The sequence below is a fragment of the Sturnira hondurensis genome, unplaced genomic scaffold (assembly GCF_014824575.4).
Source record: "Sturnira hondurensis isolate 20B ecotype Veracruz unplaced genomic scaffold, ASM1482457v3 Scaffold0015508, whole genome shotgun sequence".
Taxonomy (NCBI): Eukaryota; Metazoa; Chordata; class Mammalia; order Chiroptera; family Phyllostomidae; genus Sturnira; species Sturnira hondurensis.
Window position 1 is genome coordinate 21,791 of NW_028088139.1, and position 68,517 is coordinate 90,307.

The 68,517-nt window shown below is 49.9% G+C and overlaps 5 protein-coding genes across 9 annotated transcripts; 4 read left to right on the forward strand and 1 right to left on the reverse strand.

Annotated features, from left to right (window-relative positions):
- Positions 1-2,131: 2,131 nt before the first annotated feature.
- Positions 2,132-6,862, reverse strand: LOC118999866 (myeloid cell surface antigen CD33-like). Its single transcript, XM_037064614.1, has 7 exons — positions 6,751-6,862; positions 6,282-6,683; positions 5,822-6,091; positions 3,717-4,001; positions 3,331-3,421; positions 2,918-2,978; positions 2,132-2,293 (listed from the first exon to the last, which is right to left on the reverse strand). Exons 1-7 carry the CDS (start codon positions 6,785-6,787, stop codon positions 2,132-2,134), a joined length of 1,308 nt encoding a protein of 435 aa, XP_036920509.1. The 5' UTR covers positions 6,788-6,862.
- A 14,006-nt stretch (positions 6,863-20,868) lies between these two features.
- Positions 20,869-24,885, forward strand: LOC118999809 (myeloid cell surface antigen CD33-like). Of its 2 annotated transcripts, none has more exons than XM_037064537.1 (7): positions 20,869-21,088; positions 21,153-21,536; positions 21,738-22,016; positions 22,222-22,269; positions 23,718-23,811; positions 24,132-24,212; positions 24,435-24,885. In XM_037064537.1, the coding sequence occupies exons 1-6, from the start codon at positions 21,055-21,057 to the stop codon at positions 24,202-24,204; spliced, it is 912 nt and encodes a 303-aa protein (XP_036920432.1). In that variant the 5' UTR covers positions 20,869-21,054; the 3' UTR covers positions 24,205-24,212; positions 24,435-24,885. The 2 variants fall into 2 exon arrangements, with proteins under 2 accessions (XP_036920432.1, XP_036920434.1); XM_037064539.1 differs by having other exon boundaries at positions 24,138-24,212.
- Positions 24,886-27,383: 2,498 nt separating this feature from the next.
- On the forward strand, positions 27,384-34,106 carry LOC118999808 (myeloid cell surface antigen CD33-like). Of its 2 annotated transcripts, XM_037064535.1 has the most exons (7): positions 27,384-27,432; positions 27,497-27,880; positions 28,082-28,360; positions 28,584-28,631; positions 29,848-29,944; positions 30,222-30,306; positions 33,643-34,106. In XM_037064535.1, exons 1-7 carry the CDS (start codon positions 27,399-27,401, stop codon positions 33,760-33,762), a joined length of 1,047 nt encoding a protein of 348 aa, XP_036920430.1. In that variant the 5' UTR covers positions 27,384-27,398; the 3' UTR covers positions 33,763-34,106. The 2 variants fall into 2 exon arrangements, with proteins under 2 accessions (XP_036920430.1, XP_036920431.1); XM_037064536.1 differs by lacking the exon at positions 28,584-28,631.
- A 5,669-nt stretch (positions 34,107-39,775) lies between these two features.
- LOC118999807 (sialic acid-binding Ig-like lectin 5) lies at positions 39,776-45,341 on the forward strand. Of its 3 annotated transcripts, none has more exons than XM_037064532.1 (9): positions 39,776-39,892; positions 39,960-40,343; positions 40,554-40,829; positions 41,027-41,078; positions 42,312-42,556; positions 42,644-42,934; positions 43,227-43,317; positions 43,670-43,730; positions 44,584-45,341. In XM_037064532.1, the coding sequence occupies exons 1-9, from the start codon at positions 39,850-39,852 to the stop codon at positions 44,743-44,745; spliced, it is 1,605 nt and encodes a 534-aa protein (XP_036920427.1). In that variant the 5' UTR covers positions 39,776-39,849; the 3' UTR covers positions 44,746-45,341. The 3 variants fall into 3 exon arrangements, with proteins under 3 accessions (XP_036920427.1, XP_036920428.1, XP_036920429.1); XM_037064533.1 differs by having other exon boundaries at positions 42,644-42,928; XM_037064534.1 differs by lacking the exons at positions 43,227-43,317; positions 44,584-45,341 and having other exon boundaries at positions 42,644-42,928; positions 43,670-43,716.
- Positions 45,342-62,035: 16,694 nt separating this feature from the next.
- Positions 62,036-66,557, forward strand: SIGLECL1 (SIGLEC family like 1). The gene is made up of 5 exons (XM_037064615.1): positions 62,036-62,060; positions 63,313-63,594; positions 63,716-63,821; positions 64,922-65,078; positions 66,489-66,557. Exons 1-5 carry the CDS (start codon positions 62,036-62,038, stop codon positions 66,555-66,557), a joined length of 639 nt encoding a protein of 212 aa, XP_036920510.1.
- Positions 66,558-68,517: the final 1,960 nt, after the last annotated feature.

Here is a 68,517-nt window from a genome sequence, read left to right on the forward strand (position 1 = left end):
GTCTTGTATCAAAACGGTTTCCAACACCTGAACGGAGGAAACCCCGTACCTGTGAATCAGTCGCTCCCCATTGAGTCTTTCCTGAAGCTCCTGGCTGCTCCTAGTTTGTTTACTGTCTCTATAGGTTATCTATTTGGGATGTTTTGTGTTAAGAGAATCACAAAATATGTGATGTTTTGTGCCTGGTTTCTTTCATGTAGCATGTTTTTGAGGTTCATCCATGCTGAAGCATGTATTAGTGTGTCACCCCGTTTTTTAGAAAAAGTTATAGTCTTTATTTATTTATTTAGTTTAGAGAGGGGAAGGGAGAAGGAAAGAGAAGAAGAGAAGGAGAGAACATCAGTGTGTGGTTGCCTCCTGCACGCTTCTTACTGGAGACCTGGCCTGCAACCCAGGCCTGTGCCCTGACTGGGAATGGAACTGGCGACCCTTTGGCTCACAGGCCAGTGAACCAGCTCAGTCCACTGAGCTACAACAGCCAGGGATCAGAAATCAGTTCTGTCTGCTTCTGAACCTGATGTCCATGGCATCACACAGCACATACTCTTTGTGTCTTGGTTCTCTTCCTCAACATAATGTTGGTAGGATTCACACACATGGTGTGGAATTCTTATTTGCTTCTTCCACTGTGTAAATAATCTGCACTATGAGGACCTCTTGATGGGAATTCGGGGAGGTTGCCTTGCTCAGCCCTCACAGGGAGTGCTGCTGGGGACCTCCAGGTGCACGTTTCAGGGGCATTTGCACACGTCTCTGCTAGGTCTGCCCCCTGGAGTGGAACTGTTGGCTCGAATGCTCAGTGTTTCCCAAGAGGTTGTCCCAGTTCCCCTCCCACCAGCGTGTCTCCGAGTCCCAGTGGCTCCACATCCCAACCAATATTTGATGGTCTTTTAAAATTGTTTTATTGCTATAAGGCATACACAACATAAAACTTACTCCTTAGCTATTTTTAAGTGTACAGTTTACTGGCCTTAAGTACACTCACTTTGTGCAACCATGACCACCATCTACCTCTACAACTTCTTCATCCTGAACTGAAATTCTGTACCCATTAAACACAAACAGCCCACCCAGTCCCCCAGTCTCAAGCCCTTGGAAGCCACGATATGTTACTTTTCCTTATTGTGGTTAAAACAACAAAATCCTTCACTATTTTTAGGTGCACAGCACAGCGGTGTTGAGTCTACCCACGTGGTTGTCCATGATTCTCTAGAACATCTTCATCTTCCAAAACTGAAACTTTGTAGCAACTTCCCATGTCCCCTCCCCAGGGACCCTGTGCCCTCTGTTTCCAAGAGTTTAATGACTGTAGATACAGTGTGTAGCTGGGATCACAGCATCTGTCCTTCTGTGACTGGCTCTTTGTTCACTCAGTGCAGTGATCTCAACACCTGGTATTTTTAATAATTATTTTCCCCAGTGTGGTGGCTGTGTGGTGGTCGAGTGCCACAGTTTCTATTTGCTGTTCCCTGACTTCTACTGAAGCCTGCCACCTCCCTAGGTGCTTATGGCCCTTGGAATATCCCGTTTTTCCTCTTGGGTGGTCTGCCTTTTTCTCATTGATTTTTGAAATATCTTTGCCCAGTCTTTATTTACTCTGGATGAACCCTTGGTTACATACATGTGCTGGGAAATATCTTCTCCTGCCAAGGAGTTACATTTAGGAATAGAAACGCTTTAAAATGATACAAGTGCCTCTCCACCCAGTGAAGATAACACAAGTTCTTAAACATCGTCAACCAAACAGAAGACAGAGGTAGAGGCAAAAGTGACATCTCTCTTTCTCCTGAGATGAACTTAATACATGACAATGTCCTTAACGCCAATGGTGCATGTTTTCTCACTTGACAATGTAGGTCATCAAATTATGCCCCATGTTACAGAGCAGGAAACTGAGGCACATGGAGGTACAGTGACTTGCCTGCTGGAACAGCCTCAGTAAGTAGTTGGGCCTGGATTCGAACCCAGAAATCTCTGCGACCTCAGCCACTCCAAGGAACTTCATGTTTCCATTCATGACCTTTGGCTCACAGGCTGTTAACTGTTTAAGAATCGGACCCTGACACACCTTTGTTTGTGGAGATGCTTTTTCTGGGCTCCCCAGTCAGCTCCTGAGGGTGGGGGTGTGCTGTCATTTTTGGAGCTTGACCTCAGAGTACAAGGTCTCCTGGGCCTGAGGGTTGTGGGGTTTCATGTTGTGGAAACTGAGAGCAGCGTAATGGAGATCATGCTCAGAGCGAGAGGCAGCCGGCGCTGGGGGCAGGTGGTGGGAGGAAGGTGCATTCAGGTGACCCTGAGTTGGAGGAGACAAGGGTGTCTGAGTTCACTTTTGGTCACTGGAGAGGGGCACTTGGTGTTTGGGGGTCTCATTCATTTGTCCATTTCACACCCATTTCCTGAGGATTCTCTCACTCACTCATTCACTCATTTATCCATTAACAAATTCTATCATAAAAGCTTGCTCTTATTACTAATCTCACATAATCCTTATGACCTCTCTCCAAGGATATGACTGTTTTCCCATTTTACAGATAGAAAACCTGATCTCGTCTTCCTTCCTACATCTTCCACTGCAAGTTATAAATGTTGTTCATATCGTATTTCTGTTGGACTCGCTGTTGTGAATGGTGGGAGTACCACAGCCATGTAGGGAATGTTGGGGGAGGGGAGGCCGAGTCAGGGACCCTGGGGGCGGTGGGGGCTCGGCCAGACAGGAAGCAAAGGACAAGGGCCTTGCAACAAGAGAAATGGGACAGGACTTGGCCAATGACAGGCTCTGGGGGATGTGGGAGAGGACAGTCCTCAGATCTGAGAGGCTCAGCCAGGAAACCTGGGGGAAGGCCCGGTTTGGGGGCAGAGGAGGAGCTCCTGTGTTCACCACAGGGACACTAAGTGGAACATGGCCCCAGACACTCACCTGGGAGACACCTTCCTGGCTCTCTGCCTTCTCTGCCCATTTCTTCTTGCAGATCCTCAGTCTGAGGAGAGAGAAGGGGCCTTTCAGCCCAGCGGGCTCCCACCTGGGGGCCTGGCAGGGCTTACTGAGGCAGGTGTGGAGGCTGCTGCCTGGCTGCAGGGACCAGGACAGGAGCACAGGCCCCTCCTCCCAGACAGCTGCAGCCAGGTGTTGGGAACACAGTGCACCTGGCCAAGGTGCCAGGAGGCTGACTTCTTGTCACTGCATCAACTTGTGGCACCTCTTCCTGGATTGATCACCCTGTCACAACTCTGGGCTCTCAGGTTTGGAGATTCTTTGCCTCCCCGCCCCCCACACACCAGCACCTCCACCTCCTGAGGCCTTTGCCCAGCCTGGGGTCACCACCCACTCACATGATGAGTCCGAGGCAGATGGCCAGCAGGGCTGTGGCACCAGCTCCCCCGACAGCCCCCTGAATCACTCCTGTCCTATGTCCTGGTCTCCCTGCAGAGACAAGACACCTGGGGTGAGCCCCTCCTTCCCTAAGCAGGTATCTGAGCACCCCGCCTTCTGGAATCCATGCTGACCAGTGTGCCCAGTCCCATCCAGGACTCCTTGTCCCCGACCCCTTCATATGACTGCAACCTCCAGGCCCCCCAGCCCCCGCCCCAGCCAATGTCTTTGGGGCCTGGACTCCAGTGCCCCTTTGCCTGGTGTCTGGCCACTTTCCCTCCCACTCACTGTCTTCTAGGGTCCAGGCCTGTGTGCCCCCCTCCCTGGACTTCAGGTACACTCTGACCTGGCAGCAGCAGGACCGTCACTGTCTCTTTCCCGTGGGCGTTCTGGGCCTCACATCCCAGCCTGAGGTTGGATGTCAGCTCCCCATGAACACTCAGGGAGCTGTTGGCCCAGGGCCCTGCTGAGTGGAAGGTCACCCTGTGGGAGGCATTGCTGTGGTTCCCCTCCAGCAGGCCCTCCCCCAGCCACCAGCGCAGTGAGGGGGGTGGCTGGGCTTTCGAGGAGCAGCTGCAGTGCAGACCCCAGTCCTCCCAGGAGCAGGAGGGTCCCTGTAGCTGTGGGGGATCTGTGGGGAGAAACAGGGGAAGGATCAGAGGAGCCTCTATCTTTCCCAAGACCCCAGGGCCCTGCCCCCAGGTGGGTTCCTACTCACTCTTCACACTGAGGGCCACAGAGGCTTCCAGAGAGACTGACTCGAGCTGCTGAGCTCGGCAGATATATTTCCCATGGTCCTCCAGTTCCACCTGGGGCAACTTCAGGACTCCTGGGTCCATGGAATCCAGGGTCAGGCTGCCCCTGGTCCACCTCACACTGCTTGGTGGGTTGCTGTCAGCTTTACACACCAGGTGCAGGGACTGGCCCTCCTGGACTTGGAGAGATGAGCCATTTGCCAGAACTGTGTATCCTGGCAAGACAGAGAGGGAGTCAAGCCTCAGCTGTGGTTAGGTCTCCCTCTGTCTCCCTCTCTCCCCGTCTGTCTGTCCCTGCCTGTCTGTGACTCTGCATCTCCATGACTCTCCCTCTCCATCTCCCTCTTCATCTATACATCTCTCTTTTTATTTCTATATTTCCCTCTGTCTCTGTCTCTCCCAGCATCTCGGTGCTCTTTCTCTCCCTCTCTCCCTCTGTCTCCCTCTGTCCCCACCTTAGATTATGTACATCAGTTTCTTCTCTTCCATAGTCTCATGAGCTCTACCATCTGATCTCAGCCCCAAGGGGACAGGGTTATGGGCCGACATGACAGCCTCTGCAAGAGGATGCTGGGTGTTTGGCTGCACCTCGCAGGTCCCCACCCCTCCTACCTTGGCCACCAGTGCCAATGCACACCCCAGATTTCTCTGTATGAACCTCGTCATTTATGTCTGTCAACAGCGGTGCACTCTGACCTGCCCAATTCAGCTGTGTCTCACAACCCACAGTCTCATGGATGAGACAACCCAAAAGTGGGTTCTCACAGAGCAGTAAGACACACTTTATGATGGGGGTCAACTGCGATGAGGGAGCCCTGAGAATGGGACTTGAATGAGACTGGCAGGTCAGGGAGGGCTTCCTGGAGGAGGAGAGGCTTAAGCAGAGCACAAGCTGGCCAGGCAATGGTGCTGGCATGGAAGACACTGTGGAAGGATGGCACAGAGCACAGCTACTGCCAGGGTGTGGTGTGGCCCTGCCTGCTCCCAGAAAGCAAGTAGTCCTGTGAGGCCCGACTGAGCGGCCATGTTGGGGGTGTTGACGTTAGGCTACTAGAAGAAATTACCGCAGATTTAAAAAATTGTATTACAAATAAAATTGTCTTTTATAAAAATGGTCACAGGATGTAAAGTACAGCAGAGGCAATATAGTGAATAATATTGTAATAACTATGGATGGTGCCGGGGGGAACTAAACTTATCTCTTTGTAACTTCTATGAACATCTGACCAGTGTCGTACGTCTGAGAACCTCATGCAGTGTCTTATGAGGGGGTCTAGGTTGGGGAGGCCAGGTTGTGAGCCAACAAGGAGTGAGTGGGGGGCCTCTTACCCCTGCTGTCCTCTCACCTGGCCTGAGTCTGTCTCCCATCTGAGTTCTGAAATCCCAGCTCTGCTCTGCAGGGCACAGGGAGACCCACTTCCACCCCGCAGACAGGAGAAGTTGCTCCTTACTTGTGCCTTCTTTCCAGGTGATGGTCAAGTTCCGGAGAGCATCTGGACAGACAGACATAATTGTTCTCTTTTCAGTGGCAGAAAGGCAGGCATTGGTCCTTTCCAACCATGAACGTTATACACAGGAAGGTGGTGAAGTTAGGTTTCCTCCTTCCTTCTTCCCTGGCCCCACTTCCAGAATTCAACTGGACACCCCCAACTCCCTCCACCCCCAGGGACTGGTGTCCTTTCTGGTGGGTACTCACAGGTCACATTGAGCTGGACGGTCCTCTCCCGGATCTCACCACCAGGCAAGGCCACATGACAGGTGAGGTTGGTGCCATGGTGCTGCGGCCCTGGTGTGAGGGTGAGCACTGAGGAGTTGGGAGTCCTGGGACCCAGGGGTGTAAGGTCAACCCCAATCCAGGAGAAGACAGGTGGTGTCTCTCTGTCACAGTCCCATGACACTGTACAGGTAATGTTGTTGGGGTGGCCAGACTCCAGGGTCCCCTGGATGTGGATGTCAGGTACCAGATCTGGAGAAGAGAGAGACAGAGACCAAGGCACTGGAGGAGGGGTGGCCAGGTGTGCCCCTAACTGGAGCCTCTGTGCCAGGCCAGCCCCTGGGTCCAGTCCCCACTAGTGCCCCTGAGTCCTTCCCAGGATGAGGAGAAGCAGGTTCCTTCCCACCCCAGGCGCCCTCAGGACCCAGTCATGTGTCCTCACCTTGTCCCTGTTTCTTACCTGTCACCTGAACAGAGAGGTGGTTGTGTATGAAATTGTATTTCACGTAGGATCCTCTCTCCACCCGAAAAAAGTATGTCCCTGTGTCCCCTTTCTGTGCATTTCTGATGTGCAGGGAACAGTTGTGGGTCTGGGGATCCCCAACAAGAATGAATTGGCTCCTGGTCTCCTTCTTCACTTTAAGATAGGGGTCGTTTGTGGCCACAGGATCATCGCGCTTTGTGTTGGCCCCTTTGTGGAACCAGTAGCCATAAGCTGGGGTAGAGTCAGTCCAGTCTTTCTTGGGGTAGGACACATTGCAGGGCACGGAGACACACTGGCCCTCCTGCACTGTCACAGACGCCTGCACCTGCAGCCAGAATTCTGGATCCTTAGCCAGGGACCCTGTGGGGAAAGACCAATCAGCCACAGCCTCCACCTCAGCCCACAGCTTCTCCCCCAGGACACTCACCTGCCCACAGCAGGGCCAGCAGCAGCAGCAGCAGCATCTCTGGGGTAAGTGTCTTGGTGTCACAGGACTGAGAGGGAGCCCCAAGAGGAAGCCAGGGGGAAGGGAGAAAGGTGATGATTAGGGAGGAGGAAGTGGGCAGCCCATGTGGGGGGAGCTGGCCTGGCCCTTGGAGAATAAGCAGTTCCCCTTTCCACAGGGTGTCCCTGTGAGGTCCCCACACACAGAGGAAGACCCACCCCACCACTCTGAACTCCCTGTCCTCGCCTGTCCCTCTGGCACTGCTGTCCACTCAGAAAAGCAGGCACAACTTCTGTTCAATATGCAGGATCAGTCCCCTGGCAGGGGGAGTCAGGAGGGGCTGACAAGGGAACGAGAATGGGTGAAATGGGAGGTATTTCTCCAGGTGAGACAGGTGGTGACGGATGATGAATGAACACACAGTCCACCAGACCATCTACTCCCTCAGGGGCGTGGAGTCACAGTGGAGACAGTGGCAGCCTTTGTCCCTGTCCCTGAGAGTGACCCTAACACCTGAGGAGGCAAAGGGGCTCCAGGCCATACCAGCTCCCGGTGGTCCAGGGTGTGTTTGTAGGAGCACAGGCTGGGGTGTGTAGGAAACTTAGTTCCTCTGGGCACTTGACAGTGAGCTCCCAGGTGAGAGTGGCCAGAGTGCATGGGACCAGGCCACCCAGGGGGTCTCCAGTTTGTGACCCCACAGGTGGTCGTCAGCTTGCTGTCCTGCTTGGAGCCCCCTTGCCCAGGCATCCCTGGTGTTGATTGAGGGCAAGATGCCAACAGAGTGTGCCTTTGGAGTCAGGTGGGCCTGGCTCTTCTGCTCTCCAAGCCTCACTTTCCTCATCCGTCACAGGGGGCGTCACAGTCCTCAACCCTGTTTCTCTGTGGGAGAGCCCTAGGTAAGAGCAGGTGCAGGCCCTGACCAATCCTCAGTGCTCATTCTGAATCTGGTAGACACCTCCTGATGGCCAGCTCATCCCTGGGCTTCCTCCTGAAGGCCCCCAGGGTGGGGTCAGGGATGCGGGCTCTGCAGCCAGACAGCCCCGGGCTCCAGTCTGGCTCCCTCATGCTCGCTGTGCTGCCCTGGGAAAGTCCTCACTGCCTGTGCACACTGCTGAATGGGACCAGTTTTGGAGATGGGGTCTTTTGGGGGGATTAAGGTAGAATGAGGCCCCTAGGGTAGATTCTCATCTAATAGGACTGGTGCTCTGATTAGGAGAGTTTCGAGCACAGACACGCACGGAGCAGAGACCACAGGGGAGAAATTGTCTGCAAACCAAGCAGAGAAGCCTCAGAGAGGACCAGTCCTACCAACACCATGATGTTTAACTTCCTGTCTTCAGAACTGTGAGATTATGACTTTCTGTGGTTTACGCCCCTAGTGGTGTCACTGTGTTATGACAGCCCAATCCAAGGAACACAGGGGGTTGCTGAGAAGATCCAGGTGTTCCTACAAGTAAAGTGTGGGGAGTGGCCTGGCCTGGCCCACAGTGGACACCGCCCACATGGAGGGGGTCTGTAAGACCGGGCTGTTCTGCGAGGACGAGGACGAGGAGGAGAGGGAAGGGAAGGACTGGCTAACAGGAGGAAACCCCAGGAGGAATCCCCACCAGCTCCTCCACCACCAGCTCTGCACTCTGCAGGGCTGCAGCTTCAGCCCACCCACCCTGCTCCTCCTCTCCTCAGGGCAGGATTAGCCTCCTGGGCTCAGTTCAAGATGCTCCCTCTGCTGGAGAGGCCCCTCATTGCACCTGCACCCTGGGTACCTGCCTCCCATCTGTGGAGCAGGGTGTTCTTGAGGGCCTGGGTTGAGGTGAGGCAGACCCATCTGGGCCTGAAGTTGGGGGCAGGGACAAGTCACAGCCAGGCTGGTCAGGGCTGACACAAGGGAAGGGTGGGCTGGGGGAACCTGAGAAAGGAAAGAAGGTGGTTGTGGGGGATGGGACAGGGGAGCGGGACAGGTGGTGGGGAAGGAAGGGGAGCAGATTGTATGGGAGGCAAGTCACCCCCTTTGACAGAGCAGGACCAGAGCCAGAGACCCTGGTTGGGCAGAGAGGGGGTCCCACTGTAGCCCCCTTATCTCAGTCCTACAGCCTCTCTGCTCCAGCATCCAAGGAAATCCACCTCTCCCCTCCCTCCCCCATTCTCTCCTCCACAACTCCTGCCCCTCCCCCTCCCCTCCACTTCCCCCTCCTTCGCCTCCCCCTTTCCTGCTCCCCGTTTCCTGCTCCCCCTTCACTCTTTAGCTTCTCCTCTGCTTCTCCACCCAATATTCCTTTCAGGTGAGTCCACTTCCCTTCTCAGCTGCCGTAGCTTCAGGTCTCAGTCTCTCCAAAGGTGGAGAGATTTCCCACCTTCTCTGCCCATCACTTAGTGCTTGGTGAGTGTGGACACAAATGTAGTTCCCTCACAGGCCAGCATGGGTGGGGGGTTGATGGGGTCAAAGGGACTGCTGGACCACAGGCCCAAGGACTGGAGCCATATGGTGGCACAGTGGGCAGGGGGTGGCTTCTGAGAATGACAGGGAAGGTCAATGGATGGCCCAGAGGCACCTGGAGTCACGAACAACCCTGACCTTTCCTTCTGCTGGGATTTGTGTCAGGGATGCCTGTGTGGACATCGAAATGTGTGTGTGGCTGTGTCTTTGTGTGCATATCCGTGTTGTGTGTCTGTGGGAAAGTGTGTCTGTGTTTACATTCTGTGTGCTTGGTGTTTGTGTCTGTGTGGGTATGTGAAGTATGTACCTGTGCACGTGTGCCTGTGTGCATGCACCTGTGTGTGCAGTCTCTCTGTATGTATCTAAGGTGCATGTGTGTGTATCTGGTGCTGCCTGTTTTTTTCCATGTGTCTGTCTGGGGAGCATGTCTGTGTGTGTGTGTGTTGAGGTGTATCTGTGTCTATGGGTGTGAAGGGGTCTTTGTGGGTGTATGTGTGTGTCTTTGATTGTGTGTGCATCTGTGCTCTCTGTGTGTGCACATATCTGAGGTGTGCATATCTGAGGTGTCTGTGAAGCTCATGTGGGCACACTCCAACCTCAGCTTCTCAATAATCACATGAAGAATAGGATCCATCCTGTGTTTTCTATATGACTTTCCTGCTTTGTTTATCTCCGGACTCCTTATCACCAATCCCTATAACATATGATCTACTTATTCATTCTTTGTCTGTCTTTCCTGCCATTAGAATGTAAGCTTCAGGAAGGGTCTTGTAACTCTCCTTACTGCTGAATCCACCGCAATGCTTAGAAACATGCTTGGCCTATATTAGGCGATCAATAAGTATTTGTTTTAATGCTTGTAAGGAACTTTGGGCCAAAATGAGATGACCGGCCATCTGCGGTGGGAAACTGGGCACTCTTGACCACACACACTGGCAGGGTTATCTGATTCTGGCCTTCTATTGCGTTTGAACTGTTTTCCACTGCCATAGTTTACAGATAGGTGGGAACTGTGCAAATAGTTCAAGTCCACACACACACAAGGGCATTCTGTCTGCTGGAGGGTCACTCGGATCCCCCCCAACCCAGTGTCACATCCCTTCACAACTGCACTTCAACACTCATGCCCTCCACACAGGTCTGTGCTGTCACTTCTGCCTGGTTCCCTCACTCAGGAGTCAGACAACGTGGGGAGCTGTTGTGTGATGTGAATGCAGTTTCAGTTAGGCAAGATGAGAAAGTTCTAGGGAGCTCTGTACAACAGAGTGCCTGAAGTGGGTAATACTAGACTCTTAAAATTGGTTATCAGAACGACTAAACAGAAAAAAATGAAGGAACAAGAATTCAAAAAAATGAGGAGAGGCTTGGGAACCTCCAGGACATCTTTAAATGTTCCCACACCCGATTTTAGGGGTACTATGAGGGGAAGAGGAAAAGCATCAAGTGGAAAACTTATTTGAACAAATAATGAAGAACTTCCCCAGTCTGGCAAAGGAAATAAACTGACAGGAAGTCTAGGAAGCTCAGAGAGTCCCAAAGAAGGTGGACCCAAGAAGGAACACATCAAGAAACATCATAATTACATTAGCCAAGATTAAAATGAAGGAGAGAATTCTAGAAGCAGCAAGAGATAAGGGGACAGTCACCTACAAAGGAGTTGCTATCAGACTGTCAGTGGATTTCTCAAAAGAGACCTTACAGGCAAGAAGGGGCTGGAAAGAAGTATTCCAAGTCATGAAATCCAAAGACCTACATCCAAGATTGCTTTATCCAGCAAAGCTTTCATTTAGAATGGAAGGGCAGATAAAGCACCTCTCAGATAAGGTCAAGTTCAAGGAGTTCACCACCACCAACCCCTTATTATATGAAATGTTAAAGGGAATTATCTAAGAAAAAGAAGATAAGAAATAGGAACAGTGAAAGGGCAGCAAACTCACAGTTATTAACAACCACACCTAAAACAAAAGCAAACCAAGAGGACAGTTAGATCAGGAGCAGAACCATAGAAATGGAGATCACATGGAGGGTTAGCAACAGGGGAGTGGGAGGAGGAGAAGGGGGGAGAAGGTACAGAAAATAAGTAGCATAAATGGTAGGTAGAAAATAGACAGGGGGAGGGCAAGAATAGTAGGGGAAATATAGAATCTAAAGAACTTGAGACATGTGGACATAAACTAAACCTGGGAGGAATGGTGGGGGAGGGGATGTGCAGGGTGGAGGGGAATGAAGGGGGAATTAAAACAACTGTAATGGCATAATCAATAAAATGTATTTTAAAAGTTGGTTATAAGGGTAGATCTGATGTTGGGTGTTTTTATATACAATAAAAATATTTAACACACATTTACTTTGTATCTATATGAGAGACATGATGTTACACTTTAAAAAGGTTTTATCCTCACCAGAGGACATTGTTATCACTGGTGAGAGAGAGATGTGTGAAGGAGACATCGATTGACTGCCTTCTCGTACATGCCCCAACCAGGGATCAAACCCATAATCTGTGTATGAGCCCTCACTGGGAATCAAACCCATAGCCTTTTGGTCTACAAGACAATGCTCCAACCAGCTGAGCCACAATGACTAAGGCTAAACTTCTTAGAAAGATTAGATGAACAAAGTTGTGTGTGTCTCTGTGCATGTGTTGGCATTTCGGTTTGTGGTGTTTTCTAAGCATTAGTAACAAATAAGGCAACTGAGTAACACCCCTGGGATCGTCTTCAAGGATTCTGTCTATTTCCATTGGGGCAACTGGAGAAAAATTTAACTGAGGAAGCAGGAAATTGACACCATTGGGTTTTAGAGTTTACTCGGCTTCTCTGTGGAGGACAGATTGGAGGTGGGTAGAGAGTGCTGGGACGAGTTCCCTTGGCTGTGCATGTAAGTCCCCACAGTGGAAAGTGGGTCCTTGGAGGCAGGAATGTGCATCTCTCACCAACCCTGTGCACCAGCTTCCCACACAGTGATGAGCTGCACAGTAGGTGATAAAGGTGAGCTGAGTGACAGGCTCCACGGGCCTATATAAAGGCAAAGGCACAGTAGCAGAATCTTGCATAAAGTTTTGCTTTAATTTTGGTAAAGAGAATTACGTGTACCCTGTTTTCCTTCTCTTTGTATCTACTCACTCCCAGCCGGAGGGAAGAGTCTGGGAGACCAGAGGTGAGAGGCGACCAAGAGTTTGTCTTTCTGTGTAAGTCAGAGCCCACTCAGCAAAGTGCTTCTCTGAGGTGCAGAGGTGGGTTAGGGGTGCGGAGAAGGGTTGGGGTGTCCTTGTGTCTGGCCCTTTCTATCTGGAGCCTGAGTGCAGGGACTTCCCTCTGTCCCGCATGGCAAGAGATCTCAAGTTTTCCTCATCCCTCCTTTTCTGGAAGCCCCAGCCCTGCCAGGAAAATCAGGAGTGAAGTCAGCGTCCAATCGAATGTTGGCCTGGAGCTACGTGGCCTGAGACCTCTATTCTGCTGTTTGGATCACATGGATGAGGGGTCACCTGGGAGGAATCAGACCCCCTGGTGTAGTGGATGGTGGAGAGGGCACCGGGGAGCGGGAAGCCAGTCCCTTTGTGGGCACTGCTGAGCTGAGTGAGGATAACACGAAGAGGCACATGGAGGGGCAGGTTGGAGGGACATGGAACTCCTGGTGTCAGCCCTTTCAGGACCCACATGTCCTGGGACTTGGACTCTGGGGCTCAGGCCAGCTCGGTCACAGAACTGCCTGAAGTGTCTGGGCAGAAGGGGGGCTGGGAGTCTGGGGTGGTTGAGACCACCTGAGCAGTGAGACCAGAAGGCTGCAGACAGAAAAGTGAAAAAACCCAGAAAAAGGGAAAGACTGTTCTAGACTTTAAGGGTTTAATAAGCTCCTATGGAGAAAGACAGAAAGCATGTTGGAAGGTATTCAGCTGGCTGGGGGACAGATAAAAAGAGAAAAGCAAACCTGATTTTTTCTCAGGTACTGGAACAGCTGTAAAATGTCCTCAGGACCCCACTTTGAGTGCTCTGCTCCAGTGATGGTCTGAGTCTGGCTTCGTTATTCCCAATCTCATGACTTAGCACAGCATCCAGTACACAGTTGACCTCCTTACCGGGGAAGAGCCCACATCTGAGGAAGGCTGCACCCCGGAGGTCCAGACACCCGGGACCAGAATCACTGACCTAGGAGGTCAGCAGACCCTCACCCAGCCCCTCCCACTCTGCCCCGGGGCCTGACAGATGGCTGGCCTCCAGGGGGCGCTCAATCCACCAGGAGACACTGAACCCTAGGGAAATAGGGGCTGGGCCACTACCGCTGTCCGTGGTGCTGAAACTGGGTCTCGAGGAGCCCTCAGGTTCCTGCCTCCTAATTGTGCAGAAGGGCCTGACCCCAGAGGCTTATATCCCACCTTGGGGCCAGGAGGGGAAAGGTGTGGAGTTGGATGGATCCAGGGGGGAGCCGACAATCAGGAGTCATAGGGCTGGGCTGGTCTCTCTGCTCCATCTGCCCCCTCTCCTGTTCACTCTCAGGCTTTGTCCATCCTGAGGATGATGTCTGCCTGCCCCACCTGGCTGAGCCACAGGCAGGAGGAGGTGCTTGCTAAGGCTCTCTGTTTCCTGCCCCCCAGATGGCTTCTTCAGTTTGCTTCATGCCACTCACACCAAAACAAAAAATCCAGCAGAACAGGAAACTTTCTCACACTCAGCTCCAGCTCTGACCCTCCTCTCTGGCTAGACATCCTTCCCCACCTGCCACTTTCAAGGTATCCATTCAGTAAGGAGTTGTCCAGGAAAATTCACAACCTCGCTATCACCATGCCACTCTCTCAGCCACCAACCCACACACAACTCAGCCACATCCCTGCCCCCACCTGAACACCTCCTGCCCGTTCTGGCCCTCCCACACTGAATTCACCTGGTTCCACCTCCCTGTCATAGTGTCCCCACTCTCTGTCATTGTGGCACATGCTTATCCTGTGGGAACAGGCTCACACAAGCTGTGTTCACTGTCTTTGCACCCTTCTACCCCTGCCCATTCCCACAGATCGGATTAGGGTCACGGATTATCAACCCCAGTGCTGTTGGTACTGCGGCATTTGTAGTTGAGGTGGGACTTTGGTTGTGTGGGGGTGGGCTGTCCTGCGCATTCTAGGATGTTAAGCAACATCCCTGATCTCTGCCCCTGAGATGCTAGGAGCTTCCCCTGCCCTGTTTTGACAACCACAGTATCTCCAGCCATTTCCAAATGTCTGTGGGTGGTCAGACTCCCAGTCGAGAACCGCAGGGATGGAGTCTCCCACCTCTGACTTCACAGAGTCGCTTTGGCAGATGGACAGACTTGCTCCAGTTCTTCTTTTCAAGGTCACCAGAGAAACCTTTACTCCCAGCTCATTTCATAATGAAAGTGTGTTTCAGTTCCTTTACACCACATTCAAGAGGAAAACACTGGGAAATGCCTACATTTCTTCCCCTTTCTTTGTTCTATAAACTTTTACTACATGTCCATTATACACTGGAAACAGTAAGAGGAAGAAGATACAGTTCCTGCCTCAGCGGAGCTCAAGTCCATAATTTGGGTCTTGGTGGAAGGCACAGAAATGTGTAAACTATTAAAACACAGTGTGATGAGGTTCCCATGGCCTGGGGGTCCAGGGACCAGATCTCTGGCCTCTGCCCTCAGGGGTGGAAAGGAAGTGAGAAAAGGCTTCTCAGGAGCAAACCCTGTTGAGATGCACCTTGAGGGGAAAGCAGGAGTTGGCTAAGCAGAGACGGGAGGGAAAGCATCCCAGGCAGGGGTGACATCAGGCACAAAGCAAGGGGCTGGGAGAGGTCGTGGCCACTGTCTGGGCAGGAGCAGTCCATGGCTGATAGCTGGAACCTGGGGTAAAGGAGGCAAGGTGGGGTCACGCCCCTGGATGTCTGTCTGGGGTCTGCTCTCCAAGGGCTGCACAGCCGAGCAGAGGAGGCTGGCCTTCAGCCTTCAGTCTGTCACATAAAAAACAAATCTGGAACTAGGTAAGGAGACACTTTGTTCAAAAGGATTATCACAAGTTCTCGCAGGTGGCTTAGCTGGTCACAGCATGGTCTCCTATGCCAAAGTGTTGCTGGTTGGATTCCTGATCAGGACACATGCCTAGGTTGCAGTTTTGATCCTTGGTTGGGATGCATATGGGAGACAACTGATACATTTCTCTCTCTCTCTCTCTCTCTCTGTTCAGTAAAAACATATCCTCAGGTGAGGATTTTTAAACAAAGATTATTGCAATAAGGAGAGTGAGATTATTGCAAAGTGGGGAAGGAAACTACTGCAGTAAGAGAAGAAAGATTCTGTATATGACAGGTATGGAACTGCCTACGGTAAGGACAAGCATGGATGGAATGTGGGGACACCATGGAGCCTGAAAGCCATAGCCTGAATCAGGTCCCCTAAATCCATATGTTGAAGTGACATGATTGTCATTTCAGAATAATTGAGATTAAAGCGGTTCCTGAGAGTGGTCCCTACGATTGATGGCCTTGTAAGAAGAGACACAGAAAGGAATCTCCCCTTTCTCTTCCCACATGCAAAACAAAAAGGCCACATCAGGACAGGGAGAAGTAGGCCACCAGCAAGCTTGGAGTTGGGCTCACACCAGGAAGCAAAGCTGCTGACACACAGACTTGGACTTCCCAGCCTTAAACACACTTCTGTTGCTTGAAATGCCTGGTCCTTGGTACATGGTTACAAAACCCAGAGCTGACTGAGTTCCCTGTCAGCCTTCAGAGTCATGCAGGCAAGCCCGTCTAATCCCCCCACAGGAATTGGGAAACCCCTCACTGCCGAACCTCCACTCACGCAGGTACTGGTTCAGGTGGCTGCTGAGGGCAGCCCTCGGGGGCCTGCGTGGTACAGGGTCCTCCTCCCTGGCAGGGACTCATGGGACTCACACACTGCTGTCCATCTAATTGGCTCAATATTAACTGTCCCAAGCTCAGCCCTCACCATGGCCCCCTGGTGGAAATCCTCCCCCCTCTGAGGACGTGGCGCTGCCCTGGGAAGGGGCTGCAGACAGAGGGGAGCTCACCTTCTGAGTGCAGCACCTGCCGGCGCCCAGGTGTCCCCGTGTCTCGGTGCCAAGTGAGTGTAGGCAGCTGGTGTGTGGCCTGCCCCTGCTCGGGAGATGTGAGAGAGAATGAGGAAGGGGTAGGAGCCAGTCCAGGCCAGCTATGACCTCAGCTCAGCTGGGTTGAGGCACAGCAGCTCCACCTTGTTCTCGGGTTCAGCCTCAGGGTACCAGGAACCCGGACCATCGGGGCCCTGCTGTTGCCAGGACAGGGGTGTGCAGGGGCTCATCCTGGAGTCCCCAGTCCTAGGAGGGTTGGGGCCCTGATACAGGGCCTGGGGCCTGTTCAGCATATGTCTGGTTGAGTCCACCAGGCTCACATTTAGTTTCCCTTCTATAGTTTTTAATGTATTTATTCTTTTTTCCTTATTATTTTACCTTTTAATTCAACTTATTGAGGTGACATTGTTTAATAAAATTACATAGACTCAGGTGGACAGTTCCACAACACAACTTCTGTACATAGTATTTACTAACACCCCATTGTGTGGCTGTATCTCATTCAGCTCGTCCATTCATCAGTAGACAGATGTTTGGGTGTTTCCATTTTTGACAGTGAGAACACTGCTGTCAATATGGGTTAGGCTTTTTTTGGTGGGAATATATGTTTTTTGGGCATGTGCCTGGGAGTGGAATTGCTGGGTCACATGCTACTGTCTGTGTGTCACTTTTAGAAGAAACTGCAGACTGATCTCAATGGTAGCAGCTTCATTTCAGGTTCCCCAGAGAAAAGTGTAAGTCTTCCAATTTCTCCACACATTCACCTACACTGTTATTCTCCTTGAAAAATATTACAGGTCACTAGTGGGCATGAAGGGCTATTTCAGGGTACCTTTGATTTGTGTAACAATAATGAAGCCATTTATTCTCTTGTGGAGTTACTGTTCATTTGTACGCATCTCTGAAGAAAATTTTCTCAAGTCCTTTGCCCATTTTTTATAATTAATTTTTTAGAACAATCCAACCCTGTGCACATTTTTTAAATTGGGTTGTTTGACTTCTTGTTGTTGAGTTGTAAGAATGTTTTCTGTTTAAGATTTCTTTTCTAAATTGATTTCACCGAGAGAGGAAGGAACAGAGAGAGAAACATCAATTTGCTGTTACACTTACTTATGGATTCATTGGTAGCTTCCTGTATCTGCCTTGACCAGGGATTGAACTCACAACCTTGGCACCCTGGGATGATGTTCTAACCAGCTGAGCCTCCAGCCAGGACTGTAAGAATATTTATATGTGCTGGATAAGAAGCCTTATCATATCTACCATTAGGAAGTATTTCTCTCACTGAATGGGCTGGGTTTTTACTTTTTTGTAGAGCTAATTAATGAACAGAGTGTTTTCTTTTGATGAATTCCACTGAAGCCTTTTATTTTCTGTCCCACTGCAGGGGGTCAGGGCAGAATCAAAATTAAAGGCACAGGCAGTCCCGAGTCTATTGATGCAGGAAGGCCTGGAGGGCGCCCTGCAGGTGCCCAGTGGAGCCGAGGGACACAGGATGGCCATTGAGCAGGTGACTCCCTCCTCGTCCCTCTTCCCTGCAGGGAAATCAGGGCGTGGGGCAGGGGTGCGGCTGCTGACTATTGTGGAGGCAGCTGCTAAGACCCTGCTTCTCCTGCTCTGCCTCATCCTCCTCATGTGAGCTCTGCCTCAGGGGACGGGAGGAGAGAGGAGACAAGGGGCAGGTGGCTGAGTGCAGGGTTAGAGTTAGCCAGGGATGCCCTCCCTTCCTTCTGTGTGGTTCAAAGTCACTAAGTCCTGTCCACCCCTCCTCCTTAGCACAGCTCCGTTCAGTGCCCGTCTCCTCTCCATCCTGACCCTGGTCATATTTGTGGCCTCATCTCTTCCTGGGTATCTGAACCCAACAAAGTCCTGCCACCACCTCTGTCCTCCACTCAGGCTGCCAGATTGTGTTTGCACACACCTATCCTCCAGGTTCTGCATGGTTTGATCAGCCAAGTTTCCTCTCAGTGGCTGGGGATGAGGGGCAAAATCCACAGGCTGGATTTAGGGCTGGCGTGGCCTGTGCCCTGCTGGACTCTCCACTGGATTCCACCCTCTTCTGCAATCTCACACCATCCCCACACCCAGCCAGGCCACAGCCTTTGTGACTCTGAGACTTTGCATGTGCAGTTCCTTCTACTGAAATGCTGTTCCCTTCAGATTTCTACATCTCCGAGTGCTGATCATCCTTTGTCTCAGTGAAAAGTCACCTCATTGTGTGTGTGTGCGTGTCTAATTCTTGTATATTGTGAACAATGAAATATGTGCGGTCATCATGTATTTATATCCTCTCTAGCAAGTACGCCTGAAAACCTATTGTGTACCAGGTTCGTTGTAGACACTGGGGATGCGCCTGTGGACCCAACATCAAAATCCCTGTTATTCAGAAACTGCCATTCTGGGGACAAGAGAATAGAATTTAACTCACTGAAGACACTACAGCCCTGAGCCACAGAAGAGAGGGCCTGTGTTTCAGGGTCCAAAGAAGGGTTCAACATGAGAAGTTACCTCATGACCTCTGGGGGATGTCAGCTGGGGTGAATGATGGAGATGAGGAAGTGGTCAGGACTGGAGATGTGGGTGGGTTTGACAGTGTGAGGCGGTGACAGCTGTGAGGGAGGACAGGCCCTGGGGGCCCACAGAGAAGAAAATACAGAAGAAGACACAACATCACTGGGTTTCAGTGGTTTGGGGGAAAGGTGTGAAGATGTGATTGGAGCAGGATCAGGGGAGAACTGGAGGAGGGGATATGGTAACCCAGGGTCCAGAAAACCCTCTGGGAAGATTGTCTGCAAAGAGGAACAGAGGAGTGAATGCAGTGAAGAAGGTTCTTTCTCGGTTCCTTCTCTGACTTTTCCCAGAGGTGCCCCATGAGTTCCCGCCTGTGTGGCTTCCTGGGGCCATTGAAACAAGTTACCACACACTCAGAGTCTTTTTTTTTTGTAAAGTTTTATTCTCTTGGTTCTGGGGCCAGAAGTTCATGGAGGGAGTAAGATATCTTCTCATTCTGTCCTTCTAAGGTCTCGACTGAGACCTCTGGAATAGAGAAAGACTAGATGCCACACCTTGGGGTCCCATGTCCTGAACCCCATGATGAGAAATGAGTTCCGATGGGTGAAAATCCGGTGGTTGGTTGGGACTCACGCCCTCACAGGCTCAAAGGGAGAGTGCACCTTTGTGATTCCCGGGGGCTGGGGATCTCGGCCGTCCTTGGTTGGTGTGTGGGTCACTGCAGCCTGTCCCTGGCCACACTGCCTCATCCTGCTCTGTGTGCAGAAAGGCACCTACTATGTCTCCCTTGGAGGACACATGCGACTACATTCAGGGACTAACCTCAACAAGGGAGGATTCTCTCCAGGTCAATATCCTCACCTTAGTCCCATCTGCAAAGACCCTTTTCTTCCTCAGGTAATGTTTGCAGGTACCACGCTGTCTCTGTGTGGCCAATATTTACCCTCTGCACTGGCCATGTGACCTTCTGCCCCTTATTAAGGTCCCCATCTGCCCTTCAGACAGTTTGCCTTGTTTTTCCACATCCTGATGCTGTACAGGGTCACCTTGCGAGGGGTACATGTCTTGGGACCCAGGAGCTTGCTGTTCTAAAAAGCCAATAGTAAGAGTGTTAAAGGAAAAGTTGCAGAACTGAAGTGAAATATCTACAAATATAAACTTCATTTATAACTTGAACCCAGAATATATCCAAGATATTCATGTGAAGCAATACTCAAAAAATAAATCCCATTGTGGAAAAAGTCACTGAACAAAAACAAAAACAAACCAGAAAGGACCCTACTTACAATTTGCTCAATTATTTGAATAGGCATTTCTATGAAGACACACAAAAGGTCAATAAATACATGAAAATATGTTCACCATTACCAATATGAGATAAATTTAAGTTAAATCACACAAGGAAGTTTCCCCATGATTCTGTAAGTTGACTATTACCAAAAAACTAAAAAATGAAAGAACTGTGGGAGGGAATAAGAAGTAAACTGGCCTCTTTTTCTTTTCTCTCCACTGCAAAGCTGTGCATCTGCTTTGGAAAACAGTCTCGCAGTTCCTCAGCGTATTAGATTTTTTAAAAACCCCACACTTGTATTTAAAAAAAACAGTATGTGAGCAGGAAATGTGGTCAACTCCCCAGTGACCACAGCCTTCCTGTGTTGGGAGGAAGGGGTGTCTGTGGTGGGGACTTTCTCAGGGACACAGACCAGGTCCATGGGTTCCCTCTTGTCTTGTCTTCAGTCAACAGACACTTAGATGCTCACCAAGTGCTTGTGAATGAATGAATGAGTGAGTGAGTGAATGAGTGAATGAGTGAGACTGCCCTCTCCTCACAGGGAATCTCTCTTTCCTTCTGCCCCGATCTTCACAGGAACATTATGTGTCCTACAGCCTGTGGGACCCAGCATGACTCCCACATGAGGCTCTGACTCCTGCTCATGCAGGGGGTGGCCAGCCCCTCTGACTGGGGCCCTTAGGAGACTCACAAGTCTGTCCTCAGACGTCCTGCTGCTGCTCTGGTGCAGCAGGGGAGCCCCCGAGGTGGGCAGGACTCAGTCAGCTCCCTCTCTGCTCTTCCCTGGGCGCCAGCATGTGTGGGCTGCAGGGTGGCCCCTGGCTCTATGCACAGAGGGATGTGCTTTGGCTCTGAGGTTCCTCTTTTGTAAACAGCTCACATCTCGTGCTCCTCCCAGCTTCCGTGGTCTCCCCACAGCCCCCCCTCCCATGGCCTTCATTCTCTTTCACCCACAGGAACCAGACACCCGCCTTGTCAGCGATGCTGCTGCTGCTGCTGGCTCTGCTGTGGGCAGGTGAGAGGCTGAGGGGAAGGTTGTGGGTGGGTGAGGGCAGCTGCTGACCCTGCTTTCCCCACAGGGTCTCTGGCTCATGACAGAGGATACCCGATGACATTACAGGGTCTCGTGACGGTGCAGGAGGGCCTGTGTGTCTCTGTGCCCTGCTCATTTCAGTATCTATGGCCCTCCTTGTATAATGATCCCCCCATACATGGCTACTGGTTCCAGGAAGGGGCTAATGTATTACAAGATCCTCCTGTGGCCACAAACAACCAAGGTCGAGGAGTGCAGGAGGAGACCAGGGGTCGATTCCTCCTCTTTGGGGATCCCAGGAACCACAACTGCTCCCTGGACATCAGAGACGCCAGGAGGACCAATGAGGGACGGTACTTTTTTCGGGTGGAGAGAGGAACTACTATGAAACATTCTTTCATACAGAAAAAACTCACTCTGCATGTGACGGGTAAGGAACAGGCTCCAGGAGAGGCCACAGGGAAGTTGACAGTGGCCCCAGGGCAGGATTGCAATGGCCCCATCCTGGGAGGGGGATGGGGGGAAATCATGTTGGGGTTCAGAATGAGGATCTGGACCAAGGCCTGAAGCATCTCTCAGGGCCACACCTAGAACCCTCACCTGATCCCCTGTTCCCCCTTCTCTTCACCAGCCCTCAACCACACACCTGACATCCTCATCCCGGGGACTCTGGAGTGTGGCCACCCCATGAACCTGACCTGCTCTGTGCCCTGGGCCTGTGAGCGGAGCACACCCCCCCTCTTCTCCTCGACGTCAGCTGCTCACACCTCCCTGGGCCCCAGAACCCGCCTGTCCTCCATGCTCACCCTCACCCCACGGCCCCAGGACCACAGGACCCACCTCACCTGTCAGGTGCAGTTCCCTGCAGTGGGTGTAACTGTGGAGACAACCATCCAGCTCAACATCACCTGTGAGTGCTGGGTCAGAACAGCAGGGTCCCTGAGGGTGTGGGAGCAGGAGAGCCAGGCTGCTGTGCTGGTGCCTTTGTCCTGGAGGCCTGGCTGAGCAGGGGACTCAGAGGACACAGTCCTGCCCCTCTTGCCTTTCTGTCGTCTCTAAGGATAGGGGTTACCTACAATTGTCTCACCATGTTCCACCCTCTCTTCCTGTTTCAGGTTCCCCCCAGCACTCAGCATTTGGTGCCTGCCCAGGAGATGGCCCAGGTAGGAAGGAGCCCATCCTAGGCTGCAAGGAGCTTGGCCTCTTCCAAGTCAGGGGAGGGCCAGGTGTCTCCCTCACCCTGGATTCACCCCAGAGGCCAGCACCTAAAGAACAGAGTTGCTTCCTCTTTTTCCTCTTCCCCCAAGGCCCTGTGAGCAGCTGTCCTGTGTGCCACCCCCAGCCTGAAGACTCTCCCAGCTCGTGTCAGCTGCACCAGGAGAACAAGGCCCCACCCACATGCAGAGCAGCACGATCCTACTTCTCCTGATGAGTCCCCCAGGTTCAAGTTTAGTTTTTGTCCTATAGTCTTGAATGTCTGTATTCTTATGTTTTGTTCTTTATTTTTTTACTTTTTCATTGAACTTACTAAGGTGATATTGGCCAATACTATCATACAGGCTCAGGTGCATAATTCCATCATACAACTTCTGTGTATACTCTTGGATAACATTCCGTTGTGTGGATGTTTCCCATTCAGCCATTGATCAGGAGGCAGACATTGGGGTGTTTCCGTTTTTGACAATGAGAACACTGCTGTGAATATTGGTTACACTTTTTTTGGCATATGCCTGAGAATGGAATTGCTGGGTCACAAGATAGTGTCTGTGTGTCACTTTTAGAAGAAATTGCAGACTGATCTCCACGGTGGCAGCTTCATTTCCGGTTCCCAAAAGCAAGTATAAGCCTTCCGATTTCTCCCCACAATGACCTGCATTGTTATCCTCCTTGAAAAACATTACAGGTCACTAGTGGGGCTATTTCACTGTACCTTTGATTTGCATTTGTGTGTAATAATAATGAAGCCATTTATTTTTTTGGTGCAGTTACTGTCCATTTGTATTCATTTTCAAGAAATGATTTTCAAGTCCTTTGCCCATTTTTAATGGGATTGCTTGACTTTCTGTTGTTGAGTTGTAGGAATGTTTTTAATTTAAGATAACTTGTAAATAGATTTCAGAGAGAGGGGAAGGGAGACATAGTGAAAGAGAGAAACATCGATTTTTTGTTACACTTACCTATGCATTTATTGCTTGCTTCTTGTATGTGCCCTGACCAGGGATTGAACCCACAACCTTGACACATTGGAATGGTGCTCTAACCAACTGAGCCACCAGCCTGGACTGTAAGAGTTCATCACATGCACTGGATCATTAGCATGGCCAGACCTAGGATGAGCAAATATTTCTCCCATTAAATGGGTTGGCTTTTGACTTGCTCCACAGAGTTAATTAATGAACATATGTTTTATTTTGATGAATGTCAACTGAGGCCTTTTATTTTCTGTCCCACTGCAGGGGGTCAGGGCAGGTTCAAGGGTGAAGGCACAGGTGGTCCCAAGTCTGTTGGTGCAGGAAGGCCTGGAGGACCCCCTCCTGGTTCTCAGTGGGAGCTGAAGGACACAGGACGGCCATTGAGCAGGTGACTCCCTCCTTGTCTCTCTTTCCTGCAGGAAAATCAGGGCCTGGGGCAGGAGTGGTGCTGGTGATCATTGTGGAAGCAGCTGCCAAGACCCTGCTCCTCTTGCTCTGCCTCATCATCCTCATGTGAGCTCTGCCCCAGGGAGAAGGGAGGGGTGGGGAGGGCAAGGGGCAGGTGGCTGAGTCCAGGGCCAGGGCCGGGGACACTGATGTTTCAGGGGTTGTGCTGGCAGGAGGTGAGGAGGGGGTGGGTGAGGACCTCACATGGACAGCCTCCATGAGTGTCCAGGCTGGGAGGTACCTACTGTGGTCAAGATAATCTGTGAGACTTGCCCTCCCCCACTTCACTATTTTCTCTGCCCCTTGAGAAAGAAACAGGGGGTCAGGTCTGCTGCCCACTGCACCCTGATCCAACCAGACTGGAAAAGCCAGGTCTCTTCTCTCAGAGTCAGGTACCACAGGAGGAAGGTGACGAGGCCCACAAGGGGCATGAAAGATGCAAACACCGTCTCATGTTGATGTCTCAGGTGAGTGACTCAGGATTCTCTCTACCCAACATCCCCCTGACACTGCCTCCAGGATGGTCCCTGGGATTGCTCTGCTCAGCATGGTGATTCTTGAGCTGCCATCTTCCTCCCCAAGCCACTACTTTACAGGGTCCTGGTCACACAGATGACACGGTGCCCTCCCTTCCTTCTTAGTGACTCAATAAATCACTAAGTCCTTTTCACCCCTCCTCCTTAGCACAGCTCAGCTCAATGCCCGTCTCCTCCCCATCCTGACCCTGGTCGTTCCTGAGGCCTGATACCTTCCTGGGTGACTGAACCCAGCAATGTCCTGCCTCCACCTCGGTCGTCAACCCAGGCCCACGACTGTCTTTGCACACGCCTATCCTCCTCGCCCCACATAGCTTGAACGGCCACGTTTCCTCTCTGTGGCCGGGGATGAGAAACAATCTCCACAGCCTGAATTTAGGGCTGGCATGGCCTGTGCCCTGCTGGACTCTTCAGTGGATTTCACCCTGTTCCAGAATCTCACACCATCTCCACACCCAGCTGGGCCACGGCCTCTGTGACTCTGAGAGTTTGCATGTGCAGTTCCTTCTGCAGAAATGCCCTTCCCTTCAGATTCTTATATATCCAAGTGTGTGAGTAATTCTTATGTGCTTTTGAAGAAAACAATTGTTATCTGTTTATTTATGGTCTCTGTACTAGTACAACTGAACCCCTACTGCGTGCAGTATTGCAGACACTGGGGATGCGACCATGAACCCAGCACCAAAATCCATGTCATCCAGAATCCGCCATTCTGAAGACAGGAGGATAGAATTTAACTCACTGAAGACACTACAGCACTGAGACACAGAAGGGAGGGCCTGTGTTTCAGGGACCAACGCGGGGTTTTGATGTTCACTCTGAGAAGCCACCTCATGACCACCGAGGGAGGTCAGCAAGAGTGCTTGGTATAAATGATGGAGAAGAGGAAGTGGCCAGGACTGGAGATGGGGGCACGTGTGACAGTGTGAGAGGGTGACAACAGTGAGGAAGGACAGGCCCTGGTGGCCCACAGAGAAGAGAATACACAAGAAAACACGTCGTCACTGGGTCTCAGTGGTTGGTGGGAAAGGTGTGAAGATGTGATTGGAGCAGGATCAGGGGAGAACTGGAGGAGGGGATGTGGGACCCCAGGGTCCAGAAACCCCCTGAGAAGTTTGTCTACAAAGAGGAACAGAGGAGTGGGTCCAGTGAAGAAGACTTTTCTTGATTCCTTCTCTCCTTTTTCCTAGAGGTGAATTCCCATGAATTCCTGCCTGTGTTGCTTTCCTGAGGCCATTGAAACAAGTTACCACACTTTTATTTAGCAGTTCCTTTTTATGTAGAAAAAAGTTGTATTCTCTTAAATTTGGGGGTTAGAAATTGAAGTATAGAGTAAGATATCTTTTCCCTGTGCCCTTTTAAGTTCTCAACTGAGATCACTGGAACAGAGAAAGACTAGGCGTCACACGTTGGTGTCCCATGTCCTGAACCCCGTGATGACAAATGAGTTCTGACATGTGGAAACCCGGTGGTTGGTTGGGACTCATGCCCTCAGAGACTGCAGGGGAGAGTCCACCTTTGTGATTCCCAGGGGCTGGGGCTCTCAGCTGTCCCTGGTTGGTGTCTGGGTCACTGTAGCCCATCACTGGCCACACTGCCTCATCCTGCTCTGTGTGCAGAAAGTCACCTGCCGTGTCTCTCTTTGAGGACACATGTGACTACATTCAGGGACCAACCCTGACAAGGGAGGATCCTCTCCAGGTCAATATTCTCACCTCTGTCCCATCTGCAAAGACCCTTTTCCTCATTAGGTGATGTTTACAGGTACCAGGCTCTCGATGAGTGGCCAATATTCACCCTCTGCACTTCCCATGTGACCTGGTGCCCCCCATAAATGTCCCCATCTGGCCTCCAGACCTAGTTTGCCTTGGTCTCCCTCATTCTGATGCAGTAGAAGGACACCCCATGAGGGGCACATGTCTTGGGGAACAAGAGCTTGCTGTTCTACAAAGGCCACTATTAAGAGAGTTAAAGGAAAAATTACAGACTTGGAGAAAATATCTACAATAAAGACTTCATGCATGACTTGAATCCAGAATATATCCAAGGTATTCTTATGAAGCAATAATCAAAAAATAAACACCATTCTAGAAAAATAGTCATTAACAACAAGGAACAGAAAGGACTCTACTTATAATTTGCTCAATTATTTGAATAGGCATTCCTATAAAGACATGCAAATGGTCAATAAATACACAAAAATATGTTCAGTATTACCAATATCAGATAAATTTCAATCAAATCACACAAAGAAGTTTCACGATGACTCCATAAGTTGACTATTACCAAAAAACTAAAAAACGAAAGAACTGTGGGAGGGAATAAGAAGGGAACTGACCTCTTCTGATTTGCTCTCTATTGCAAAGCTGTGCATCTGCTTTGGAAAACAGTCTTGCAGTTCCTCAGCTTATAGATCTTTAAAACACCCCAGAACTTCACACTCCTATTTTTAGAAAAAAAACAGTATGTGAGCAGGAAACGTGGTCAACTCCCCAGTGACCACAGCCTTCCTGTGTTGGGAGGAAGGGGTGTCTGTGGTGGGGACTTTCTCAGGGACACAGACCAGGTCCACGGGTTCCCTCTTGTCTTGTCTTCAGTCAACAGACACTTAGATGCTCACCGAGTGCTTGCGAATGAATGGATGAGTGAGTGAGTGAAGACTGCCCTCTCCTCACAGGGAATCTCTCTTTCCTTCTGCCCCGATCTTCACAGGAACATTATGTGTCCTACAGCCTGTGGGACCCAGCATGACTCCCACATGAGGCTCTGACTCCTGCTCATGCAGGGGGTGGCCAGCCCCTCTGACTGGGGCCCTTAGGAGACTCACAAGTCTGTCCTCAGACGTCCTGCTGCTGCTCTGGTGCAGCAGGGGAGCCCCCGAGGTGGGCAGGACTCAGTCAGCTCCCTCTCTGCTCTTCCCTGGGCGCCAGCATGTGTGGGCTGCAGGGTGGCCCCTGGCTCTATGCAAAGAGGGATGTGCTTTGGCTCTGAGGTTCCTCTTTTGTAAACAGCTCACATCTCGTGCTCCTCCCAGCTTCCGTGGTCTCCCCACAGCCCCCCCTCCCATGGCCTTCATTCTTTTTTACCCGCAGGAACCAGACACCCGCTTTGTCAGCGATGCTGCTGCTGCTGCTGGCCCTGCTGTGGGCAGGTGAGAGGCTGAGGGGAAGGTTGTGGGTGGGTGAGGGCAGCTGCTGACCCTGCTTTCCCCACAGGGTCTCTGGCTCATGACAGAGGATACCCGATGACATTACAGGGTCTCGTGACGGTGCAGGAGGGCCTGTGTGTCTCTGTGCCCTGCTCATTTCAGTATTCATGGTCCTACTGGTATAATGATCCCTTCATGTACGGCTACTGGTTCCGGGAAGGGGCTAAGGAATTGCAAGATCCTCCTGTGGCCACAAACAACAAAGATCGAGAAGTGGAGGAGGAGACCAGGGGCCGATTCCTCCTCGTTGGGGATCCCAGGAACCACAATTGCTCCCTGGACATCAGAGATGCCAGGAGGACCGATGAGGGACTGTACTTTTTTCGGGTGGAGAGAAGAACTACTATAAAACATTCTTTCATACAGAAAAAGCTCACTCTGCATGTGACAGGTAAGGAACAGGCTCCAGGAGAGACCACAGGGAAGTTGACAGTGGCCCCAGGGCAGGGCTGGGATGGCCCCATCCTGGGAGGAGGATTGGGGAACAGCATGTTGGGGCTCAGAGGGAGGAGCCGGACCAAGGCCTGAAGCATCTCTCAGAGCAACACCTAGAACCCTCTCCAGATCCCCTGTTCCCCCTTCTCTTCACCAGCCCTCAATAACACACCTGACATCCTCATCCCGGGGACCCTGGAGTCTGGTCGTCCCATGAACCTGACCTGCTCTGTGCCCTGGGCCTGTGAGCGGGGCACGCCCCCCCTCTTCTCCTGGACATCAGCTGCTCCCACCTCCCTGGGCCCCAGGACCCGCCTGTCCTCCATGCTCACCCTCACCCCACGGCCCCAGGACCACAGGACCAACCTCACCTGTCAGGTGCAGTTCCCTGCAGTGGGTGTGACTGTGGAGACAACCATCCAGCTCAACATCACCTGTGAGTGCTGGGTCGGAACAGCGGGGTCCCTGAGGGTGTGGGAGCAGGAGAGCCAGGCTGCTGTGCCTGGTGCCTTTTTCCTGGAGGCCTGGCTGAGCAGGGGACTCAGAGGACAGAGCCCTGTGTGTCCTGCCTTTTGTGGTCTGGGAGAATGGGGCGTTGCCTATGCATGTCACATCTCGTCCCACCCACTGAAGAGGGAACTCCTCTCTTTCTGTCCCAGGTGCCTCTCAAAGCCGAGCATTTGGTGCCTGCCCTGGGGATGGCCCAGGTAGGAAGAAGCCTCCTGTCCATATGAAGTTGATTGAACAGGGGTCTGTGCCCGGCTGATACAGGGCACATCTCCCAAGTTCAACAGAGGGACAGGACATGGTCAGATGAAGGAACTCCCTTCAGACCTCTTCCCCAATGTCCTTCACTGCTGTCCACCAAGGGTGACCTGTAAGCTCCTCCTGCCCATCCTAAAGAAGGCTCTCCCCTCAGCCGCCCGTGCTTGGGGCATTCTGCAGGAGATGCAGGGTTCAGAGCAGCCGCAGGTCCACAGCAAGACTGAGCAGAAGGTAGAGGGATTGTCTCCACGCCTAGCCCTCCCTTTCCTACAAGCACATCCGCCACCCGAGGGGACATGTGCACAATCGCATGTGACTCGGCACCATCACCCACAATCCACAATCTACTCTGGGGTCCACTGGTGGTGCTGGACACGCTGGGGGGTTGGACTGTGTGTGATGGGCTGTGTCCCCCTTTACTGTATCACACAGAGACTTTTCAGTGCTCAGAATAATCCCTTCGGGCCATTTTGTGACTGTGGGTCCATCAGCTTTGACCCCGACCTGTCTCTGGAGCCCAGAGCTTCCCCCACCCTGTTATCACTGGTGATGGCATCTGGTCCCCACCCCACTGGACAGGGAGCTTCTTCAGTCCCATAAGACAGGCAGTGCCCAGAGACACCACCCTGACCGTGGGCGTGGGGCTCCTGGGAGGCTGGCCAGATGGAACCAAGAGAGCAGGTTGGGGCTCCCCAGGAAGTCTGAGAACCTCCCTGATTGTGCCCCTGTCTGGAGGCACAAAGGCCACCTTCGACTCTGCGTGACAGGGCCAGAGGGGACGAGGAGAGAAGATATTCAGATTGCTTCTCAGGAAGGAAGGAGAGGCGGGTCTCTCGGCACCCCACAGCTCTCTGCGTGTCTCTGAGGAAATGCCCACAGGACGCTGAGGTTTAAGGTCCTGGGCAGCCAGGGCCGGTCTGCTTCAGAGACACCCAGGTGGAGAATGGCCTGGTTTCAGAAGTGATGAGGGGTGCTGTCCAGAAGCACGGGGACTGGCTAGGGGGTGTCTGTAGACCATGCCCTTTATGCTGCAGCTCTGGGGGACCTGGTGATGAGCCTGCATGGGAGCCAAGGGGCACCCCTGTCTTCATGCTTCAGGGAAAGGGAAGCAGCTGCTTGTTCAGCTTGGAGCTCACCCCGAGCCTCTCTCGTGTGCAGGGAAACCAGAGACCAGGGCAGGCGTGGTTCATGGGGCCATCGGGGGAGCCGGAGTCACTGTGCTGCTGGCTGGCTGCCTCTGCACCACCTACTTCCTGTGAGCTGCGTAGGGTGTGGGTCCAGGTGCAGAATGGGGGCTGGAGGGGTTGGGAGGCCCAGAGGGAGGCTGGGGGTGCAGTGGTGGTGAGAATCCAGCTGCTGAACCAGGCTTCAGTGTGCTCCCAGCTGTGGCCCCGGATGTCCAAGATTGGGCGGACCTGGTTAGAAAGGCTTGTTGTGAAGGTCCCTGGTCTGCTCCACCCTTCACCTGCCCTAGCCACGCACTCCAGCCTCAGAGAGTGACCTCTCGTCAAAGACTCTGGTGTCTCCCACAGAGTGAAGAGGACCCACAGGAAGAAAGCAGCCAGGCCAGCAGGGGGTGAGGACGACCCCTACACTGACGTGACGCCAGCTCCCACAGTGAGTGACCTGGGCATCTGGTGCCCAGCCCACACCCCTCACCTTCTTCTCTGGGTGGCCCACGGTAACACTGCATTTGGCATGTACGAAAACGAGGTCTTCAAAGTACTCCTTTTTTTTTTGAAAATGTAGATTTTATTATTCTTCAGTATATCAGGCCAACACACCTGGGAGACATATACCACCCTTTACTGCTCACACTTCCCAAGAGGCAGAGGAAAAGCCACCCTACAGGCCCAGGTGGGGCAGCCCAGGGGCTGGTCAGATGCAGACAGAAGGAGAGAGGGGGACATGTGGGCATATCCCTGATGGAGGTCTCCCTGGGGAAGGCGAGGTGAGGCAGGGGAAGCAGGCTTAGGCCTGGCTGGTTTGCATGATGTTGGTGGGCTCTAGGGTGAAGGGGCTGCCTCTTGTGGCCTGGTACCTGGTCCTGGTGGGATTAGGGCAGGAGGGGAAGGGGCTGGGGTGTCAGAGCTCCATAGAGGCGGTGGTAGGGGCTGTGCCCTTTGGACTGGCTGGATTGCCGTGTGCCAGTCAGGTTTGCAGGCAAGTCCTTCCCTATCACGAGCCATTGGCCAGGTCTAGCAAGGACAGTTTCCCTAGGGGAGCAAAGCCCCTGGTGTCATAGCAAAGAAGGATGTGGTTCATACTCCCACAGACATACTCCTGCTGGATCTCCACCTCGTCACTGGTCTTCTTGTCCCTGACACCCAATCAGAGGCCTGTCTCTGTCCCTCCCAGTCCTGCATCAGCTCTTCCTGCACCAAGAAAGATGCTGCAAAGCACGTCTGTGCTTCTTCTGAACACAGCTTAGCACGACCATTCCCTTCAGACTGAGCACCCCTCTTAGTCCTTATCCTGCTGATGCCCCCTGCCCTGCCCGCCTGTCACCTCTCCACCTCTCCTCCCCTGCACACACGTCAGCATGGCTTCTGTGAAGAAGCAAGTGAGAAACGCACTGAGCTGCAGGGACCCAGGCCACTTGGTCTGGCATTTGAGGCTGGAAAACCAGAGTCACCTTCAGTGCTTCCTGCCTCCCACACTCGCCTGCTCACTTGCATCTCAGCATCACCTGTGGTCTCTCCCTGCCCTGTCACCCGCCTGCGTTGCCCGCCCTGTTCCTGCTCACCCTCGGTGCTCAGGCTCTCATTTATGCATTGAACTCTGACCAATGCGGACACTGCGGTGAGGTCTTTGAGCCCATGATTCACAACACCCAAGTATTTCCTTTCCTTCAGCAAGTATCTCCCACTTAGCAACCGTTCTGGGCGCTTGGGTAATATCTGCATTTTTACAGATTATTAGGTTACTGATGTGAAACATCCCTCCTGAAAACTCTCTTCTTGGCTTGCTGATGACCACCTTCTCGCTGTGTCCTCTCGTGGCCTTTTCTGTGTGTCCACGCATTTCTGGGGCCTCTTCTTCTTATAAAGATGTAAGTCATTTTGGGTCCTGTCCTAATGAGCCCACTTAAAATTGCGTCCTTCTCCAAAGGCCCGAATGTCAAGTACAGTCACATTGGGAATCAGAGCTTCAACCCATGAATATGGGGGCACAGGTCAGTCCATAGGACAGACTGAGTCAGGTTAACAGCCATGAATGAAGTATGAACTTGTTAGGTTTTGGATACATTTTGAAGGTGGAGTTGACCAGATTTGCACTTGGACCTGATTAGCCAATGGGATGTGGGGTGCACTTGGGGTGAAAGAAAAGAGAGCCCATGGCTTCTACCTCATAGGTGCCATTGATGTCACAGGTGACTCCATGGACATCATAGCTGTCCAGCGATGCTATAGTGGTGCACAGATGGTCCTGGGTGTCCATAAATATCCACAGTCACCAAGGAGGTCTCCCATGTGGTCACCCTGAGCAACTTAAAGAACTGAATTACCATTCCCCAAAATGGCCAACTCTCTGGAGGTGTACAGTGTGAGAGACGAAACCTTGTTTAAGTTACCATAAGTTTAAGGTGCTTCTGAAATGTTTACCTGAAGGTGACAGATGGTCAGAGTCCAGAGCTCAGGAGAGGGCAGGTGGGAAATGTGGAGATTTGGGGGTCTTCCTCTCAATGTCTGATAGTACATGACACCACTGAGATTAGAAGGGGTCTGCAGACAGTTCTGAGACCCTCCCCCACCCCAGTGTTTAGAGTCATGGAGACATGGTGGACACAGAAAGGAGAGCACTGAAGAAATGAATGACTGGAAGAGTGCGGGGTTGGATCCAGGTGGCCAGAAAGGAGTCAAACTTCAAGGAGGAGACCCTGCTAGTCTTTTCTCAAATGCTAGTAAGTCTGGTGAGATGGGGTCTGAGAAACAGCCATTAGATTGAGCTGAGTGGTATCAGAGGTGAAGAGGACAAGCACGGGTCTGGTGGCCAGGTGGAGGCAGATGTCCTGACTGGAGTGAGTTCAAGAGAGACTGGGAGAAGAGGAAGTGCGAAGCCTCTTGAGAAATGTTAACTCGAGAGCCAAGAAAGGAGTGACAAGCTGAACTTGCGATTGGCATCTGATGTGCAGTGAGCATGTCGATATTGTGGGACAGAGCCCCCGATGTGTGGGATCAGACAATACCTCAGGTAGACAGTGTCAGAATTCAGCCCTGTTGTAGGCCACTCAGCTGGTATCAGAGAATTGCCTGGTGTAAGAGCAAAGGAGAGACAAACAGAAGGAGAAGTCAATTTTCACAAACCCTTTGCTCTGTATCCAGTGCCTGGCACATGGGAGACGCCCGACAGCCCAGGGGTTGTGTTTACAAACCATAGACATGTGAAAGACACTTGAGAAGTGCCTAACTTCTTTGCGACTTAGTTTCTTTCTTCGTAAAATAGTTGTATTTTCCACACAGGTCTGTGTGAGTGTTGAGTAGAATTGGAAAGCAACCCCTAAGAGCCATGTTTGTTGGATAACTGAAGACATGGGACCTTGAGAAATATGTAATAACCCTGGTAGGGTGGCTCTGTTGGTTGAAATATCATCCCATATATGAAAAGTTTGAGAGTTCGATCCCTGGTCAGGGCACATACCTAGGCTGTGGGTTCGATCCTCAAGGCAGAGCATGTATGGGAAGCAAGCCACGGATGTTCTCTCTCACATCAGTGTTTCTCTCTCTCTCTCTCTCTCTCTCTCTCTCTCTCTCACACACACACACACACACACACACACACGCACGCACACACATACATCAATAAACATATCCCCAGGCAAAGATTAAAAATGGGTATTTAATAAAAGAATGGAAGAATGAACGAAGGTCCTTTCACAATCAAATCCACTTCAGGGGACCCCACCACCCCACCAACTCCCTGCTCTGACCCCGTTCTTTGCTCTCCCCACAGGGATGCCAGATGAAGCCCATGATAGACAGCCCTCCTGACCCCACACTCTCTACAGAAGACAGCCTGACCTCGGGAACAGAGCCAGAGGTGTATTATGCCTCCATCAGCTTTCAGAAATGAATTCTCCTCAGAAGGGAACCCACACAGCATACACAGAGATGAGGACCTAGTCGAAAGCCAGCGTGGCCATGTGGGAAGCTCCTTCTTGGAAATGTAATGTCCCCACAGGCAGGGAGTGCATAAACCACTGCACATGCATTTCCTGCGATGTCGAAACTGTCTTAGGTGTTGCAATCAGAGGGACCTGGGATTCAGTTCATGCTCTTCCATTAACTATGACTATGACAGCCCGTCAGCCACCTTACTCCTCCATGTCACCATTCCCTGCTTTGTGATTAGGTGTAAGAAGTTCCACCTCACAGGGTTGCTTGAGGATTGAATAAAAGTTCATATGCAGAACACCCTGCAGAGGTCCTGGTCCACTGTGAGAGTGAGTGACATGTCACTGGGAGGCTGGGTGTCTGTCCTGTTCTGGACACCACATCTGCAACATGTCAGCCTCGCTCTCTACTCAAGTCCCTCCTGTGGGTTTCTTCCCGTCATCTCTCTCCACTCCTGAATCTTCCCTGTCCATCAAGCCTACCTGCCACTGGTCCTGCTATGGGCAAAACCATGTATGGACATCCATAGAATTTCCTAAGACTCAGAGCTGACCAGAGTCAAAATACTGCTCCATCTCTCCAGCCCAGAAGAACACTTTACGAGCCTTCAACTTGTTGTTCTAGGTCAGGAGTCAGGAAACAAATGTTGTGAGAAGACAGAAATCAAATGTTTAGGCTTTGCAAGCGGTGTAGTCTCTGTGGCAATGATGCAATTCTGTCTGCAGGACAAACACAACCATAGGCAATCTGGAAATAAGTTAATGTCACTCTTTCACAACATTTTATTTTCAAAGGCAAGCAGCCCCCTGTGTAGTGTTCTCCTTTCTGTTCAAAGTGATACTTGATCTCACCTGGACCAGTTCTCCATCACCTTATCCTAAGCTGTCAATCACTCAAGCCAGTCTCTGAGAACCTTTATTCTGATGCATTTCTCTCTGTCTTTGAGCATCCACGTCCCTCCTCCGGGAATGCCAATCACCATGTCATCCTCTGGCTAACCCCTTCTTAGCATCCAAAATTCCATGTGTTTATTGCGATGGTGGAGGAAAGCAGCATTCCATAATCTTACTCCTGAAAACCTTGATATTTTGTCATTATTTTCCATCCTGACCTGAGAATGTTTATTTATTTATTTGGGAGAGGGAGAGAGAAACATTAATTGGTTTCCTTCCTCATACATATCACAACAAGGGTTTGAACCTGCAGCCTGTGCCCTGACTGGGAACCAAGCCTGCAATCTTTCAATCTACAGGATGATTCTTTAGCCAACTGGGAAATGCCAGCCATGGCAAGACTGCTAGTATTTCAACTTAAAGTCAAAGCGAGCACAGACCAAAATTTTCCTGCAGCACCAAAAGCATGACAGGGAAAAAGATGCATCATAAGTTCATAAAGTGCCCCCTAAGGACAAGTGGAGTGTAACACAATGCCCAATTCCTCACCCCCACTGCCGGGCACCCAGAAGGAAGAGCTGAGTCAGACTTCCGTTCATGATAATGTGAGATGGGGATGCAGACCAACCCGTTGTTGAAACACTAACACTTGATAGGTGGACTTCCAATGCAGAGAGGATGGTGTTGACCCTCGTTCCTTACTCCTCCCCTCCACTCACAGTCACACTCCCTGTGACTGGTGCAAGAGGCCACCAGAATATGCTGGAGATAAGAAGAACATAAATTGGTTAGGAGCTCAGGACTTGAGGGACAATGCACAGGCAGGGACCCTCAGTGCCGGGCCCCAGCAGAGGACCAACGCTCAACCCATTGTTTCTCAAATGCTGACTGAGAATCAGGAGGCAGCCAGATAGGTGCCTTCCTCTCCAGGTCCCTGTGAAAATAACAGGGAGTCCAGCAAGAGGGGCTAATGGGAGCCAGGAAGTGCATGCTTTTTCTGTCGGGACTGAGAGCATCTCCTCCTGCCCAGAAGCACAGGGTGGGTGGACAGAACTGGAGAAAGTCTCCAACATATTGTCTAGTATCCCTGACCCTGACCCTCACTCTTCTCCTTTGTCAGTTTGGAGGGCCTCTCACTTTTAGACTCGTTGTGTTAGTTTTGTTTGTTTTGGTGCAGTTGGCATCAAAGGAGCTACTTAGGAGTCATCCAGAGGGCAGGAATCAGAGTCTTTGCAAGCACATCCTCCTGCCTGTGGCTCAGCCAGGTGGGGCAGACAGACATCATCCTCAGCACAGACAACGCCTGAAAGAGAACAGGAGAGGGGGAAGATCGAGCATAGAGAGGAGCCCAGTCCTATGACTGCTGATTGTTGGTTCCCCCCGGATCCATCCAACTCCACACCTTTCCCCTCCTGGACCCAAGGTGGGTTATAAGCCTCTGGGGTCAGGCCCTTCTGCACAGTTGGGAGGCAGAAACCTCTGGTCTCCTTGCACCCGGTTTCAGCACCATGGACAGCGGTAGTGGCCCAGTCCCAGACTCCCTGGGGTTGAGTGTTTCCTGGTGGATTGAGCGCCCCCTGGAGGAAAGCCATCTATGGGGCCCAGGGCAGAGTGGAAAGGGCTGGGTGAGGGTCTGCTGACCTTCTAGGTCAGTGATGCTGGTCACGGGTGTCTGGACCTCCGGGGTGCAGCCTTCCTCTGACGTGGACTCTTCCCCCATGAGGAAGTCAGCTGTGTACTGGATGCCGTGCTAACTCATGAGATGGGAATAACGAAGCCAGACTCGGAGCACCACTGGAGGAGAGCATTCACCACTCAAAGTGGGGTCCCTAAGACACTTTACAACTGTTCTAAGACCTTAGGAGAAATCAGGTTTGCTTTTAGCTTTTTATCTGTCCCCCAGCCAGCTGAATACCTTCAAGCATGCTTTCTGTCTTTCCCCATCTGAGCTGATTAAACTCTTACAGTCCAAAACAGGCTTTCCTTTTTCTGTTTTTTTTTTTTGTTTGTTTTTCTGTCTGCAGCCTCTGGTCTCTGCCCAGGTGGTCTCAACCACCCCAGACTCCCAGCCCCACTTCTGCCCAGACTCTTCCTGCAGTTACTCACCCAGGCTGGCCTGAGCCCCAGAGTCAAAGAGTCACAGGAAGTTGGGTAAGTAGATTTATATGTTATATAGATTGGTGATTGGAGTTTGCAGGCAAAGAAAGCAGGAAAGTTATATAGAAAATATGGGATGGATTACATTCTTCATGGTGTTGATTGTGGATGTCATTTTTGAGAGGCTGAGCTTTCAGTGTGCACACATGCACCCTCACCACAGGTGCCTCCAAGTCACACACACCACTCAGACATGTGCACACAATACACACAGAGACCACAGACACACATACACACATAGACACACTAATATAGAGACAGACATCCCTCGAAAATGCAACACTTCTAAAACACACACACACACACACACACACACACACAAACACAAAACTGGTCTGAAGCCCCATGGTTCTCACACGGGCAGCTTTGCAGGGGAGGATTCAGGCCGATGGTCAAGCCAAGCAGATCCAACATCCCAGCAGACAGGAAGGTCGGGGACGCTCATGACTCTAGGTTTTTCTCTGCCATTCCACTGACCTTGTCATCCTCAGTAGCCACCCTCTGCCATCTGATGTCACCACACCCCTAGTCCCTGAGCCTGTGGTTCAGTGGTTCCTGTGGCCTCATCACCCTCCCCACCAGCCAGTGAGGGAATTACAGTTGTGTCCACACTGAGACCAAGCACTGGGAGATGGGCAGGGAAGGGGGACATCTCTCCAAGTTTGAAAAGACTGAGACCTGAAGCCAGGTCAGGTGGGAATTGAAGTGGACTCACCTGAAAGGAGTGAGGGGCAGGTGAAGAAGCAGGAAAAGAAGAGAAAGTGGGAGGGGGAAGCAGGAAAGGGGCAGGTGGAGGAGGAGAAAGTCAAGGGGAGGGGGAGGGGAAGGGGAGATGGGGAGGAGAGAGTGGTGGAGGGGAGGAGGCAGATTCCCTTGGATGCTGGATCAGAGATGCTGAAGGACTGAGTGAAGCAAGCAGGATACAGCTGTACTCCCTGTCTGCCCCACCAGCATCTCTGGCTCTGGTCCTGTTCTGTGAAATGGAATGACTTGCCTCACATACAGCCTTGCTCACAGGTCCCATCCTCCAGGCCCCTCCCTCTGTCCCTCCACGGGTTCACCAAGCCCACCTTCCCCTTGTGTCAGCCCTGACCAGCCAGGCTGTGACTGGGTCCCCGCCCCCAACACCAGGTCCAGCAGGGTCTCCCTCACATCAGCCTAGTCCCCAGAACACCCTGCTCCACAGAAGGGAGGGAGGTACCCAGGGTGAGGGTGCAGTGTGACGGGCCTCTCCAGCAGAGGGAGCATCTTGAACTGAGCCCAGGAGGCTAATCCTGCTTTGAAGAGAGGAGAAGCGGGCGGCGGGACTGAAGCTGCGGGGTGCAGAGCAGGTGGAGGAGAAACAGAGGGGTCTCCTCACCAGGTTTCCTCCCGTTACCAAGTCCTTCCCTTCCCTCTCCTCCTCCCACCCGCAGAGAGACCCCAGTCGTACAGACCTGCCTCATGTGGACGGTGTCCACTGTGGGCCAGCCCAAGCTGCTCCACACAGTTTACTTGTGGGAAACCCCTTGTTCCCTGACTCGGGCTGTCATAACACAGGGACGCCACTAGGGGCGTAAACCACAGCGAGTCACATTCTCACAGTTCTGGAGACAGGAAGTTCAACACCAAGGTGTTGGTAGGACTGGTCCCCTCGGAGGCCTCTCTGCTTGGTTTGCAAATGGTTCTTCCCCAGAGGTCTCTCCTCTGTGCATGTCTGTGCTCAAAACTATCCTTCTAAGGACACCAATCCCATTGTACTAGGGTCTGCCCTGGTGATCTCATTCTGCCTTCATCCCCCTAAAAGACCCATCTCCAAACCAGTCACATTCAGCAGTAGTGGGGGCCACAACATGAACAGACGAAATTTGGGGGTGACACAGTTCAGCCCACAGCACCACGTGATCCTGGGCGTCCGACTGTGCACAGGCAGTGAGACCTTTCACAGGGCAGCACAGTGAGCATGAGAGAGCCAGGATGGTGTCTGGGGCTGTCTGGTTGCAGAGCCCCCACCCCTCACCCCACCCTGGAGGCCTCCACTGAGAAAGCACAGGGCCCATCTGTCCATCAGGGGATGTCCACCAAAGGCTCAATTCAGAGTGACCACTGAGGATTGGTCAAAGCCAGCCCCTGCCCATACCTAGGGTTCCCCCACAGAGAAACAGGGTTGAGGACTGTGATGCCTCCTTGTGACAGATGAGGAAACTGAGGCTTGGAGGGCAGAAGAGCCAGGCCCACCTGACTACAAAGGCACACTCTGCTGGCATCTTGCTCTCAACCAACACCAGGGATGCCTGGGCAAGGGGGCTCCAAGTAGGCCAGCAAGCTGAGGACCACCTGTGGGGCCACAGGCTGCTGACCCACCCCCCTGGGGGCCTGGTCCTGTGAGCACTGGCCATTCTCACCTGGGGGCTCATTGTCGACTGCCCAGAGGAACCGTTTCCTACACACGCCAGCCTGTGCTCCCACCAACACACTTGGGACTCCAGAAGATGGCATGGCCTGGGGCTCCTCTGCCTCGTCTGGCGTTAGGGTCACTCTCAGGAACAGGGACAAAGGCTGCCACTGTCTCCACTGTGACTCCACGCCCCTGAGTGAGTAGATAGTCTTGTGGACTGTACGTTCATTCATTCGTCCATCACCACCTGTCTCACCTAAAGAGCGACGTCACATTTCATGCCTCCTGTTCCCCTGTCAGCCCCTCCCGAGTCCCACTCCCAGGAGACTGATCCTGCGTACTGTACAGAAGCTGTGCCTGCTTTTCTGAGTGGAGAGCAGTGCCAGAGAGACAGGTGAGGACAGGAAGTTGAGAGTGGTGGGGTGGCTGTTCCTCGGTGTGTGGGGACCTCACGGGGACGCCATGTGGAAAGTGGAACTGCTTATTCTCCAAAGGCCAGGCCAGCTCCACCACAGAGGCTGCCCACTTCCTTCTCTCTAATCATCACCTTTCTCTCTGGCTTCCTGTTGGGGCTTCCTCTTAGTCCTGTGGCAGCAAGGCCCTGACACCTAACCCAGAGATGCTGCTGCTGCTGCTACTGCTGCTGGCCCTGCTGTGGGCAGGTGAGTGCCCCAGGGGAACGGGTGTGGGCTAGGGTGTAGGCTGTGGCTGATTGGTCTTTCCCCACAGGGTCCCTGGCTCAGGATCAAGAATTCCGGCTGCAGGTGCAGGGGTCTGTGACGGTGCAGGAGGGCCAGTGCGTCTCCGTGCCCTGCACTGTGATCTACCCCAAGAAAGACTGGACTGACTCTACCCCAGCTTATGGCTACTGGTTCCGGGAAGGGCCCAAAACAAACAACGATGCTCCTGTGGCCACAAACAACCCCTATCGTGAAGTGAGGAAGGAGACCAGGGGCCGGTTCATTCTTGTTGGGGATCCCCAGACCAACAACTGCTCCCTGCACATCACAAATGCACAGAAAAGGGACACAAAGAGATACTTTTTTCGGGTGGAGAGAGGATCTTTTGTGAAACAAAATTTCATACACGACCGGCTCTCTGTTCATGTGACAGGTAAGAAATGGGATCAAGGTGAGGACACATGACTGGGTCCTGAGGGCTCCTGGGGTGGGAAGGAACCTGCTTCTCCTCATCCTGGGAAGGACTCAGGGGGGTCAGTGGGGACTGGACCCAGGGGCTGGCCTGGCACAGAGGCTGCAGTTAGCGGCACACCTGGCCACCCCTCCTCCAGTGCCTCAGTCTCGCTCTCTCTCTCCTCCCAAGATTACACACCAGCACCTGACATCCACATCCAGGGGACCCTGGAGTCTGGCCACCCCAACAACATTACCTGTACAGCATCATGGGACTGTGACGGAGAGACACCACCTGTCTTCTCCTGGATTGGGGTTGACCTTACACCCCTGGGTCCCAGGACTCCCAACTCCTCAGTGCTCACCCTCATACCAGGGCCCCAGCACCACGGCACCAACCTCACCTGTCGTGTGGCCTTGCCAGGTGGTGAGAACCGGGAGAGGACCGCCCAGCTCAATGTGACCTGTGAGTACCCACCCAGTCATGACACCAGTCCCTGGGGGTGCAGGGTGTTGGGGGTGTAGGGTTGAACTGTGGAAGTGGGGCTGGTTAAGAAGGAGGACACCCAATTCACCCCCTTCCTGTATGAAGTTAGTGGGTGGAAGGGGCCAATGCCCACCTTTCTGCCACTGAGAAGGGAACCATTATGTCTGTCTGTCCAGATGCTCTCCAGAACCTGACCATCATGTCCTGGAAAGAAGGCACAGGTAGGGAGCAACTTCTCCTGTCTGGGGGGTGGAAGTGGGTCTCCCTGTGCCCTGCAGAGCAGAGCTGGGATTTCAGAACTGAGATGGGAGACAGACTCGGGCCAGGTGAGGGGACAATAGAGGTAAGAGGCCCCCCACTCACTCCTTGTTGGCTCACAACCTGGCCTCCCCAACCCCGACCCCCTCAGGGGACACTGCATGAGGTTCTCAGATGTACAACACTGTGGCAGATATTCATAGAAGTTACAAAGAGATAAGTTTAGTTCCCCCCTGGCACAATCCATAGTTATTACAATATTATCCACTCTATTTCCTCTGCTGTACTCTATATCCTGTGACCATTTTTATAAAGGGCAATTTGTAATATTATTTTTTAAATCTGCCTTAATTTCTTCTAGTAGCCTCATGTAAACACCCCCAACATGGCCGCTCAGTCAGGCCTCACAGAACTACTTGCTTTCTGGGAGCAGGCAGGGCCACACCACACCGTGGCAGCAGCTGTGCTCTGTGCCATGCTCCCACAGTGTCCTCCATGCCAGCACCATTGCCTGGCCAGCTCCCACCCCTGCTTGTGCTCTGCTTAAGACTCTCCTCCTCCAGGAAGCCCACCCTGACCTGCCAGTCTCATTCAAGTCCCATTTTCAGGCCTCCCTCAATGCAGTTAATCCCCTATCAAAAAGTGTGTCTTGCTGCCCTGTGAGAACCCACTTTTGGGGTGTCTCATCCATGAGACTGTGGGTTGTGAGACACAGCTGAATTGGGCAGGTCAGAGTGTACCACTGTTGACAGACATAAATGGCAAGGTTCATACAGAGAAATCTGGGGTGTGCATTGGCACTGGTGGCCAAGGTAGGAGGGGTGGGGACCTGCGAGGTGCAGCCAAACACCCAGCAGAGTCTTGCAGAGGCTGTAGTGTCTGCCTCTAGCCCTGTGTCTTGGGGCTGAGCTCTGCTGGTTGAGCCCATGGGATTATGGAAGAGAAGAAACTGATGTACATAATCTAAGGGGGCAAGAGGAGAGAGAGAAAGAAAGAGCACAGAGATGCTGGGAGAGACAGAGACAAAGGGAAATATAGAAACAAAAAGAGAGAGATATATAGATGAACAAGGAGATGGAGAGGGAGAGCCATGGAGATGCAGAGTCACAGAGAAGCAGGGACAGCAGAGGGGGAGAGAGGGAGACAGAGGGAGACCTAACCACAGCTGGGGCTTGACTCCCTCTCTGTCTTGCCAGGATACACAGTTCTGGCCAATGGCTCATCTCTCCAAGTCCAGGAGGGCCAGTCCGTGCACCTGGTGTGTAAAGCTGACAGCAACCCACCGAGCAGTATGAGGTGGACCCGGGGCAGCCTGACCCTGAAGTCCATGGACCCAGGAGTCCTGAAGTTGCCCCAGGTGGAACTGGAGGACCATGGGAAATATATCTGCCGAGCTCAGCAGCTCGAGTCAGTCTCTCTGGAAGCCTTTGTGACCCTCAGTGTGAAGAGTGAGTAGGAACACACCTGGGGGCAGGGCCCTGCAGTCTTGGCTGGGGAGAGAGGCTCCTCTGATCCTCCCCTGTTTCTCCCCACAGATCCCCCACAGCTGCAGGGACCCTCCTGCTCCTGGGAGGACAGAGTTCTGCACTGCAGCTGCTCCTCGAAAGCCCAGCCACCCCCTTCACTGTGCTGGTGGCTGGGGGAGAGCCTGCTGGAGGGGAACCACAGCAATGCCTCCCACACAGTCACCTTCCACTCAGCAGGGCCCTGGGCCAACAGCTCCTTGAGTGTTCGTGGGGAGCTGACATCCAACCTCAGGCTCAGATGTGAGGCCCAGAACACCCATGGGAAAGAGACAGTGACGGTCCAGCTGCTGCCAGGTCAGGGTGTACCTGGTGAAGCCCAGGGAGGGGGTGCACAAGCCTTGACTGTAGATTACACTGAGTAGGGGGGGAAAGTGGCCAGACACCAGGCAAAGGGGCATTGGGGTCCAGGCCTCAAAGACATTGGCTGGGGAAGGAGCTGGGGGGCCTGGTGGCTGCAGTCATATGAAGGGGTCGGGGACAAGGAGTCCTGGATGGGACTGGGCACACTGGTCAGCATGGATTCCAGAAGGTGGGGTGCTCAGATACCTGCTTAGGGAAGGAGGGGCTGACCCCAGGTGTCTTGTCTCTTCAGGGAGACCAGGACATAGGACAGGAGTGATTCAGGGGGCTGTCGGGGGAGCTGGTGCCACAGCCCTGCTGGCCATCTGCCTCGGACTCATCATGTGAGTGGGTGGTGACCCCAGGCTGGGCAAAGGCCTCAGGAGGTGGAGGTGCTGGTGTGTGGGGGGCGGGGAGGCAAAGAATCTCCAAACCTGAGAGCCCAGAGTTGTGACAGGGTGATCAATCCAGGAAGAGGTGCCACAAGTGGATGCAGTGACAGGAAGTCAGCCTTCTGGCACCTTGGCCAGGTGCACTGTGTTCCCAACACCTGGCTGCAGCTGTCTGGGAGGAGGGGCCTGTGCTCCTGTCCTGGTCCCTGCAGCCAGGCAGCAGCCTCCACACCTGCCTCAGTAAGCCCTGCCAGGCCCCCAGGTGGGAGCCCGCTGGGCTGAAAGGCCCCTTCTCTCTCCTCAGACTGAGGATCTGCAGGAAGAAATGGGCAGAGAAGGCAGAGGGCCAGGAAGGTGTCTCCCAGGTGAGTGTCTGGGGCCATGTTCCACCCAGTGTCCCCGTGGTGAACACAGAGGCTCCTCCTCTGCCCCCAAACTGGGCCCTCCCCAGGTTTCCTGGCTGAGCCTCTCAGATCTGAGGACTGTCCTCTCCCACATCCCCCAGAGCCTGTCATTGGCCAAGTGCTGTCCCATTTCTGTTGTAGCAAGGCCCTTGTCCTTTGCTTCCTGTCTAGCCAAACTCCCAAAAACTACTATGCATTCCTGGCTCCACCTCCGCTCCCTGAACATTCCCCACACAGCGTGGTGCTCCCACCATTAACATCAGCGAGTCCAACAGAAATGCCATACGAACAACATTTATAACTTACGATGAAAAAGTAGGAAGGAGCCCTGGCTGGTGTAGCTCCATAGATTGAGCACAGGCCTGTGAACCACGCGATCACGGTTTGATTCCCAGTCAGGGCACATGCCTGGGTTGCAGGCCAGTTCCCAGCAGGGGACTCACGAGAGGCAACCATACATTAATATTTCTCTCCTGCTCTCCTTCCCTTCCCCTCTAAAGATAATTAATTAATTAATTAATTAATTAAAAAAGAAAGTAGGAAGGAACATGAGATCAGCTTTTTTATCTGTAAAGTGGGATAACAGTCATATCCATGGAGAGAGGTCATAAGGTTTATGTGAGATTAGTAATAAGAACAAGCTCTTATGATAAAATTTATTAATGGTACAAACAGATAAATGAGTGAATGAGTGAGTGAGAGAATCCTCAGGAAAAGGGTGTGAGATGGACAAATGAATGAGACCCCCAAACACCAAGTGCCCCTCTCCAGTGACCAAAAGCCAACTCAGACACCCCTGTCTCCTCCCACTCAGGGTCACCTGAATGCACCCTCCTCCCACCACCTGCCCCCAGCGCCGGCCGCCTCTTGCTCTGAGCATGAGCTCCATTACGCTGCTCTCAGTTTCCACAACATGAAACCACACAACCCTCAGGCCCAGGAGACCCCGTACTCTGAGGTCAAGCTCCGGAAATGACAGCACACCCCCACCCTCAGGAGCTGACTGGGGAGCCCAGAAAAAGCATCTCCACAAAGAAAGGTGTGTCAGGGTCTGATTCTTAAACAGTTAACAGCCTGTGAGCCAAAGGTCATGAATGGAAACATGAAGTTCCTTGGAGTGGCTGAGGTCGCAGAGATTTCTGGGTTCGAATCCAGGCCCAACTACTTACTGAGGCTGTTCCAGCAGGCAAGTCACTGTACCTCCATGTGCCTCAGTTTCCTGCTCTGTAACATGGGGCATAATTTGACGACCTACATTGTTAGGTGAGAAAACACGCACCATTGGCATTAAGGACATTATGTACTAAGTTCACCTCAGGAAGGAGCACAGATATCACTTTTGCCTCTACCTCTGTCTTCTGTTTGGTTGATGATTTTTAAGAACTTGTGTTATCTTCACTGGGTGGAGAGGAACTTGTATCATTTTAAAGCGTTTCCATTCCTAAATGTAACTCCTTGGCAGGAGAAGATATTTCCCGATACATGTATGTAACCAAGGGTTCATCCAGAGTAAATAAAGACTGGGCAAAGATATTCCAAAAATCCATGAGAAAAAGGCAGACTACTCAAGAGGAAAAACGGGATATTCCAAGGGCCATAAGCACCTAGGGAGGTGGCAGGCTTCAGTAGAAGTCAGGGAACTGCAAATAGAAACTGTGGCACTGGACCACCACACAGCCACCACACTGGGGAAAATAATTATAAAAAATACCAGGTGTTGAGATCACTGCACTGAGTGAACAAAGAGCCAGTCACAGAAGGACAGATGCTGTGATCCCAGCTACACACTGTATCTACAGTCATTAAACTCTTGGAAACAGAGGGCACAGGGCCCCTGGGGAGGGGACATGGGAAGTTGGTACAGAGTTTCAGTTTTGGAAGATGAGGATGTTCTAGAGAATCATGGACAACCACGTGGGTAGACTCAACACCGCTGTGCTGTGCACCTAAAAATAGTGAAGGATTTTGTTGTTTTAACCACAATAACGAAAAGTAACATATCGTGGCTTCCAAGGGCTTGAGACTGGGGGACTGGGTGGGCTGTTTGTGTTTAATGGGTACAGAATTTCAGTTCAGGATGAAGAAGAAGTTGTAGAGGTAGATGGTGGTCATGGTTGCACAGAGTGAATGTACTTAAGGCCAGTAAACTGTACACTTAAAAATAGCTAAGGAGTAAGTTTTGTGTTGTGTATGCCTTATAGCAATAAAACAATTTTAGAAGACCATCAAATATTGGTTGGGATGTGGAGCCACTGGGACTCAGAGACACGCTGGTGGGAGGGGAACTGGGACAACCTCTTGGGAAACACTGAGCATAGGAGCCAACAGTTCCACTCCAGGGGGCAGACCTAGCAGAGACGTGTGCAAATGCCCCTGAAACGTGCACCTGGAGGTCCCCAGCAGCACTCCCTGTGGGGGCTGAGCAAGGCAACCTCCCCGAATTCCCATCGAGAGGTCCTTATAGTGCAGATTATTTACACAGTGGAAGAAGCAAATAAGAATGCCACACCATGTGTGTGAATCTTATCCACATTATGTTGAGGAAGAGAACCAAGACACAAAGAGTATGTGCTGTGTGATGCCGTGGACATCAGGTTCAGAAGCAGACAAAACTCACTTCTGGGCCCTGGCTGTTGTAGCTCAGTGCATTGAGTGCTGGTCTGTGAACCAAAGGGTTGCCAATTCAATTCTCAGTTAGGGCACATGCCTGGGTTGCGGGCCATATCCCCAGTAGAAGGCATGCAGGAAGCAACCACACTGATGTTTCTCTCCTTCTCTTTCTCCCTCCCTTCCCTTCTCTAAAATAAATAAATAAAATACTATAATTTTTTAAAAGGGGTGACATATAGCCCTGGCTGGTGTAGCTCAGTGGATTGAGCGCGGGCCTGTGAACCACACAATCGCGGTTCAATTCCCAGTCAGGGCACATGCCTGGGTGGCAGGCCAGTTCCCAGCAGGGGACTCATGAGAGGCAACCATACATTGATATTTCTCTCCTTCTCTCCTTCTCTTCCCCTCTAAGGATAAATAAATAAAATCTTTAAAAAAATAAAAATAAAAGGGGTGACATACAAATACATGCTTCAACATCAATGAACCTCAGAAACATGCTACATGAAAGACACCAGGCACAAAATATCACATATTGTGTGACTCTGTTAACACAGAACATCCAAAATAGATTAACCTACAGAGACAGAACACAGATTAGGAGCAGACAGGAACTTCAGGGAGATGCAATGGGGAGTGACCGATTCATGGGTACGGGCTTTTCTCCATTAGGGTGATGGAAACTGTTTTGGGACAAAATAGGTGAGGTAGCAATTACACAACATTGTGAGTGTGCTAAATGCCACTAAATTGTTCACTTTGGAAATGGTTAGTTTTATGTTACGTATTTCCCCTTTATTAAAGAAACATCATTTAAACTCTTCAACTCATCCCACCAGGATTCAAACCCCTGTGTCACCACTTAGCCTCTGGCTCCTTCCCCTGGCTCATCTGTGAAATGAGGTAAGAACGTGCCTCAGCCCATGTGGCTGTTCTGGGAATTCCATGAATCAATGCACCTGGGCACGGCCAGCGCCTGGTGCGTGGCAAGCCTCAGGAAGGGTCAGCTCTGCATGGCTGGTCAAAGTGCCCTCAACCATGAGCTACCCAGGTCATCTTTCAAGTCCCTAAATGATCACTTGGTGTCAAGTTCTTCACAAGCAGTCACATACTTTCCATGTGCTCTCTGACCAAGTGGGGGTTCCTGTGGTTACTAGAAAGGCTGCTGATGCAGAAGGTGGCAAATAAGTAGAAGGTCTGTTGCGAGGACCTATGGCCGAGGTTGTCTCACATACCCCTCCCACATGGCCCATTCCCACAGGTCACCAAGTCCCTGGTCTGGGCTCCGTTTCATCCCATCCAGCCACGGTGCCAACACCAGCAGTGCAGGGAGCTGCTCCCACTCAGCTCCAAGTCTGCCCCTCCTCTCTGGCTAGACACCCTTCCCCACCTGCCACTTTCAAGGTATCCACTCTGGTGGGAGATGCTCAGGAATGTTCACAACCTCACCACCATCACCCCTTTCATCACACACCTCAGCCACATCCCTGCCGCCACCTGAACACCTCCTGCCCCTTCTGGCTGCTCCACACTGAGTTCGCCTGGTTCCACCTCCCTGTACAAGTGTCCCCATTTGCCATCTTTGCAGCACAGGGTTCTCCTGTGAGCTCCAGCTCAAATATCACCTCCTCACAAAGATGCGTTCACTGCCTGTGCAACCCTCCCCCCCTACCCTTTCCCACAGGTTGGATTAGGGCCATGGTGTTATCAACCTCAGTTCTGTGGATATTGGGGTGCTTGGAGCTGAGTGGGGGTTTTGGTTGTGTGGGGGTGGGATGCCCTGTCCATTGTAGGATGTGAAGCAACATCCCTGATCTCTGCCCACGAGATGCTAGGAGCTTCCCCAGCCCTGTTTTGACAACCAAAATATCTCCAGAAATTTCCGAATGTCTGTGAGTGGTAAAAGCCCCACAATGAGAACCACAGGGTTAGAATGTCCCACCTGTGCCTTCACAGAGTCACTTTGGCAGATGGACAGACTTGCTCCAGTTCTTCTTTTCAAGGTCACCAGAGAAACCTTTACTCCCAGATCATTTCATAACGAAAGTACATTTCAGCTCCTTTGCATCACATTCATGAAGGAAACATTGGGAAATCCTTACATTTCTCCCCATTTCTTTGTTCTCTAAACTTTTACTACATGTCCATTATACACCGGAAACAGTAAGAGGAAGAAGGTACAGTTCCTGCCTCAGCGGAGCTCAAGTCCATAATTTGGGGCTTGGTGGAAGGCACAGAAATATGTAAACTATTAAAACACTGTGTGATGAGGTTCCCATGACCCTCATGACCTGAGGGTCCAGGGACCAGATCTCTGGCCTCTGCTCTCAGGGGTGGAAAGGGAGTGAGAAAAGGCTTCTCAGGAGCAACCCCTGTTGAGATGCACCTTGAGGGGAAAGCAGGAGTTGGCCAAGCAGAGACCGGAGGGAAAGCATCCCAGGCAGGGGTGACATCAGGCACAAAGCAAGGGGCTGGGAGAGGTCGTGGCCACTGTCTGGGCAGGAGCAGTCCATGGGTGATAGCTGGAACCTGGGGTAAAGGAGGCAAGGTGGGGTCATGCCCCTGGATGTCTGTCTGGGGTCTGCTCTCCAAGGGCTGCACAGCCGAGCAGAGGAGGCTGGCCTTCAGCCTTCCATCTGTCATGTAAAAAATGAATCTGGAACTAGATAAGGAGAGACATTATTCAAAATAATTATCGTAAGCCCTGGGACGTGGCTTACTTTGTTGCAGTGTGGTCTCCTACGCCAAAGTGTTGCTGGTTGGATTCCTGATCAGGACACATGCCTAGGTTACAGTTTTGATCTCTGGTTAGGATGCGTATGGGAGACAACTGACCAATGTTTCTCTCTTCCTCTCTCAAATCAATAAAAACATATCCTCAGGTGAGGATTTTTAAACAAGGGTTATTGCAATAAGGATAGTGAGATTATTGCAAGGGGGTAGAAACTATTACTGGAAGGGAAGAAAGACTGCTTTTGTCACAAAACAAGTCCTAATACATTTTGAAGCTGGACATCATCTCTTCACGTCACGGTGGAATGAAACTGGAGAACTATAACAGGGAAATTTGAACACTCGCAAGTATGTGAAAAGTGACAAGATGCAGTTAAACAACCAGTGGATCAAAGGATAAATCAGAAGAAACATTAGAAAATACCTGAGGGTGGGGTGGGGTGGGAGAGTGGTGGGGGGGAAATGGAGACAACTGTTTCCAAAGTGTGGCATGGTTCTACGTATATGCGGTACCTAGAAGAGGCAAATTCATAGAGAAATAGACTAGTGATTACCCAGGACTGAGGAGAGAAGGAAGTGGGGAGTTATTGTTTAATGGGTACAGCATTTCCGTTTGAAATGACAGAAAATTTTTCCTGGAGGTGGGGAGCCATAATGGTTGCACAACAATGTGAATGTTCTTAGTGACACTAAATTGTACATTTAGAAATCTTAAAGTGATATGTTTTATGTAATGTATATCTTATCACAGTTTTTAAAAGGAATATTGTACCATCTTCATGTGCAATTGTAATTCACTTTTTGACTCAATAAAATCCCGGTCAGAATTTTGGGAAGGGAGAGAGAGCAAGAGAATTGACAAGTTGATTCAGTTTTTAAAATAATATTAAAAAGAGCTCAAAGAAACAAGACACTCTTTTTAAAATTTATTTATTTATTTTTAGAGAGGAGAAGGGAGGGAGAAAGAGAGAGAGAGAAACATCGTGGCTGCTTCTCATGTCACCCCCACTGGGGACCTGGCCCAAAATCCAGGCATGTGCCCTGACAGGGAATTGAATTGGAGACCCTTTGGTTCACAGCCTATGCTCAATCCACTGAGCTATGCCAGCCAGGGCACAAGACACTCTTTTTAAAAAAAAAAAGATTTTTCTCTATTTATCTTTAGCGGGGAAAGGAAGGAGAGAGGGATAGAAATATCAATGTATGGTTGCCTCTCGTGAGTTCCCCGCTGGGAACTGGCCCACAACCCAGGCATGTGCTCTGACTGGGAATCGAACTGTGATCGTGTGGCTCACAGGCCTGCACTCAACCACTGAGCCACACCAGCCAGGGAAAGACACTCTTAAAGAAGTATAAAGTTGGAAGACTTAAGATGCTTGACTTCAAGACTTTGATAAAGTTGGAGAAATTAAGACACTGCTATTGGTGCAAGAAAAAATAAGAAGAAATAGAAACATTCTATTATTGGAATAGAAACAGTAACTAAGTATATATCCACACAGACAGAGACTTGATTGATGAATAAGGTGATGCTGCAATTGAAGGAGGAATAATTGTCTTTTTAATAAATGGTACTGAAGCTGTTATATATCTATTCACAAACAAACTATACCCACACTTCACATTACACCCAAATATTCACTTGGGTATGTCATAGACTTAGACATGAATGGTAGAACAATAAAACTTCTAGAAGACAAAGGGGGATCTTTTACCACCTTAGGGGTAGCTAAAAGGATTTTTAAACACAAATATTGCTACCATAAAATTTTTTAAATGATAAGTTGAATTTCATTGAAATCAAAAATTCTCTTAATCATAAACACCATTAAGAGAGTGAAAGCCAGGCAAAGACTTGCAGAATATATTTGTTTTTTAAAAAAATGACAAACAATATCCAAGATATATAAATAACTTATTCAAAACAGTTTTTAAAATTTTATTGAAATGGAGAAAGGATCTACATGGGCATTTCACCAAAAATAAGTATTTCCAAATAATTAATAAGAGCAAGAAAATAACATTACCCTTTCAGGGAAATGCAGATTAGAACCACTATGCAAACACTAGAAGGCTAAAATTTAAAATTGTTTTTTGATGTGTTAGTAAAGATGTAGACCATATTGAGCTCTCCTACATTCCCGCTCAGGAATGTAGCATTGACTGTTACAAAAGTTCACCATTTAGATGGAAGCGTCAACTGGTTTGCCCACTTTGGACAATTCTTTGGCATATCTAACAAAGCTAAACATACATGTAACATGAAACTTTGGGCCTGTTCTTGATTAAATAAATACTTATTGATGTATATAAATCACCCTCAGTGTTCCACGCATGGAGGAAACAGTAGTGAAAAAAACCCCAAAACCTCTGTCCACAATGAGCTTAAATTGTAGTGGGGTAGTCAGACCATAAGCAAAAATATAATTTAGTAGTAATAAGTCTTTTTAAAAATGTGTAATAGATAAGAAACTGTTTTATGAGTCTGCAGTAAGAAAAATGAAGCAGGGTTAGTGAAAGGCAATGGAGCCATCACAGTGAGAGAGTAATGTGGTTTTCATCAGCAAGGTCAAGAAGGGCATCTTGAGAAGAACACTAATGCCCTAATTTTCACACCACTGCCCACGACTAATGGTTAGCTTAAGCCCTCGAGAGCACCCTCCCTGCTCCCATAGCCCACAAAGGGGGAGGGACATGCACTGTCAGCTGATGATTGGCTCTGGTCGCTGTCATCAGCACTAACAGGCAAGTAACCATGAATGCACATTTTCATCTGCTTCATTGATTGGCTGCAGAGTAAGAAAACATGCAGCTGCTGATTGGCTGCAGAGTAAAGGCACGTGCAGCAGCTGATTGGCTTCAGAGTAATAAAATATGCAGCTGTTGATTGGCTGCAGAGTAATAACTCGTGAAGCTGCTGATTGGCTGCGCATAGACGCGCCCCACGCAAGGCGTGAAGGGAGGACCCAGAGAGACTTTTGGGCGTCATTACGCTGACTTCCTCATGCCTCAGACGGAAGACAACTGGCTTCACGAGGCTGGAGATGGCCTGTTGTCCTTCCTGACAATCGTTGAGTGTGGGACTCGTGTTGGGGACTGACCGAACTGGGCTGCCCTGAGAACAGGATGAGTCTGTCAGTCAGCGTGACCTGGGACGGCCGGGCTGTCCTGCGGTTCGTTAGGCGCCAGGGCAGTCCTCTCACCTGAGAGGCCCCCTCAGCCTCGTTTTTGGACCAAGGGCAATTCCGCGTCTCCCAGGGAGGCTCCGTGAGAGTCCGACCGCTGACCAGTCAGTCAGTCAGTTCACCAGGAGCCTGTGTGTTCGTCAGCCCGTCACCAAGTCAGTTACCTGGTAAAGCTGAAGAGCAGCCAAGCAATCTGTTGTTAGTGGTCCATCAGGTTGGTGCCCTTATAGTCTACAGTCCTTTGTAAACCAGATAATCCATCCTCTCCATAGTCTGCCCCGTTCATCAGTTAACTAGACGCCCCTGAAATCAGGCCACTAATAAATGCATCCGACTGTAAGGCACTCGGCTGCCAGTCACACACACCATTATCCCGCGTGTCATCGGTTCCTCAGTTTCGCCGCTCGACCCTGGTTTCCCTGGAAGATCAGTCTCCCAGTCAGCCAAGTAGGGCAAGGGTCCCAGAGTCAGCTTTCCCTCAGCAAGTCCGGGAGGCCCTTTGTACCACTTGCACTCTTCCAAGGAAACAGACAGACGGAAATGTGCTGAGGACAAAGAAAAACAAAACAATATCCCAGAGGCCCAGAACAAGAACAGATGAAGGTAAAATTGAGAGTAGTGATGGGTAAGGTGATGGGTAAGGGGGAGGAAAACAGGGTGCCTGGGCAGTCATCCCAGGCATCTCTGAAAGCCTGACAGGCAAGAGCAAGAAGAAATCAGAATCTGGGAGCGAAGCCAATCCTTACATCTCCAACAAGGAAATCCACTGGTGCTACAGATGAGGAGTAAAAGGAAACCACAGAGCGGGAAATATTTGACCAGGGTTATTCAGTGGTTTTATTGCAAAGCTGGGGCCAGGTCCCACAGAGGATGCATTTCCAGATCCAACTTGTGTTTTTATTGGGGAAGGGGAAAGAAATGAGCAATACAGAAAGTGAGCCAGTGTGGAGTGATAAAAACAGGTGCTTCCTTACCTTGAGGTCTGGGTAGCATCTTCTTTATAGGAGAAGGAGACAGGAAATCTGTTTTGGTACGTGGAGGTTAATGTTGGGGCAGAGTCCACTCAGAGAGGTCGTGTGAAACATGCAGAAATACAGAATAGGGAAGGCGAAGGCTGTTTCTAAAACGAGAACACTGGGAAGTGGGTAGAGATGGTCAAGAGAGGTCCAAAATGTAATGCTGGTAGGAAATTTAATAAATACCATATATTGTCATGTCTAATGCACACCCACGTTTTTGGCCCAAACTTTCAGGAAAAAATCATTTTAATTTTTTAATTCAATTATTTATTTATTTCTATTTAGATACTTGTGTTTTTTTTGCATTATAAAGGAATTTTAGCATTTATTTTTGAACATACCACAGTACAAGAAATTTTATGTAGCCAGTAATTAAAAAAGCACAAGAACAGATACAAGGTATTTCAGGTAGTACCTATGTAAAATGCACATCCTTATTTTGGCCTCAAAAATTTGTGCAGCAAAATACATAGTGACTGACATTTATTGAACATAGACTATAGGAGGCTCTGTTCTATTGACTTTTTTTTAAAGATTTTATTTATTTGTCTTTAGAGGGAAGGGAAGGGGAGAGGGAGAGAACCATCAATGTATGGTTGCCTTTCATGCGTCCCCTGCTGAGAGTTGGCCTGCAGGGAACTGGCCTGCAACCCAGGCATGTGCCCTAACTGGGAATCAAACCATGATCATCTGATTCGCAGGCCTGCGCTCAATCCATTGAGCTACACCAGCCAGGGCTTGTTCTACTGACTTTTAATTCTAACAACAACCTTATGAGATGTCTACTGTTATAATCCATATTTTAAATGTGAGGGAACTTAGGTCTCAGGAGAGGTGAAACTCTTGCTTACCATCACACAACTAACCAGGCTTCATATCCAGGAAAATGAATTTTTTCTTTAAGAAAAAAGAAGCTGGTCATGGCCGGATGGCTCAGTTGATTGAAGAATCCTCCCATATACCAAAAGGTTTTGCATTTGGTTCCTGGTTGGGGCAGATACCTACACTGCAGGTTCAATTTCCAATCTGGGTACATGCAGGAGGCAACCGATCTGTTTCTCACACCAGTGTTTCTCTATTTTTGTCCCTTCCTCTCCCTTTCAAAAACAATAAATTTATCCTTGGGTGAGGATTAAAAAGAGAGAGAGAGAGAAGCTGAAAGTTTGAATTTTGTGACACACCCTGGTTTTTATGTTTCCCCCCCAAAAAAAGTTATTTTAAAATTTAAGCACTTAGTAGGCAAAACAAAACCAAGTAAAGGTCAAGGTGCAGCTTGGGTACAGTTTGCAATGTCTGAAGCAGACCAACATTGAGGGAAGTGACTTACCTAGGATCTCCTAGATGTGGAGAGATTAGGCCTTCCAACTTCTGGTCCACTTTCAGAAAGAATCTAGAACCCTGTCTTAAATATACTGTATGTCCTTTGAGGTCATAGCTGAAAATATCTTTAACTCACATTGCTGTGCAGTTTACAGCTCTTTCCCTACGTATCCCATGAGGGCTGTAGCCAATGAGAGGATAGTGGATTTGACCATCCTTACACAGCAGGTTTTAAGGAAAAAATGTGTCATGCAAAGGACACTGCATTTGGAAACAAAAGTTAAGTCTGAAATCTGTCAACCTAATAAATGTTTGGGTCAGTTACGGACATTTGGGTGTGTGCTTTCTTCTGTGAAGTCATACTAATGAGATCTGTCTCACAGAGTTCTTGAGAGGTTTTTAGTGACGTGAAATTTCTAATTCTTTGGAGTTGCAAATGACAATATTTTCATTAAATATTCACTGCAAAGTAGTTACCAGTTGTAGCGGCATATATTATAATTGATTCATAATGGCCAAAGAAACAACCCAAATGTCTGTCAGTTGATGAATGGATAAACAAAAGTGGTATATCCATGCATACATGGAATATTATTCAACCATGAAAATGAAAGTACTGATACAATATGAACGAACCTTAAAAACATGATTCTAAGTGAAAGATGTTAGACACAGAAGAGCACATATTGTATCACTTTATTTGCATAAAGCATCCAGAATAGGCAAATATATAGATACATAAAAATAGATGAATGGTTGCCTAAGATGAAGGGTGGGTTGAGAGAAAGAAGAAATTAAGAGTGAATGTTCATGGATACCAGGTTTCTTTGGGGGGATTTACATGCACTCTGACTGAGGGCAAGGGTGGAAGCACAGAGACCATCTGGGAAACTGCTTCAGGCAGCCAGATAAAGATGAGGATGGCTTGGCTCAGAGTGGTAGCAGTGGCAGCTTGAGAGTTGTTGTGCTGAGGCTATCCTTCGGAATTAGACTGCGAAGATTTGTTGGTGAATTAGATGCAGAGAGGTGAGGGAAAGAGACAAATCAAAGATGACTTGAGTTTTTCACTCCATCAGTGGAGTGGATTTCATTTTCTATTGGTTACTGTGTCTGTCTCCCCCACCAAATTTTGATCCCTGTGAGAAAATCCTGGTGCCTCAGTCACTCTGACTTTCCAGCACCCAACACAGTAATGAATATCACTGAGGAAAAGTTTTAAACTGAGAGTTGTTTTAGCTACATTTTATAATTAACTTTAAAAAAATAAGATATAATTGAAATACCATAGCCTTCACCCTTTTAAAGTGCATGACTGAGGAGTTCTTAGTAACCACAAAGATGTATAACCATCACTATTATCCAATTTCAGAACATTTTTTCTCTTAAACATGCTAAACTGCTCTAACTTTGCAGTTGCTGTTCCATCTACCTACCATTTTCCTGCCCCAGTTTGGTATGGTTTCCCACCTGTAGGTTTCTGCTGAAATGTCACTTCCTCAAAGAGGCCTTTTCTGACCCATCCGTCCCCTAATCCATAACTATGCTATTATCTTGTATTAATTTTTCTTTATAATACTATACACCTATTCAAATTATCCTCATGTCAGCTTGTTTATTGTCTGCCTTCCATAGTAGACTGAGGACAGGTATGTGTCATTCTTGTTACTGCCATATCCCTAAAACAGTGCCTGACATAAAGGAGATACTAAAAAATGTTGTTTGCCTGAAGGTAAGAAGAAAGAAAGTGCCATCATGCAGAAATGTGCTTATTGAGAAAGAGTCCTTAGGAGGAACACCCTGCTCTTTGGCTTTGACTCTGAGTGAGATGAGAGCCACAGATAGTCTTGAGCAGAGAAGGGGTAGGGTATTCTGAGGGTTGATAGAATCCCTGTGGCTGCTTTGTGGGGAATAAGTTGTAGGGAACTAAGGTAAATCAGCAAGGCCAGTGAGAAGATTGTTGCAGCAATCTGGGTGGTAGAGAACCATGGCTCTGGCCAGGGCAGCAGTGGAAGTGATTAGAAAGGAGGAGATTTTGAATATATTTTGAAAGCAGTGTCAAACAGGATTTTTGAACAGATAGGTTGGCTGTGGGGTATGAGAGAAAAAAGGCTAGTCGAAAAGAGAACTCCGGGGTTTTGGTTTCTGATTTCTTCCAGGACATGATTTTATTCAATTTAGATACATGTTTCATAAATTTTAGGTGATTGATTTTTTTCTGAGATAAATGTATTTAAAATTTTAATATTAATTTTTACCTTTACTATATTTCCTATTGGCCAGAGAATATGGATAGCTTATAAAGTTTCTACTCTCTTGAAAACTGGTATGGAGAAAGAAGAGTTTTAAATTCACCTCCACCCACACTTGCTCAATGACCCTGGGAAAATCGCTTACATCTCTCTGAGCTTTGGCTTCCTCCTCTATAAAAAAAAAATTACAAGACTTGATTTGCAGGTTTTCAGGAAACAGACAAAGACAGCCCAAATGAGAACAAACAGGCTATCCATTGAGAGCTTGCTATTGCAAGAGGGTAAAGACCATCACTTGCATTTTGCAAAGACTAAAAGGCAGGCAGGGTAGTAGGGGATCCTTAAAATGAAAAAAAAAAGAGGAGTTTCAGATAGTGTCTGACTGGGAATTGTGATCACGGGGAAGCTGGAGTTCAGTTACTTACAAGTAAGAGCACCTTATGTGATTGGATAGGAGAGCATATTTGACTTTTTGGTTCTGAGCTGGAAACCAGCAAAAAATAGAGAACTTGGTACTCATTGACCAAGTTATGGGTGTTCTGTACAAATTGCCTCTTTGTTTGGCCTCTTGACCTAGCTGCTGCAAAGTGAAGGTCAGCCATGTATGTCCTGTAGTTGAGGCTTGAAGGTTATATGTGTGTGGTCTGGCCATTATCTGTTTGTATATTTAATCTCTTTGGTTTTTGAGAGGAGTAAATGAGATATGTGAAATTGACAGGCATATAGTAAAAAATAAATAAACATTAGTTAAATTTACAATGAAATTAAATTAAAGTAATTTTTTCGTTGTTTTCTTTTACTAATCCATCACTATGAAAAGGATTTTTTTTTTACCAATGTAATACATGAGTGCAAACTACTGTGTCGAAAGGAGGACAGTTTCACTTACCTTTAGGTCCTGCTCTATCTATAGGTAAGTAATGGTGCCAGTTTATCATGGATTTTTCTGTATCTTTGTGTTATTCATTTATGTATGTGTATATTTATGAGTGTGTTATTTATGAACATATACAAATTATATATGAGCATATACATATATGAAGCTTTTACATAAATGACCACTGATCATATTTTTATTTAATATGTTGAAGTATTTCAGACCTACAGAAAAGTATAAAATGGTATATAACAAGAGCATGTACCACATACCTGCCACCCCAAATACATCTCCCACACAAAGCTAGAGCTAACTGCTACCTTGATTTTGGCATTTATCATTCTGTGTAGTAAGGATGATAAATTAAGGATGATAAATTTTAGCCTGAAGGGAGGTCAGTGTTTTGCCCTTGGCTTCTGGGGGTAATTTCTAGATCCTTAGAAAGTGATACCTGATAGGAGTGTCTGTTTGCCTGTGGGCCTTGCATCACACTGAATAGTCTAAAAATGTGATTCAGATCAGGGGCTCATGCTGGGTAGTTTAACAGTGCGGCTTAGAGTGGGGTCTTTGGATCATGTGGCATGAGCTCAACTTCAAAGGGAGCTAGAGACTAAGATCAGCCATGGGGCCATCAGCCATGCACACATGAAGGTCTAACAAAAACTTGGACACCAAGTTTGGGTGTCCAAGCCAGCTTCTCTGGCTGTCCTATTCTGTGCATATCATCACTTATCATTACCAGATATTTAGGTTACGCTGTTTGTGACTCCACAGGAAGAGGACACCTGGAAGCTCTCAGGTTGGGACTTTCCTGGATGCTGCCTGGTGTGCAGATTTTAATCTATATCCTTTAGTTGTAGTAAACAGCAATCATGAGTATACCAGCTTTCAGTGAATTCTGTGAGGACTTCTAGTGAGTTATCAAACCCAGGGGAATTTGGGGGTCTCTAAAACCTGAAGTTGGCTTTAGAGACCCTAGAATCTGCAGCTGGTGTTGGAAATGAGGGCATTTTGTGGGACTGTTCCCCAACTTTGTGGCTGACATTAGAAAGGAGACTCTGGAGAACAAGGCTGACTCACTGAAACATGGTTTGGGAAGGGGAAGGATATGAGGTCAGGTATATCAAACCTCTGGTTTCTGGGTGGCCCCGAGGTCACCCACACTATGGAAATACAACTGTTCTGCAGTCAGTTACAGGAGGGGAACTTTAACCGATTTTTAAAAAATTTTATTTCTTGATCTTTAGAGGGGAAGGGAAGGAGAGAGGGAGAGAAATATCAATATATGGTTGCTTCTAGTGCATCCCCTGCTGGGAACTGGCCGGCAACCCAGGCATGCGATCTGACTGTGAATCAAACCACGATCCTTTGGTTCACAAGCCCACACTCAATCTACTGAGCTCCGCCAGCCAGGGCTCAATTTGTAAAAAAATTATGTAAAAAGTTGGACCAACTTCTTGGTCCAACTCCCAAGAAGTTGACATACTGAATGCATGAGAAAATGCAGAATAGCAATAAGGAGCTAAATATATAATCCCCTGGTCAATTTTATGTATAAATTAAAGCTAAAATGAAAGTAAAGAAAAAACTGGGATGGATCCCGACATTGGCTCAAGGGTTCTGTCCAGTCTGAACTGCAGCTGCTGACCTCAGGGATGCTACTGAAGGAAAAGGTTGTGTCAAAACAACAGACAACAAAGGAAATTCTAGTGATTGACAAGAGAATAAAGAGAGGTGAAGGGATGGATCAGAGGGACTCATCCCAACAAGAAGAAAATCTTTTAAAAGTTATTAAGAAATGGGATGAATGAAGTGGACATTGATGGTGTCCAAACAAAGGCCTCAATGCAGTCCTCTTAGGCTTAGGGTGGGCCAGTGGGAGCCTCAGCATTGAAGGCCCCTACTCCAGTTTGCTCTATTTACTCTAGTTTGGGGGAATTTAAAAAGCCAGAAATGATATATCGATATGAAACCTGACATCAAATAGCCCGAAGGGATGGTCTTATCATCTAAATGAGATAAGATTGATAAAAGGGCCCCCGCCCAGCTGGGGACTCAAAGCTCTTTGCCCATTAGTGGTAAACTGGTCAGGAGAGGTTCCTGAGACCGCTTCATGCGAGAGCCCCGTGATTCTAAAACCCGAAGGTGAGTGCCAATGGGAGCTGTAGTTAGATTGGGAGGACATGTGACTTCAGGCATTGATGGATTGGAGTGGGAGTTGGGGTGAAAACTGGAATGTCTGAACAGATTTTGTGTGAAGTCATTGTGTCTTCTTGCTTACCTGAATGTAAATAGATACTGTGTCTGACTGGGGAACATTTCCCCGACCTAGTATTATAAAACAGGAGGCATGTGAAGCCTCCCTTCAACCAGTGTGGATCAGATGTGCTAAATGAGAACCAATTAGATTTCCCAAGCCCACATAGGTTGTAATTCAAAAAGTATAGGATATCTCCTGGGTGTGTGGGGGGGAACATGTTGGAAGCCCAGCATTTGGTTGGCTTATCTGGATTTTGGAAGACACATAGGCTATATCTGTGAATATTGCTAACCTCTATTTATAAAATTAGCAGAAAGAAGTCTTGGATTCCTTATGCAGACTCCAGCTTGTGGCAAAAACCAGGGAGCACCTCTCAGTGGCAACCGCTGGGATTTTTGGCCAGAAAATTTCCATGAGAGAGACCACTAGGTGGCTATTGGGCTTTGATTGACACCACCGCTTTTACCGAAGGGCATAAAATAGTCCCGAAGCCGGAAATAATACTCGTGATGTCTTGGGTAATGTTGAATAAATACGCTAATAAGGAAGGCCATGCCCAGGAGAGTTCCATAATAAAATGGAAATGGTTTACAGAGGAACACGCTCCCAAGGGACTGTAAGGAGATTCTCATTGTATTCAGGAGAAGGTGGCCTCTTTTCCCCAAGACTGACTCTGGAACCACCTGAGTCAGTCTTGGGGAAAGACTGAGGATCTGCCAGATCCTGTTGCCACTTGGGTGGTGCCAACAAATAGCTCTCAACTGACAAAGAGCTACTTCATTTATGGACAGCAGGTCCAAGGTGAATGGCTTTCTTTGAGTGGGAACAATTAGCAATGGTTAAATATTTATAGCAAATATTTATAGCTGTTAAATATTTAATAGCAAATCTCAAAGGGGAGGGGAATCCCTGAACTGTAGTATTGCCAGTTTCTACTGTGTAAATACTCTCACCATGGTCGGTTTCAAGCTACCAACCATGATGTGGAGTTAGGAACAGATGTGGTAGCACACCATTATGCAGTGTTTCCATCATACAGATACAATAAATGTAAACAACCTCAAGAACACAGATAGCAGTAAGATGTATTAGAAAAATTAGAGGTAATTGATTTTGAGTAATTATTACCTTTGCTTTTAATATAATTTGCTTAACCATAGGTTTATATAATTTAATTTTTAATGATGAATGTGTTTATAACCAGCTAGCAACATTCCTAAAATTTTAATCAGTGAAATTTAGAAAAGGCAACATTTTCTCTTCAGCCTGGAGAATGTTGGAGAAGGCACAGGGGACTATAAGGCAAGGGTGCAGCTTAATTGTAGAGAACTTTGTTTGCAAAGCAAGAAGTTTGGAACTGTTCTTATCAGCAGTAGTAATTCCTGTCCTTTTTTATTCTCCCAAAGGTCTGTTAAATTTGTTCCACCTCTTCATCCCTCACAGCCCACGCACCACCTGGAGTGTCACTCATTCTGACCACCACACCAGTCTCTTCCCAGACTACCTGGGCTGCAGTCGCTCCCCCCTACAGGCTGTCTCTCACATGGGCCTCAGTGGGCTGTTCAGGACACTCAGGCTTGATCCTGTCCCTCTGTGGTCCACAACCCTCCCATGGATCCCCATTAACTTTAAGAGGGAACCCAAAGGACCTAGTAAGAGAGTCCCTTCAAGAAGGCTGGGACTGGGAGTGAAAGACTAGGGGAGAGAGAAGAAAGGAGACCTGGCATTAGGGTTTCACAGAGAGTCAGTGGATGCTGCCCTGTCCCTCGTCACTCTTGAGCATCTCCTCTCATGTAATTCCTGCTCCTCAGGGTGATCTCGCCTTCAGGATGACCAAAGAGACAGAAGCCCCTGGTCTTTGAAAGCTAAGAATACTTTCTTCTTCTCCTACCCCATGTCTTCTTTCAGTTACTCATCCTCTCAGAACTGGACCACACAGTTCTGAGATTGGAGCTGGCTGCAGTAAAAGTGCCAGGCCTCTCCTGTCCCTGAGAGCCATCACTGCTGCTACTGATGGCGCTGCCACCGAGCAGTGAGGGTGAGTAGTGGGGATGTGGCACCGGGGCGTCTATGGAAGCCGAGGGCTCTGGGGGCACAAAGAAAGAGAACACAAGCATGCTGGCTACAAAATAACCAACATGGATCCGGCATCTGTGGGCCAGATGCTGGCCAGGCTGGGGGTGCCCAGGCTGGGCAAACAGTGGATTAGGCCAGGGAGTGGGGCTGGAAGTGAGGGTGGTCTGAGGATACAAGAGCACGAGGAGCTGATTGGGATGTTGCTGGCCCATGCTGGGAGCTCCCAGGTAGTCACTTCTTCAGCGTCTTGTCAGTGGCATTCCATGAGCGCGCCTTCCCAGATGGAGAAAATAAATAGTCTAGAGACCAGTGGTGGAGGAGAGGCTATACATCACCCATCACCACCCCCTGCACATTCTTTATCACGTCGAGTGACCCAGGTGAAAAGGCCAAGTGAAGACCCAGGGTTACTGTTTAGGGGGAAATTACCCCTTCCAGTCACCCCAACTGGCTCCAGTGAAAAAGTACCTGAAAGCACTAAGGACTGACTCCTTCCTAATCCATGAGAGTCGCCAGATTGAAAGTGTGTCCTGTCTATTCTGTGTAGAATTGGGCGGCTTCAAATGCTGTTGCCCAGGCAATGTTATAGCAACCTTTGCTTCAGGTGGATGCTCAAGCAAAGGCCTCTTGGGGTTGGGAGGAAGAAAATCTAGAAAGGCACTCAATTTATTGAGTGGGTGATGCTTTACCGTACACTGAGCTAGGGACCCTGCAAACCTTAGGGCATTCCTCCTTACAGCAATGGCAGTGTGATACATGTTCAGTGGCGATTCCTACTTTCCAGAGTAGGAAAGGGCAAAGAGAGGAGAAGTGATTTGCTCGAAGGCATCTAGATAGTACGTGGTGTAGGGAGAAATTGGCCACAGATGGGGCTAGGAAGGGGGAGAGCTCAAGGGGAGAGTGGAGATGGGAGGAGGAGAAAGGAGGACAGACATAGGAGCTAAGACTGGGAAGTCTAGCCTGGAGGTGGAGTGTTGATAAGGAATTACATGCAGTGCACATCCCCAGAAAACTCCGGTCTCGAAGGTCAAGCATGCAGGTGCAGGCCAGATGAGGAGAGAGGTGTGCGAGGCCGCACCCCTCTGGGGGCCTGTGAAGTCTTTCCGAAGCTCCTTGTGAATCACGAGTAAGGAAAGGGCTGGGTCCTGGAGAAAGTGGAAATGAAGAAGGGGCATCAGGATTCCCTGCCAACTCCTGGCCCTCGCTCCCCACAGCACCTGCCAGGCTGGTGTCTTCCTCTTGCTCTTTGGAGAAGGTTCTGAAGTGCAGCTGCTCCTTCCATGGGGTCCCTGTACCCTACGTGCAATGGTGGATGAAAGGTGATATCTTGGGTACAGACGACATGGATGACGGCGCCCAGGTGACTTCCACCCACTTGGGCGCTTGGACCAACTCCACCCTCAGCCTGGCTGAGATGCCAGAAATGGGCACAAGCCTTCTCTGCGAGGGGAAGAATACACACGGAGTGCATGGGATGAACATCGTACTGATGTCAAGTGAGGATGAGGAAGAGGGGGGTGGGGATGGGCACTGGGGCCAGGGGAGGAGGCAGAGCTTTGGCCCCAGTTTCAAGGTGGCGGGAGAGCAGCCTTTCTCGTATGTTCTCTCTATGTCCAGGAAAGAGTTCCTTGGTTACGCAGAAGTTCATCAGCGGGTTCTTACAGGGCCTTGGCTATGGAGCCATTGCGACTGCACTGCTCTTCCTCTGCCTCATCCCATTCATGTGAGTACTGGAGTTAAGGTTCGTCTGTGGGCCTCTCCCAGAGCCTGCTGCTTGGCAAGCCCTGGCTGTGGTGTGGCACAGAGCAGGCAGAGACTGGGCCCCTGCCCTCAAGGGAAGGGGAAAGGCACCAAACACGGTCCCCACCATCCGGGGCCATCGGGACTCTTCCGAACCACAAACAGGCCCAAGGGACAGAGGTTTTCAGCCCATTTCATGCAGGAGAGACTGCGAAGAAGGAAGTGATGCTCTGGGGAAGACAGCAGAGTCCCTAGAGTACCGTCTGCCACGGACCCCAGGGGCCGAGCACTCATTTGGTAGAAAGTAGTATCTACAGATCCTAGAGACACGTTTGAGGCATTTCCAGTGTCTTTGTGCCATGTCAGCTGCATTGAGAGTGACTGATAATGGCTCACAGCGAAGATGAAAAAGGCCCTCTATGTTGGTTCGTAAAGACTCTCAAAACTTGGCTGAACCTATTGGCTAGAAGCCTAGAGTGAGAAGGGCAGAATTAGTGGAGGTCAGGCCAGATAGTTTGATAGGGGCAGGGGGAGGGGAGCGGTGGGGGTCTGGTCTCCATATGTCTTGGGCTTTATTCTGAGTCGGGAGCCCTGGAAGCGTGCTAAGCTGGGAAGGAAGGCATGAGCTTGGGGTGAAACACAGACCAGAGTGGGAGAGCCAGGAGGCCTGGGGCCTGAGCCAGGCCTGAGCCAGAGCAAGTGTTATGGGACAGTCAGAGACATGGGACTTGGGAGTGACTAGATAACCCAGGTGAGGAAGGAGAGGAGCTGGGTGGCAGGGCCAGCTGGGGAGCTATTTTCAGGTCTAGTCATCTGAACTTAGAGACCAAATCAATCCTTTACAGTTTGCAAAGCCCTTTCATAGCTGACCTCACCCAAGCCCCAGGGCCCGATGAGCAAGGTGATCTCATTATATGGAATATGAAACCTACTTCCAGACAGTGGGGTGACTCACTAGATAACATGACAAGATGGTACGGTCACTGAGGCTCTAAACCGGAACTTATGATTAAGGCCATAGCCCTCTTGGGGGGACTGGGGAGTGAGGAGAGCCAGAACTAACCCGGAGGCTCATTTCTGTAGAGTGAAACATATCAGAAGGAAGCTGGCAAAAAAAATTGCAGTGATCAAGGCAGAAAAGAACACTAAGGGCAGAGAATGCCAAGGACCCAATGTGGATCTGAAGCCTGAGGAACCGGAAGAATCCACAGTCATGCCATCTTCTGAGAGCCCGAGATTGGTGGGTACCCACTGCGTCTGCAATCTAGCCCAGCATAATAACGGTCATAAGACACAGCAGGAGAACCTCATGATTACCCTCAATTCTATAGAATGCCAGAATATGTTTGAACATCATCTTATAGATGATGAACCTAAGGCCCAGGGAAGGAAAGAAGGATGTAAATGGAGAGAAACAACCTAAAGGATAATTAGAATCAGCAATGTACACACACACACACACACACAGACACACACACACCGAGTCCCTGCTGAGAACAGGGTTGGGAGAAACTCCGGCAGCAGTTGTAGCATTAGAGTGGAAATCAAAGGGTTGTATCTCCTAGAGTTTGGCAATCTGTGGTTACCACAGTCTGAAGATACCCCAGGCTCAAGTCAGTCCGAAGGGCCGGGGCAGGGGGTGGGGCAGATTAAGCAGTTTACTTCATTTACACTACACCCTGTGTCCTCAGTGGAGTTTGGAAGAAAGTACTTGAGGTTTCTGAGCCTCGCCGTTAGTTACCATTGAACATTCTGTAGTCCAGAAGTGCCCTACTGCTGACCGTATACCTTGCACTGGGAGCCTGTGTTTCTTTTTGGATAGACCATGCATCTACTACGTTCCACCAGTATTTCCTAATATCCATGTGGGCCACGCTAGGATCTCAGAAATGGGTCAGACCCAGGACCTGCCTGCAGAGAGCAACCAGGCCAGTGGGGAAGGCACCCTCACAGTAACGAGGCTGAGCTGGGGTCAGGTTGCCCAGAGGAAGGAGGGACTGAACTTACCTGCAGAACCAGGCGGAACTTCCCAAGGAAGTCTGGGGGACAGTCAGATGGCTCTGGTGCTAGGAATGCACAGGAAGGACCAGCAGGAGAAGCCACGCTGCAGGCTCCAACCAGGTCATTGCAAGGAAAGGTGAAGCCAATACCTGCTCCATGTTGCCCCAAGTGCTCAAAGGGAGGAACAGGATTCTGTCCTTGGATACCTCACCTCTGAACCTGTTCCAACACCCTTCTCTCTTTGCTCTGCAGGACCCATTACCCTAAACTTCCAGGAAAAAGCAAGCTGAGCTGGAGCCGACAAAGCCTGTGAAAACTGCATTCACACCTGGAGAGCCCATTATCCCATAAAACTGTTAAGGCCACAGAAACCCAGCATCTGTAGCAAACCTGGAGCCCCTGAGCCACCTCAGCTCACAAAGACCTCTTGTGCCGCCCCCATCCTGTCCTTCACACTGGTTCTCCACTGAATAGGGTTACTCTTGGACCTGATCTTGGAAACTTTCAAAGCAAGCTATGAACTGTTCTTTGGGTTAGCCAGAAGAAATGTGCCCCATCCTGGAATGGTGTCAAAGGAAAGAAAAATACATGTGAGACCATGAAGTAGGTCCACCAAGAAGGAGCTTTTGAGCCCCTGTTGTGTGTCCAGGACCTGGAGATGTACATACGGGAACACCAGACTTTGGAGCCATCCTATCTGTATGGAATCCTAACTTAATGCTTAATGGTTATATGTCTTGGAAGAAGACCATTTCCCCCTACCCTTGAACTTTAAACTTTGAACTTAAGTATTCTCGCTTGAGGTGTGCCTGGGTGGAGAGTGTCTGAAAAATGGTGTGCAGAGATACAGGTGGAGAAAAGATACAAAGGTGGACCCTGAATGTCAAGCTAAGCACTGGAGCTTTATCTGGTGGGACCTTACTCTGACTCCCTTAGAATGTGAGTTCCACAAGAACAGCGATCCTGTCTCTTTTCCCTAGCTGTATCACCAGCACCTAGCATGGTGCCTAAAATATAATAAACTCTCAAAAATGTTTGTTGAATAATTGAATGAACTGTAAACTGCTGGGAGGTTTGAAGCAAAGAAGTGGGGTGACCAGATACACAGTGAAAGACCATTTTAGGAATAGTTACTGAAGATGTATTTAGAAGAGATAAGGATGAAGGCAAAGAACCTAGTTGGGAAGTTACTACAGTATTTCTTGGCCAGGCTGAAAGGTAGGCATACAAGGAATGAGAAAGGGATTCTGACATTGAAATGGGCTGTAGCTATGTACTCGTCTCAGAATGAATGGTAATCCTTCTTCTCATGGCAGAGACTGCTAATTTTCAGCTGTTGAAAAAAAGAGTCGTCTCGTCCCTGGGGCATTCATTATGTGTGAATAAATCCAGTGGTTTTCCATTCAGCACTGGTGAGATGGTTATCTTGTACTCAAGGCAGATATTTAAGCCCTCACATGTATGGGCATCTCTCTCGCATGCAGTGTATACATTCCACACAAGATCTCATCTTGTATCAGATGAGGAAAATAAGCCAGACATTGATGTTACTTCTGTGGATCTTGTGGTCTGCACAGGTACACAGATGGTGAAGAAAGAAACACAAAATGATAAAACAAGTGCTGAGAAGAAAAAGGGGAGACTATTAAGCATGTATAAAGGACCAGAGGAGGAGCCTGGTTTAGATTAGAAAATCAGACAAAGCCTCTTTGAGAAGTGACATTTCTGCTGAGACCTAAAGTACTGTTAGGAACTAGTTGGAGGGAACAGCAGATTCTAGGCTCTGAAATGAGTCTAAGAACCTGGGGGCAGGGGAGCGGACTCTGCCGTTGAAGCTCAGACTGAAGGGCAAGCTGCCCAGGAGACAGAACTTTCAGGGCCTCAAAGTAAGAACTTGAAGTTTTATCCTCACTAGTGGAGGGTCATTTTCTCATGTGCTTTGTAACCCCGGTAAGTGAGGTCCTATTCATCAGGGCCTCATCTGTGAGAATATTGTGTAACAGAGGTTTCAAGTTGAGGGATGATCCTTTATAATAGGTCTGGTGTTTGCTTCTTCTATCAAGCAAATCCTCCGCCAGGGAGAAGTGGACAAGGACGGGGACCGGGAGGGTGGCAGGTGTGAGGAAGACGTGGAGAATGAGAAAAAGGATGGGAACTGCGTTGGGAATAGACCAGGGATGGGTTGTCATGAAAATGGAGAGTTGGGCCTTGTCTTTTGTTCGGGATGGGGTCTTGGCTGCCGGACAGGAAAGGAGGGTATGAAGGTGCCTTCTGATTGGCCCTGAGGGTCGTGCACTTGGCATTTTGTTCCTTGATCAAAGCCCCCCCCCCCATACTCCCATCACACTTCCCACAAGTGTTGCGTTGAGGAAGAGCGTCCCTTAATGACTAATTGGCTTGAGTCTTAAGTTTTAGGAGTAACCTAGAACCACCAGCTCCAGAAAAGACAATTCTCCTGAGAACAGAGGCAAGAAATGCCCCACCAAAGACCAAGGTTTCCAGTACTGACCATTGTTCCAGGCCAGCTCAAGCACCTGAGACCCACGAGGCCCATCCCCATCCCAGCAGCCCCTGCGCACATCCTCAAGCCTTGATTGGCTCCTGACAGACTCGAGCATGCTCATTGGTGAGCATGGGGGTGGGGGGTGGGGAGGGTTAGAGCTTCTCAGGAAACGGGT

Bases quoted from the DNA above. Each gene is read 5' to 3' on its own strand.
- LOC118999866 (XM_037064614.1), bottom strand. From the start codon at position 6,787: ATGCTGCTGCTGCTGCTGCTGGCCCTGCTGTGGGCAG. The intron at 6,684-6,750 runs GTGAGTGTCCTG...CTTTCCCCACAG, and splicing joins GCTGGCCCTGCTGTGGGCAG to GGTCCCTGGCTAAGGATCCA. The intron at 6,092-6,281 runs GTGAGGACACAT...TCTCTTCTCCAG, and splicing joins AGGTAAGAAACAGGGACAAG to ATCTGGTACCTGACATCCAC.
- LOC118999809 (XM_037064537.1), top strand. From the start codon at position 21,055: ATGCTGCTGCTGCTGCTGGCTCTGCTGTGGGCAG. The intron at 21,089-21,152 runs GTGAGAGGCTGA...CTTTCCCCACAG, and splicing joins GCTGGCTCTGCTGTGGGCAG to GGTCTCTGGCTCATGACAGA. The intron at 22,017-22,221 runs GTGAGTGCTGGG...TTCCTGTTTCAG, and splicing joins CATCCAGCTCAACATCACCT to GTTCCCCCCAGCACTCAGCA.
- LOC118999808 (XM_037064535.1), top strand. From the start codon at position 27,399: ATGCTGCTGCTGCTGCTGGCCCTGCTGTGGGCAG. The intron at 27,433-27,496 runs GTGAGAGGCTGA...CTTTCCCCACAG, and splicing joins GCTGGCCCTGCTGTGGGCAG to GGTCTCTGGCTCATGACAGA. The intron at 28,361-28,583 runs GTGAGTGCTGGG...TTTCTGTCCCAG, and splicing joins CATCCAGCTCAACATCACCT to GTGCCTCTCAAAGCCGAGCA.
- LOC118999807 (XM_037064532.1), top strand. From the start codon at position 39,850: ATGCTGCTGCTGCTGCTACTGCTGCTGGCCCTGCTGTGGGCAG. The intron at 40,830-41,026 runs GTGAGTACCCAC...CTGTCTGTCCAG, and splicing joins CGCCCAGCTCAATGTGACCT to ATGCTCTCCAGAACCTGACC. The intron at 41,079-42,311 runs GCAACTTCTCCT...GCCAGGATACAC, and splicing joins AAAGAAGGCACAGGTAGGGA to AGTTCTGGCCAATGGCTCAT.
- SIGLECL1 (XM_037064615.1), top strand. From the start codon at position 62,036: ATGGCGCTGCCACCGAGCAGTGAGG. The intron at 62,061-63,312 runs GTGAGTAGTGGG...CGCTCCCCACAG, and splicing joins GCTGCCACCGAGCAGTGAGG to CACCTGCCAGGCTGGTGTCT. The intron at 65,079-66,488 runs GTGGGTACCCAC...TTGTGTGTCCAG, and splicing joins CTTCTGAGAGCCCGAGATTG to GACCTGGAGATGTACATACG.